Source organism: Oncorhynchus keta, chromosome 18 (assembly GCF_023373465.1).
Source record: "Oncorhynchus keta strain PuntledgeMale-10-30-2019 chromosome 18, Oket_V2, whole genome shotgun sequence".
Taxonomy (NCBI): domain Eukaryota; kingdom Metazoa; phylum Chordata; class Actinopteri; order Salmoniformes; family Salmonidae; genus Oncorhynchus; species Oncorhynchus keta.
In genome coordinates this window covers 31,139,812-31,203,557 of record NC_068438.1, presented here as the reverse complement: position 1 = coordinate 31,203,557, position 63,746 = coordinate 31,139,812, and the positions used below count along the sequence as shown (strand labels likewise).

General features: G+C 43.6%; 2 protein-coding genes, 2 long non-coding RNA genes and 2 pseudogenes across 5 annotated transcripts; 3 read left to right on the top strand and 3 right to left on the bottom strand.

Annotated features, from left to right (window-relative positions):
- Positions 1-3,007: 3,007 nt before the first annotated feature.
- On the bottom strand, positions 3,008-7,241 carry LOC127908738 (E3 ubiquitin-protein ligase RNF186-like). The gene has a single exon (XM_052467896.1). It carries the CDS (start codon positions 6,942-6,944, stop codon positions 6,198-6,200), a length of 747 nt encoding a protein of 248 aa, XP_052323856.1. The 5' UTR covers positions 6,945-7,241; the 3' UTR covers positions 3,008-6,197.
- Positions 7,242-15,663: 8,422 nt separating this feature from the next.
- LOC118396886 (sphingosine-1-phosphate phosphatase 2-like) lies at positions 15,664-21,764 on the top strand (annotated as a pseudogene).
- A 2,394-nt stretch (positions 21,765-24,158) lies between these two features.
- Positions 24,159-39,589, bottom strand: LOC118396885 (phenylalanine--tRNA ligase beta subunit-like; annotated as a pseudogene).
- Positions 39,590-41,844: 2,255 nt separating this feature from the next.
- LOC118397564 (2-acylglycerol O-acyltransferase 1-like) lies at positions 41,845-46,778 on the top strand. Its single transcript, XM_035792462.2, has 6 exons — positions 41,845-41,941; positions 42,079-42,257; positions 43,030-43,234; positions 43,541-43,715; positions 44,319-44,518; positions 45,166-46,778. Exons 1-6 carry the CDS (start codon positions 41,845-41,847, stop codon positions 45,318-45,320), a joined length of 1,011 nt encoding a protein of 336 aa, XP_035648355.1. The 3' UTR covers positions 45,321-46,778.
- Positions 46,779-46,970: 192 nt separating this feature from the next.
- Positions 46,971-54,842, bottom strand: LOC127908737 (uncharacterized). Its single transcript, XR_008068202.1, has 3 exons — positions 53,492-54,842; positions 53,134-53,348; positions 46,971-53,012 (listed from the first exon to the last, which is right to left on the bottom strand). It is a non-coding gene; the product is annotated as an uncharacterized LOC127908737 (long non-coding RNA).
- On the top strand, positions 50,765-52,836 carry LOC127908736 (uncharacterized). 2 transcript variants are annotated; one of them, XR_008068201.1, is made up of 7 exons: positions 50,765-50,817; positions 51,365-51,500; positions 51,547-51,638; positions 51,867-51,958; positions 52,187-52,323; positions 52,552-52,687; positions 52,734-52,836. It is a non-coding gene; the product is annotated as an uncharacterized LOC127908736 (long non-coding RNA). The 2 variants fall into 2 exon arrangements; XR_008068200.1 differs by lacking the exon at positions 52,187-52,323 and having other exon boundaries at positions 51,913-52,142; positions 52,460-52,596.
- Positions 54,843-63,746: the final 8,904 nt, after the last annotated feature.

Sequence of the window (63,746 nt, the reverse complement as noted above, 5' to 3'; positions counted from 1 at the left end):
TACGCAGAAAATATGTATCCCACTGGCTTTAGATTTAGTCAATTAACATTAGCCTATTTTGTACCTTTGAAAATACAACTTAAATGTTGTCTTTCTGTTAGAACGCGCGTGGACAATAGTTGCGCGCGGTAGAGAAATGGGTAGGGAAACGAGGGTCCTTTCACGTGCTAAGGAGCAGATTATTGTCATTCATTGAACCATTAGGAGGAAGCCAATTCAATAAAATGAATGTTATTTTTGTCAATTCCCTTGACATTTAAATAGCCTATTTGAACACGGGAACTTGTGAAATAGTGTTGGAAAAAAATATTTACAGTCATTGATGGTACTGCTTTTATATTTCCCTAAAAAGCCTATTTATTTATTCTACCATTTTTACAGATGAATTCGATGGGAGGAAAATGTATATTGCCACATGCCAATATGACGTTTCTGGTGAGAACATACTTGTAAAGAATATAATTATAACATTGATGATGATATCGTTTATGGACGGCTTTGACGGGCTGCATAAAGATGATTTCTGGCAAGTTATTTTATTATGACAACTTTCCTAAATCTAAATATTTTAGTTTAAGAACATCAAACATCAAACGTCATATTACCATAACCCCAGACACTCACCTTTTAGTGAAAGGACAATATTTTTTACTTTACACCTAATAGTGTCATCCCTCTTGGACATTCTGGAAAAACATTCATCTTAAATGTACTAACGTGACGATTTCAGGGGTCACTGTACTTATTGAAACTGGATATTGTACCCTAAAAAAAACGAATGGAACGAAGGAAAACAGAGAGCGATGATGCATACCTCCGCCTTCTTGAAAGCAAAACAGAATCACCGTGTCGAATCCATTACCGGGGATGAAATTCAGTCATTCAGTCAGAAATTTCGCTTGATGAGAAGTATATTAGTTGTAAATTAGCTACAGAGTTAGAGTCAAATCTATAAACACTTATTTGTCCAATATTTTTTTTAAATGAATGCTATAGATCAATAATCGAATTAAGTAATGCATGTAGGCTAACTAGAACACTAACCTCCAAGATGGCTATAAAACGAAGTTCTATAAAAATATGCCTAACTATGTCTCTAAATGTTTTAGTGTTTATCATGATATAAATGTTTAAATTAAATATAAAGTAACACCATATTATGAGTTATCACATAATTGGTTTGCAATGCTGCTAAATGTTGGAATTTGGGGATGTTGTAATTATGTTCAACCAAACGCTATATTGATAGCTATTTATGGTTCCGTGTTCAACCATCGAACGCACAAGGATCATGTTCGAATGATTAAATGAGTGAAAACATGTTTGCCCTGACAAGTGGAGATATGGGAAAGCAAATTATGTTTAATCAAACAGAAAAATGTGAGCCATGAATTAATAGTTGGTTGGTAATAGAGGGAGCGGGGCTTTAGCAATGGCACAACTTTTGAGATGTTATCACCACATCCTGTAACACAGGGCTGTCAAACTTCTGGGTCAGGGCCACATATACTACCAGATTTTCATCCTTGCATAAAGGCCTAGACAATTCAATTGCCCTGAGAAAATTATTGAAAATATAAGAATAATGGAAGGAAAACAAGGGAAGGGGAGAATGAATGAATGGATAAAGCTCAGTTAACTCCCTCCCTTCCCCTGATCCTCCAGGTCTCTCTCTCCTTAACCAGGAGGTGGTGGTAGAGGTGCCCTTCAGGTGAACCTATCCCTTCCTCCCCTTCCCCAGCCAGAGCTCACCATGGCTCCTCAGCCCACGAGACCTGCCTTAAGGTGAATCTCCCAGCAGTGCACCCAAACACACACACACTCTCCCTCCCTCCCTCCCTCCCACCCTTCCTTCCTTGGGGGAACAAGGGGTCATAGAATGGTGCATGGCCGGGGCTGGGCTCAGCCTCAGAACCGAAGCAACCCAATACCTGACTTGCTTATGTGGAAAGGCCTTTCTCATCTGTCTACCTGCCATCCAACCCAAGCAGAATAGAAGGTTACTCAAACCACGGTTGTTACAAGCTATGTGGATTGCCTGTTAGTGGAAGATATGACATAATGTGTAATGACCCTGAACCTGCAGCTGTATTCTTCTCATCCTGGGCAGAGAGGGGGTTGACCCTGATAACCCGAATCATGACGTTTTTCCAACCGCAAAGGAAGTTTCTGTTTCAACAGGAACACAGATATGGAAAGTCGACTGATGTAAAAAGGGCTCTATAAATAACATTTGATTGATTGATTGAAGTCCTTATGCATTGTTCACATACAGATGCCGTTAGAGTATACACCTGGGCCCGGAGAGGGGTGAAGAGAGGATTTTTTAGTGTTAATTTACTCTGCAGACAATTAAACTCAAGAAGACATTAGTGTCAAAAACAGTAGTGTCAAAATGACCGTATGCATTCAAAAAAGGTGCTATCTATAACCTACAAGATTTATTTGGCTGTCCCCATAGGAGAATCCTTTGAAGAACCCTTTTGGGTTCCATGTAGAACCATTTCCAAATAGAGTTCTACATGAAACCAATGACTGCAACCCAATATGGTTCTAAATGGAAGCAAAAAGGGTTCTGTTATGAGTCCATCCGAAAACTTGTTTTGGAACCCTTTTTCTAGTCTAGTAGTCTACGTTGTATCTATCACCAGAGGGTGTCTGTTAGTCCAGACAGACGGGTTGCCTCCGACAATGTAACCAATGTTCCAGCATGCCCTAGGTCTGGGATTTCCGAGACTAGGCGTCTGTGGGCAGTGAGTTACTGCTCTCTTCTGCCAAGGACTATTCTATGGCTTGTTGCATCCATGATAATTCAAACGTCAACAATTAACTGGCAGTTCTTAAAGGGATAGTTCGGGATTTTGGCAATGAGGCCTGTTATCTACTTCCTCAGAGAGATACCATTTTTAAAAATCCCAAAGTATCCCTTTAAGTATTGTCTACTGACATGCCCATCATCAATATATCTAATTTCAAAGTTTTAAGAGAAAGAATCATTGCACATAAACATTGTAATGTTTTCTTTATTACTGAACTGTGTTAAACAGCACATACGTAACATTTATCTGTGCAAATACATTTGAGTACCATAACAACAATGAACAAACTCAAAAACATCCCCTTTTTATTAATCATTAATGAATACAATAATAGTCAAAATACAGTATATATATATATTACTTGTGTCAAATAAGAGGGTGACAGTGCTTCTTCTAACGGTTATACTGACAGTCTGACAGGGGAGCGACAGAGGAGTGACAGGTTGATTGAAGCAGGCATGGCCATCTTTAGAGGCCAGGTCATAATCATATTTGATTGTGAGACAATGTTAAAGTAAATGTGTTAGGGCAGTAAGTGCTTATATATAACTCTCTGTATATCCCAGCCTTCTCAAATGTACATATTTTTATGTGAATCCTTAAAGGCGTGTCTGTAAGATGAGGACCCAAGAGGCAGGAGACAACAGAGTCTGTTCCACACAGAGCACATACAGTATAAAGTAAATACAAAATTAAATAGCTTCAGGGCTGTATAAATCTAAGCCTTGGGGTTTTAAGTAGTGCTGTTGGGATTATTTATCCGTCTATGGTAGTTAAGTGATTGATTTATATCAATGATTGGACAGAGAGTCCACTCATCATGATATGCTGGTCTGAATCAGTCAGTCCCTGGTTATAGCTTAACCAGTGCAGCACGGTAGACTTCCAAGGCCCTGATTTCAATACCCCTGGTTTACTGACTAATATTGACAAATCCAATCCTTCTCATTTTAGTCTCTTAGTTACATAGGCAAGGCAAAAACTGTGCCATCCTCACAGCAACTCTCTCCATCTGCCCCCTGATGATCACCGACCATACAGGCAACAGACTAGAGAAATCCATTTGCTTTGGAAGCCTGTCAAGCACATGGCAATTCAAGACGCAGTCCAGAGCTTTACTATATTTTCAGCCAGTAGTTTTGAAGGTGGTGCTCAGTAGCCAAAACGGTTCCCCGTTTTTTGTGCAGCCTACTACGTCATCCAACTGTGTACTACCTCATCCATTTTGTGTGATTATGTTATGAATTTTGCAATTTGAATGATATCATACAAATTTTGCAATTCATGTGATATGTTACAAATCCAATTTGTGTAATATGTTACGAATTTCAACGCCTCATTAGAAAACTGAGGAAATGCCTCCTCCCTTCTTCAAGAAGCTCATCAATGATCTGAAGTGATTGATAACAAGACTGAAATAAATATGGTGGAAAGGAACCTTACTTTCACCTTTCCTGTCTGTCAAAATGGTGGTGATGATCAGTTGACAGGCAGATGATAATGATCCGATGACACAGGCAGCAGAAAGGCCAGAGAAATGTACACAAGTGTACAGTAGGCCTACAACCGGTGAACTTTTGAAATAGGAATTGAGCAGGTACCTGTCCTCTAGACCTACTCTTGGTAACCTAAACACCATGTCAGTTTAAATACCGGTAATGACACCTCTCCCTATCTTCACATCACCGTCAAATCACTGTATAGCAGATACTGTACTATTGACATAGCTTACGTTAGTGATTTCTCAATTACATACACTATGTATATAAAAGTACGTGGACAAATGAGTGGATTTGGCTATTTCAGCCACACCTGTTGCTGACAGGTGTATAAAATCGAGCACACCGCCATGCAATCTCCATAGACAAACATCGGCAGTAGAATGGCCTTACTGAACAGCTGTGACTTTTAACGTGGCACTGTCATAGGATGCCACCTTTCCAACAAGTCAGTTAGTCAAATTTCTACCCTGCTAGAGCTGCCCCGGTCAACTGTAAGTGCTGTTATTGTGATGTAGAAGCGTCTAGAAACAACAATGGCTCATCCGCGAAGTGGTAGGACACACAAGCTCACAGAACGGGACCAGCGAGTGCTGAAGAGCTTAGCGTGTAAAAATCGTCTGTCCTTGGTTGCAACACTCACAACCGAGTTCCTAACAGCCTCTGGAAGCAAAGTCAGCACAATAACTGTTTGTCAGGAGCTTCATGAAATGGGTTTCCATGGCCGGGCAGCCGCACACAAGTCTAAGATCACAATTATCAATGCCAAGCGTTGGCTGGAGTGGTGTAAAACCCGCCACCATTGAACTCTGAAGCAGTGGAAATGCATTCCCTGGAGTGATGAATCACGCTTCACCATTTGGCAATCCGACAGACGAATCTGGGTTTGGCGGATGCCAGGAGAATGCTACCTGCCCCAATGCATAGTGCCAACTGTAAAGTTTGGTGGAGGAGGAATAATGGTCTGGGCCTGTTTTTCATGGTTCGGGCTAGGCCCCTTAGTTCCAGTGAAGGGAAATCTTAACGATACAGCATACAATGACATTCTACACGATTCTGTTTCCAACGTTGTGGCAGCAGTTTGTGGAAGGCCCTTTCCTGTTTCAGCATGACAATGCCCCTGTGCACAAAATGAGGTCCATAGAGAAATGGTTTGTCGAGATTGGTGTGGAAAAACTTGACTGGCCTGCACAGAGCCCTGGCCTCAACCCCATCGAACAGCTTTGGGATGACTTGGAACGCCGACTGTGAGCCAGGCCTAATCACCCAACATCAGTTCCGACCTCAGTAATGCTCTTGTGGCTGAATGGAAGCAAGTCCCGCAGCAATGTTCCAACATCGAGAAAGCCTTCCCAGTAGAGTGGAGGAAGTAAAGGGGGACCAACTCCATATTAATGCCCATGGTTTTGAAATGAGATGTTTGACAGGCAGGTGTCTTTTTTTATCATGTAGTGTATATTAGTGACTACTCAAGGGCAGGTTTTGATAGTGAGAGGCATAGTGGGTAATGTATACTTTTCAGGAAACTGGTATCAAACCCTGGTCCTCAACTCTGTGCATTCGCCCAGTCTAGTCTGGGAGCAACATGTAGTTAATCTAGGTCTCAGGCAAGGTTACCCATCATCATATGAGCCTACCGTAGGTAAAGGCAGACAAGTGCATTTATCAAATGGTAGGCTACTTACTGTAGGCTTACTGCTCAATGAGCAGGTGAAGGCCTTTATATGGTGTTTGCTATATCCTACTGTTAAAAGGCCATTCTGGACAATGTATATTTCTAAAAAAGTAAAGGATGGGCCGGACATTATGCTAGTATACAGCAGTATATACATAAATCACACACATCACATTATCAACATGATCATCTTCATCTTCATCATCAGGCGTTCCGCCTATTCGTTCCAGATGAGCGTCCTGTCTCGTGATCGGGTCTATATTTTAACCAGCAGATCAGCCACGTGACGACCACCGAGAACATGGCTAGGATGCTGGCCACCGACAGGCAGATTGGTCCCGCGGGCGAGGGCGGGCTGCTGTGACTGTGCACGAAGATCAGGCCCATGAAGAGCAGAACCAGCATGGACAGAAAGGAGAAGATCACGCACACACAGCCCGTAGTAAGGGCAACCCGCTTGCAGCTCTGACAGCTTCCATAGCGCACCGAGTCCTGGGAAAGGGTAGTGGCAGTGGACAAGGTAGTGGAGGGGGTAGCTTGGCTCGTGGACGCCCCCGATGCCTCCTCGCGCCTGAGGGCGACGAGTGCGGGGTGCAACCGGGGAGGGTAGAGGGGCAAAGCATCCTGAGGCAGAGGATCAGAGTCAATGTACAAGGGGAAATCCTCCGTTACCTTGGTATTATTGGGTAGGTTTTGTATCCGATAGTCCGGTACGGGTGTCCTGTGGCGACATATAGGGCAGCTGATGCGCCATGGACGCTCCTCGCGGAGATGGAGAGTGTTCAGACACTCCTCGCAAAATGTGTGCAAGCATTCTAAAATCTTGGGCGCGCGACGGTCAAGGTCGAAATAATTGTAACATATTTTGCATTCATACTCCTCGTACGGGAATGCTGTCTCCAGGCTGCTCGGGTGTTCTGCTCCACTGGATGCTGAATCTACCTCTGCCATGTCATCTTTCGCCGATCACATTCTCTACGAACACAAAGGAGCCGACAGGCAGAGATGCTGATGACGGTGTTCGTCTATCCCCCGTTCATAAAAACGCCATCATCTCTCTGATGAATTGTATAGCCGACGTTGAAATTGTTGATATATTTGTATAATCCCCACGACGTCAAAAATTTAAATCCAGTTGTATCCCCTCATCATCAGTGTTCATATCCGCTGGTTAAAAATACATGGGTCTGATTTTACGCTTCGGGTGTGGAATCGGTGATGTAATGCTCGTGACGACTCTTCGATGCGAGGGTTGGTTAATCCGCCGGAGTGATCTGTGCTCAAGCCGCATTGAGAGGAGACAGTGAGGCGGCTATTGACACACAGTTCATGGTTGTTATCTTTCCTATCGGTTGGTGGAAACCGCCCGGGTTGAAAGGAGAGGCCAATAGACACCGTTTTCAGTCCTCTCTGGGAGTCAGACCGAGAGGAGATGTAGAGATAACAAGGTCCGTTGCCATCATGCCAGACAGAAGAAATGTGCCATAATTAAATCAAAACATCTCATGAGTTTACACGATAGACTGTCAAAAAGTCAAAGTTCCATATTGGTCCCCCTGTGACATGAACTGTGTTCATACTGTTTTGTTTGATATCCTCCTGAGACCCAGCAATTAATTGTTGTCCTCTCTAGTGTACATCAGTTCTTGATCCGTATCTCTGAGGCCATACAAGACACTGTATTCAGTCCTGCTTTTCAGTGATATCAGGTGTGGGTGTGTGACCTTGACAACTTTATCTTCCTGGTTCTAAACAAAAATGTCTTCCATCAAAATTAGGACATTTGAAAATAAGTGTGTGTAGCCTAATTATTATTTCTAATTTTTACGAGTTTTATATTCAAACTGTTTCTAGTAGGCCTAAGTAAATATCTCAGGAATAGTTTAGTGAGTTGTCAGGACTGTGTAAAACATTTTCACATTAAATATGAGCTAAATATGAGTTTATCAAGAAATATTCTCTGTAGTGGACACCCGGATGCCGCAACTACGTTTTTCACTTACTGTAGGCTACCCATGGACTGTAATCAAAGGCAGTACAGTATGAAGATAAACTGATCACACTTGTAGGCAATGTCGTGACAACGTTGGCTAGCAAAGCTCTTGCGTAGAAACAATTCGGTTGCATTCCAAACACTCTCCACTCAGCCCTCAAATTAAGTGGACACTTCTGATGACGTGTCATGACGTCTGTTTACACTTGCAGGACTAGGGTCGAGGGAGGAAGGAATTCATTTTAAATGGACCGCCCTTGCCCGGAAAATTGTCATTCGTTCATCCCGCGACAATTGTGTTTTCATCCACCGGCATACACCGGTAGCTTGTGGGTGCTGTATGTATATGCATTACCGTCAATTATGTTAACTACTTATATTAACTATATAATTATTAATATACGCGTACTGTATGATAGCTAGCAAATTAATTACCTAACTAACGCTAGCCTGCCTAGCTACTTCTGAAGGAAAATATTGAATTTCTACAATTTCCAAAAGCTAACCAAACAAAAACATCATTACCTTTACGAGAAGTGTTTGTGCATTCGTAGCACAATTTCTAATTCATTTACATTCGTTTTTACTGACACTTGTATGTTGACTCAATATTGACATTAAAGTTTTGGCGGACTTCTCTTTGCATACGTGTACAATCATCGCAAATTGAATTATGGGGCGTTTCAGGCCCTGAAGTGAACATAGTTGTACACTCGCAAACTCCATTAAAAACGAGGGTCGAGGGGCCTACATTGCAAACCTCCCTTGCTTGGCTAATCATTTGGACTGACGACAAATATGGCCCCGGAGTTTTCCCCAAGGGCATCAAGCGAGGGTGAGTGGACAAAGGTCTTTCACGAGTTTGAAAGGCAGCCTTCATCATGGCCACTCCAATACCTTGACTGTGTTGTCCTTAAGCCATTTTGCCACAACTTTGGAAGCATGCTTGGGGTCAAGCTTTAACTGATGTCTTGAGATGTTGCTTCAATATATCCACATAATTTTCTATCCTCATGATGCCATCTATTTTGTTAAGTGCACCAGTCCCTCCTGCAGCAAAGCACCCCCACAACATGATGCTGCCACCCCCGTGCTTAAGGGATGGTGTTCTTTGGCTTGCAAGCCTCCCCCTTTTCCTTCAAACATAACGATGGTCATTATGGCCAAACAGTTCTATTTTTGTTTCATCAGACCAGACCACATTTCTCCAAAAAGTACGATCTTTGACCCCATTTGCAGTTGCAAACCATAGTCTGGCTTTTTTTTATGGTAGTTTTGGAGCAGTGGCTTCTTCTTTGCTGAGCAGCCTTTCTGGTTATGTTGATATAGGACTCGTTTTACTGTGGATATAGATATTTTTGTGCCTGTTTCCTCCAGCATCTTCACAAGGTCCTTTGCTGTTGTTCTGGGATTGATTTGCACTTCTCGCACCAAAGTGCGTTCATCTCTAGGAGACAGAACGCGTCTCCTTCCTGAGCAGTATGACGGCTGCGTGGTCCCATGGTGTTTATACTTGTGTACTATTGTTTGTACAGATGAACATGGTACCTTCAGGCGTTATGAAATTGCTCCCAAGGATGAACCAGACTTGTGGAGGTATACAAAAAAAAGAATCTGAGGTCTTGGCTGATTTCTTTTGATTTTCCCATAATGTCAAGCAAAGAGGCACTGAGTTTGAAGGTAGGCCTTGAAATACATCCACAGGTACACCTCCAATTGACTCAAATGATGTCAATTAGCCTATCAGAAGCTTCCAAAGCCATGACATAATTTTCTGGAATGTTCCAAGCTGTTTAAAGGCACAGTCAATTTAGTGTATGTAAACTTTTGACCCTCTGGAATTGTGATACAATGAATTATAAGTGAAATAATCTGTCTGTAAACAATTGTTGGAAAAATTACTCGTGTCATGCACAAAGTAGATGTCCTAACCGACTTGCCAAAACTATAGTGTGTTAACAATACATTTGTGGAGTGGTTGAAAAACAAGTTTTAATGACTCCAACCTAAGTGTATGTAAACTTCCAACTTAAACTATATATTTTATTAGACCCATTGTCTTCATGTTCAATATCATTTATTGAATAAAGGCATGTAAGCATAGCCTTATCCCCATTTGGCCTCATTAGGCGATATGTTTAAAAAAAATATTAAAAGACTAAAACAAGTTAAGATTCACACCTACCCTGCATATATACTACATTTTCATCTCAGTTATAGGCCAATTAGCATAAACTATTAGAAATCGTTACCAATCTTTCAAAAAGTAAATATAAGGGTGTGATGGCCCCTCCCTACTCTGTCTACTGGGTTTTGCTGTGCTTACTTCCTGCAGGAGATTAGTGGGCGGAGTACGAGAGGTGGGCACAGCTGGGAAGGTCGTCAGTCTGATTGGGCACACCTGTGAAAGCTCTGCAGTGGCATAAAGGCACTGTTTCCCCGATCAGCAAGAGATTCCTCTCTCCATGCATACCGTTGGTTGTTTCATTGTGTCTTTAGCAGTTGAGACCTAATTTACTGACCTTCATGCCTCATCTGATTATTGTTGAGTGTTTACTTTATTTATGGAATTAATTCATGTTGTTATTCCTTTACTCAGTGTGTGGTTTCCCATTGTGTGTTACTATCTTGAGCCAGGTTGTAACAAGGGTTTTAAAAACAGTGGCTGATCGTATCACCTAGTCTAAAGGTCAGGAGACCCATGGGGCGGCGCACCACTGGCCCAGTGTCGTCCGGGTTAAGGGAGGGTTTGGCCAGCAGGGATGTCCTTGTCCCATCGCACACTAGTTACTCCTGCGGCGGGCCGGGTGCAGTGCACGCTGACACAATCGCCAGGTGTAGTGTGTTTCCTCCGACACATTGGTGCGGCTGGCTTCCGGGTTAAGTGGGCATTGTGTCAAGAAGCAGTATGGCTTGGTTAGGTTGTGTTTCGGAGGACGCACGGCTCTTGAACTTCGCCTTTTCCGACCGAGTCCGTTAGGGAGTTTCAGCGATGAGACAAGACTGTAACTCCCAATTGGATACCACAAAATTGGGGAGAAAAGGGGTAAATAAATACATGAACACGTCTGGCTTTGACAGCTCGGTGCTCCTGGCTTATCCCGCACCTGCACACCTCTGTGGGATGCTCGGGGTCGCTAACATACTCTGTCAGAGTCTGTACCTGGCAGTCTATTCTCATACACCTCATAGGCTACTGTATGAGAATAGACTGGCAGGCACAAACAAACTGCTTAAATATCTGGTCTGGAGCTTGTGGCCAAGTTCCAGAGGGCATGGGGTCTGTTCCCCATCGCCGCCGCCAATCAGAACGGAAACTGGGCGCACCCTCTGCGGGAGACCCTGCTCTGGGATGCGGACGCACCTGACACTTGCTTGACTGCGGTGCAGTAAATGGGCACACTATTACCAATGAACAGGACAGCAACTCAAATTACAAACACAAGGAAACTCAATACAATGTTGTAAGTGTAAACTTTTCTATGAGATTTGAATGAGATATTGAGTTGGAGAAACAGAAGAAAGTAAGCTCCCACTGGGTTAAAACTGGTTGAATTGACGTTGTTTCCAAGTCATTTCAACCAAAACAGTCAATGTGATGATGTTGAATCAACTTGGAAAAAAGTGGATTGGCATAAAGTCATCAATGTAAGGCAAATTGTGTATTCAAATGGGACATTACATAGCCTATGACAACTCAACCAAATGTGAATTGATGTCTGTGCCCAGTGGGCTATAGGCTACCTTCCCAGGGCAAGCATTAGGGTGCCTGGGTAGCCCTCCTTTCCCAACCAAATCAAATATTTAAATATTGGTCATTTATTTGGCTGAGATGTTCACCTACAGAAAGACACATCAATCTCAGATAAAGCATCTGAGTGAGCAAAACATCTCCCTTCTGTCTCAGTATGTGTATATCTGATGCTGTCTGATCAAAAAAAGTATGGCATCTCATTCTCTTGTCGGCCAAACCACATCAGATACATGGACTACGACAGAATTAGACGTTTATCCATGTTTCTCACATTTCTAACTTGTTCCAAAGTGTTTAAGGTTAAGTTTAGTCATTATCTCCAAAATCTTAAGGGTAAGCATTAACTCCGGAGGGTTAAGGTTTGGGATAGGCTTTACACCCAAATTTCAAAAACATTGGACATGCAACCTTTGGCAGATGCTTACGCCCATCTGCCTGAAACCTACTTGAAGGTAATATGGCTCACTGTTGCCCCTAGTGGCCGGTTTCCACGTCATCTCCTGACATGGATGGACGTCCAATACTGACTTGTATCACTGAGGATGGACGTCCATCCTCAGTGATACAAGTCAGTATTGGACGTCCATCCTCAGTGATACAAGTCAGTATTGGATGTCCATCCTCAGTGATACAAGTCAGTATTGGACGTCCATCCTCAGTGATACAAGTCAGTATTGGACGTCCATCCTCAGTGATACAAGTCAGTATTGGACGTCCATCCTCAGTGATACAAGTCAGTATTGGACGTCCATCCTCAGTGATACAAGTCAGTATTGGACGTCCATCCTCAGTGATACAAGTCAGTATTGGACGTCCATCCTCAGTGATACAAGTCAGTATTGGACGTCCATCCTCAGTGATACAAGTCAGTATTGGACGTCCATCCTCAGTGATACAAGTCCATCCTATTGGTCAGTATTGGGCGTCCATCCTCAGTGATACAAGTCAGTATTGGACGTCCATCCTCAGTGATACAAGTCAGTATTGGACGTCCATCCTCAGTGATACAAGTCAGTATTGGACGTCCATCCTCAGTGATACAAGTCAGTATTGGACGTCCATCCTCAGTGATACAAGTCAGTATTGGACGTCCATCCTCAGTGATACAAGTCAGTATTGGACGTCCATCCTCAGTGATACAAGTCAGTATTGGACGTCCATCCTCAGTGATACAAGTCAGTATTGGACGTCCATCCTCAGTGATACAAGTCAGTATTGGACGTCCATCCTCAGTGATACAAGTCAGTATTGGACGTCCATCCTCAGTGATACAAGTCAGTATTGGACGTCCATCCTCAGTGATACAAGTCAGTATTGGACGTCCATCCTCAGTGATACAAGTCAGTATTGGATGTCCATCCTCAGTGATACAAGTCAGTATTGGACGTCCATCCTCAGTGATACAAGTCAGTATTGGACGTCCATCCTCAGTGATACAAGTCAGTATTGGACGTCCATCCTCAGTGATACAAGTCAGTATTGGACGTCCATCCTCAGTGATACAAGTCAGTATTGGACGTCCATCCTCAGTGATACAAGTCAGTATTGGACGTCCATCCTCAGTGATACAAGTCAGTATTGGACGTCCATCCTCAGTGATACAAGTCAGTATTGGACGTCCATCCTCAGTGATACAAGTCAGTATTGGACGTCCATCCTCAGTGATACAAGTCAGTATTGGACGTCCATCCTCAGTGATACAAGTCAGTATTGGACGTCCATCCATGTCAGGAGATGACGTGGAAACCGATTCCATATGTGTTATTTTATAGTTTTGATGTCTTCCTTTTTATTCTACAGTGTAGAAAATAGTACTAATAAAGAAAAACCCTTGAATGAGTAGGTATGTAACAACCTTTGACTGGTACTGTTTGTCACCAGTTGTAAATGTACCATTAATCTCCATAATTTGGTTACATTAATGTCTTTCAATGCATGTATTAATTACAGTCATTTACCATTCTCAGAGTGGAAACTGTTTTTACAGATTTCAAAACCTGCTACACTTGTGAGAAACACGTTTTTGGTTTATTTCATAACCATAATGTATGAGTTTTGACAATTATTTAATTGTCTTCTGTTTGGAGCAATGAGCATGTCTGGTTTCTCTGTCCTGTTAATGTTGAGGAAGCGTGCAGGCCTAATCACACATAGAAGTAGACCTACACTCTTAGAAAAAAGGGTTCTTCAAATTTCTTATATTAAGCAAACCAGACCACACAATGTTCTTTCTTTAAAAACTTTTTTTTTTTTTTTTACAAATAGCCAGGGGCACACTCCAACACTCAGACGTAATTTACAAACAAAGCATTTGTGTTTAGTGAATCTGCCAGATCAGATGCAGTAGGGATGACCAGGGATTCTCTCTTTTAAGTGTGTGAATTACACCATTTTCCTGTCCTGCTAAGCATTCAAAATGTAATGAGTACTTTTGGGTGTCAGGGAAACTGTATGGGGAACCTTCTTTAGGAATGTAGTGGAGTAAAAGTTGTCAAAAATATAAATAGTAAAGTACAGATACCGCCCCAAAATACTGAAGTTGTACTTTAAAGTGTTTTTACTTACGTACTTTACAACACTTGTCACAACTGGATCTGCCGCACATGGTTCTGTTTCTCTTTTCCTACCATCACACATTGGATGTCCTGATGGTGACTACGACTACCACAAATGGCAGTGCTTAAAACATGTTTGGTCAAATTATTTTCCAAAAGACAAAATATTTTTTCTTAATTAAAATCAGAAGTAATTGCGTTTCATGTCCATGTGACTCACGAGATAAAGACTTTGCAACTGACAAAGCTGTCCAAAGGCTGGAACTGATAACAATACTCCGTGGTCTATTATTTTCTACACGAGTAGAAAAGACCATATACAAATACTGTAGTTGATCTCACTAAATGTTCATTTGAGGCTACAAGTAGTTCTCTTGGTCAGGATATGGTTACAGAAGAGTGAAAACTATAGGAATGACAATGACCTGCAATGAGCCTCCTTTTTGTTATTACGCTGTAGGCTACTGTGCTTTTACACTGTGAATGAGTGACAAAAAGTTTACTGTAATCAGTAACGTTTCCCTCCTCTTCTAGTATCAGATATCGCAGATCTTATATTGTGGGAGGCAACCTGTCTGTGTAGAGCAGGGTTTTCCAACTGGCAGTCAGCAGTTTGGCCCACAGGGGGGTTTCTGAGCAAATAAATCAACAATTCTAATATTTAATTCTTGGACATAAACTACGGTAAAAACACCAGGAAATCAGCTCCAAGTGATTTTAATTTTGGAAATGTGTTCCCAAGTATCCCCACACATAATATAAAGATATGTGATCGTATAGAAATAATAATAATAATTGATTGGATTTATACAGCGTTTTTCTACCAACTGAGGTACTCAAGCACTTTACATAGTAAGGGGGAAACTCAACTCATCCACCACCAATGTGTGGCACCCACCAGTGTGATGCACGGCGACCATTTTTGTGCCAGAACGCTCACCACACATCAGCTATCAGGTGGAGAGGTGAGGAGTGATATATGCCAATTAGGAAGGAAGGGGATGATTAGGTGGCAGGGATGGAATGTGGCCAGGTTGGGAATTTAGCCATGACACCGGAGGGAACACCCCTACTCTTACAATAACTGGGATTTTGAATGACCACGAAGAGTCAAGACACTGTCCCCACATGTAATCAAGGTTTGAAATGATTGTTTTAGTCAGATATTATATCTGTTTAGGCTTCTTGCGGTCAATTTGCAGTCATATTATGTTCGAGACCCCTGACCATCCGCTCAAGAAAAAATTGACTTGCGGCTCAATCTAGTTGATGATCCCTGGTCTAGAGACTACTCCTCTTCGAATATGCGAGGTCCTAACTCTGTACCCCCCACAGCTGTCTGCTAGGCCGCCGTATGAGAGGAGGAATCGGCTGCTATACTTCCTGTTCCTGGTGTCAGCTAGGCTGGGTCACGAGGTCTTCACCTTCCCGCCTTGCTTACACTGGAACCTGGACCCCTTCCACTGCAGACGTCTCGTCAACATCTGGACCGTAACTCACCTGTGGTTGCAAAAATAGATACTTCTCTGCTCTTCAACCCATCCATCTTTTCTCTCTCTCTCTCTCTTCCCCTGCTACCTATTCAATTCATACATGTTAAACTGTTGGAAATACCCCACACCATAAGAAATACCCACACCATAAGTCAGATATGGTATGCCAGATCAGTGTGTGCCTTGGTGGTCAGACTGATGCTTTGCTGGAATTGTTATTTAACCCATATTTTACCAGGTAAGTTGACTGAGAACACATTCTCATTTACAGCAACGACCTGGGGAATAGTTAAGGGGAGTGGAGGAGGGATGAATGAGCCAATTGTAAGCTGGGGATGATTGGCTGACCATGATGGTATGAAGACCAGACTGAACATCCCATACAATAGTATGTTTTATCGTATGTGAAAGAGAGAGAGCGTGCAACAATAATGCTCTTCTTCTCCTTCACCACCTCTGACCCCTTACCCCTCTCTGACCCCCCCCCCCTTACCCCTTTCTGACCTGGTCCTGACATCACAATGTCCCCAGGCCACAAGGACCACACGGGGCCAGGTTGACTGGTGATACAGGGTAAAAGGACAGAACAAGAGGGTCTCTAAATTACTCACTATTTGGCAAGCACCTATTAACAATCACACAATTTCAACCATTGTATCAACTATTTATTACTGAGTTATAAACAATCTAATAATTAATAGTTTATACTCATAGATCATACACGTTCCTGCATCTAGTTATGCTTTGTCCATGAAGCTCAAACACACACACACACACTCTCTGACCGTGAGTGACAGTAAGTTTGTTTCCTCTCCTCCAGCACAAGGTGTGTGCTCTTTGAGCAACCTGCCCATGTTCTGCCCCAGGGGAGGAACGGTTTGGGCAGTGAACTCTGAACACCTAGACACCTCGCACACAGAGTTACTCTCTAGAGTGTAGTTAGACATTGCAACCGAAGTTGATCTCTAGTCTGGTCAGCCTGTTTTATTGACCTGGTCATTGCTTTGAGGTTCTCTCTCTGTGGGAACCATTTGGTCTGACTGCCCTTAGGGCAAACAGCTCTGCGGTTGTAAAGCCCTCTCTTATTGTGAAGCTGGTGTTTTCTAGGGTTCACGCTGTCCATGCACACACACTCCTCTCATTTAGCACAACACGCACCTTAATTACAGGGTAACATCGGTTGCCATGGTAACACATGGCTTTTCTTAATGATCATAACTAATGTCACGGAATTAGAGACTGAGCCTTCCTAAAGCATGCTGTATTGACAGGACTTAAACCAGCATTTATTACTTCATCAGAAAACAAACCAACAATGTTGTTTTTTATTATTTTGTTTTAAGCCTTCACCAAACCGTAGCCCTAACCTTAACCACTCTTAATGGATGCCTAAAGTCTTAACCTTTTGAGTTGTTTCTGTTTTAACATTGTAACCACACGGAATTGCTACTGTAACCATGCAGAATGAATGCGTCCATAATATATCACATTTCGATGGGAAAATATGAGATCTTGTTGCAGGAACAGTCCATTCCTCCCCAACCCACCACCCTCCCATGTTGACAGATCAAAGTCCAGAGCGACACTCGGCCTGATCAATACTCTCATTCATTCAGCTAACTCTGTGCTGCTACTATCTGTTTATGACCTGCACCATCTTTAACTCATGTCTTCATGTGATGGAGCCTGGTCAGTCCTTTGATGTGGCCCACACAAAGAGCCTAATGTGATGGCCCACTGTATAGGTTGATCTGAGGACAGTACCAGTGGGATTGATATGATTGGTTGGCTGGTAACGAGCAGGGTACGCTATGTCAGATTCAGTGTTTAATAGTCACATGTACAGGGTTGCAGTTGTGATTGCAGGGTACAGTGAAAATCTTAGGCTCTGAGCTCCAACATGCAGGATTAAGTGCAGGACTAAGTGAAATAAAACACAAATGGTCATAAAAAACAACAATATAAATAGCACTATATACATCATAACTATAGCAGTGATGAATAAATACATGTTCATTGGGGTGGAGGCCGAGTAAATGGTGCCCGTGTCTTGGAGGCAGTAGCCTCCAGGGAACAAGTGGCTGATTGCTAGAGATAGTGACTGTCTTTCCTACCTCCCTCCTCTTTTCACTTTCAGTCTATAAACTCTGGTTGCTATGCTAACCATGAGGATAAGAAGCCTATAGGCAGTTCTCTCTCTCATGGACCATGGTTACTCAAACACTCAATGACTATAGTCTCCACATCTTGTCAGTAGGAAGAATCATGGTTACCACCTCTATCTTTCTTTCTGTAGCTTGCACACTCTTTCCTCCCCTATCTCTCTAAATATAACAGGCAGAGCTAAATACAACTCTAGCCTGGGTGGAGGGTCAGCCCCCGTGTCGCACTAGCGCCGGCTCCTAAGGATGTGTAGTAGACAGTCAGCGTGTACTGATTGGCGCACATCCCTGGCCTGGCATTGCCTGCACACTGCACACTCTCTGGCCACATACACACTAAGGTTTTGCTACTGATGTACAATGCATTTGTGATACATTGTTTTTCTGCACAAACTCTGCTGTATCACTAAAATATCAGTTGCTTCACAACCATTGTGTCAGAACCTGAGTTGTGTGGAGCGTGTCTGTGTTACTGTAGGGGTACACAGTCAGCATCAACTGAAGACACTGTGTCAGCAGCTCATGGATGTATTTGATTCTTACAGTAGATTGCGTTACTGAGCAACTGCAGACTGTGCTCCTTTTATAGAAGTGTGCCTTGCATCTTCTTGCAAACTGGTTACTACAGACTGAATGATGACTTATTTATAGCATACTGTGTGGCCATTCTTAATGGAGCATTGAACAATCCGGTTAGCTTCATAAATTACAATGTTTTTCATTTATTCTTTGCACAGTAAAAGTGTACCGAGTTCCAACCAATCAAATGTATTAGTAAAGCCTTTTATGAAAGACTTACCCTTCTCTTCTCTGCCTCTCCTCTTTTCCTTATCTTCTCCAGATGGTGATGTACATCAGCCAGGCACAGAAGGCTGTGCTGAAGTGGCCTCGCCCTCTATCGCCCCCGGTGGTTTAGCTGGAGAAGCGTGTGGAAGCTGTGTATGGCCTTCCCACCACCCACGCCATGGCCGCCACCACCATCTTCACCCTCCTCTTCAGTGTGGCTTACAGGGTTCAGGTGAGGCCCATGCAGCGTCTTGAGCCCCTTGGGTCCCCTGCCAAGCTTCTGCTACTCAGTCTTGGGGGAGACTCATCGCTTGCACCCTTCCCTGGGACAAGGCCTGTACAGAACCATAGAAGTAAACATGGAGTTTCGTGCCACATAGTTATATATACTGAACAAAAATATAAATGCAACATGCAACAATTTCAAAGATAGTTACAGTTAGTTACAGTTAATGGAAATCAGTTTATTAGGCCCTAATCTATGGATTTCACATGACTGGGCAGGGGTGCTGGGGAGCCAGCAGGGGAGGTCAACAAAAAGATGACTTTAAGACAGTCCATATGTCAAAGTGGCCAAACAGAAGGAGTTTTTCCTCACAAAAGGGCTTTATTACAGACAGAAATAGCCCTCAGTACCCCCACACCCCTCCTCAGATGATCCTGCAGGTGAAGAAGCTGGATGTGGCGGTCCTGAGCTGGCGTGGTTACATGTGGTCTGCGGTTGTGAGGCCGGTTGGATGAAATTTGAGAGAAATAAGCTTTTTGTGCATATGGAAAATTTCTGTGATGGCCAGTCACCATCAGTCACCTTCAGACACACCCACACAGCTGCTGTTTGTTCCTCTGATTGACTATAGAGTAAATTACTGTCAATCTCTCTCCCTCTCTATCTCTCACACACACAACAATCAATCAGCTACTCAAACACCAGCCTCAGATAGTGGTTGTGTGCACCAGCCTCAGATACAGTGGTAGTGTGCTTCAGTGGTGACATTGTTTCTGAGAGAGCATGCATATCTATGCATGTGGTGACATTGTTTCTGAGAATCAAAGAAAGCACATAGCTATAGTGGTCTGGTGCAGCGGCGACTTAGTTTATGTTTCTGAGAGGGCACATAGCTATAGATGTGTAGTGGTCTGGTGCAGTGGTCTGAATGGCCTGAGGCAATATCTTAAGTCGAGGGGTGAAAGGTCAGGACAGTCAATCACAGTGGCCCCTCCATCCCAGCATCCTTTGTGTCCATTCAGAGTCCTCTCTTCATTAACTTCTTTTGAAAGGCCCCCTAGCTACAAGGGGAAGGAACAGACACAGGAAAGAGAGGAGGAGGGAGGGAGGGAGGGAAATGGAGGTCAATGAATATACATGACATGGGCTTGCTTCACTGTCATTGAAATGGAGAGAAACAAAAAGATATAGGTAAATTATATTAAAAGGGGAGATGGACAGAAATGAGTAAAAAGATTACTTTAAGACAGTCCATATGTCAAAGTGGCAGAATAGATGGATGACAGATAGCTGTTGTCTTAGGGGGACTGACTAATGGAGGACTGACTAATGGAGGACAAATATCAACAAGAGGAAAAGGAAACAGAGAGGAAAAGAGAAAAGGTGAGCACAAAGTGGAAGATAAGAGCATGGCCCTGCCCAGAAACAACCTCCACCCCTAGAGCCGTGTAGATCTGGAGGAATTGGATAGGTGTATAAACAATATTTTCATTTCCCTCCTATTGGCTAGCTGGATTAAGCACGTTCCGACTCTGTACGGAAGAATGTTGAGAATTTCTTGGTTACACCGTCAGTCTGACAGTCCCAAACGGAGGTTTTCAGATTGTATCCCTTATTTATCAAAGTATCAGAGAACGTCTCATCAGATAGTTGTGTATTTTGTAGTAGTGTGTGTAGCCACGTCTGAGTGTGATTTGTGTGTGTACCTATATATTCTGTCCACAGTTTCAGTTTGAAGTGGGTCTGCTTGTGGCGGTGGTGTTGTCTGTGTAGGTGTGTCTGAAGGCATCTGTACACAGGCATGCATTCTGATCTGGTGAGTCTCTTCCTCTGCTCTGCCCCGACAGTACTATATAAAGTACTGTATAAAACATTCAGACCCAATGCAGTATTTATTATTCATACTGTATGTCTGGCTGGCACTGTTAGCTAGGGGGACCTGCCTTTCACTTTGACATTCATCATGCCATTGCATAAGAATAAGTAGTTCATTATGACCTGTAAAGTTGAGATAGAGGTTCCAGAGCAACACTCAGACCAGAGGAGGCTGGTGGGAGGGGCTATAGGAGGACGGGCTCATTGTAATGGCTGGAATGAAATAAATGGAACGGTATCAAACATTTGGAAACCAAATTAAAAACCAAATTCTATTCATTCCATTCCAGCCATTACAATGAACCTGTCTCCTATAGCTCCTCCCACCAGCCTCCTCTGACTCAGACTAGCACTTCATCACCATAAAGACCACATCACCCTTCAAACTACTATGAATGTCTGTCTAAGCAGTTACAAAAATGTATCAAATACATGTACATGTGGTGCTTTAATCTCAGCCACATTGATAGTGGTCACCTATCCATACTGGGAAACATTTGACCGACTCCAGCTCACCTCCCCACTCAGGGCATTGGTACTGGCCTTTTCCTGAGCTACACCTAACCCGAGCTGGACCATTACACGACCATCCTGGGGGTGAGTGCAGGCTGTTCTGTGGGCTACTGGGTGAATGAGAGGCTGGGGGTGACGTTTGAGCCCCAGGGGGTACTACCCGTACCCCTGCCAGCACTGACACTGGGTGGCTTAGCCCTGGGCAGCGCCGCTTTGTGGTGGGTGTTGTGGTGTTGGTGGCGACTCGACAGATGGTGAAGACAGCCAGTCTGTGGGTGCTGTGCTCCTGCTATGGACTGTCAGTCAAAGACAGACGCCAGGAGAAGGAAGGAGATTGAGGTGCCGTATAAATTCACAGGCCTGGTCCACTCTATTCTGATCAATAGACTGTTCATAGTACTGGGACTGCTATGACCCAATGATGTTACTATATAACATGAATGATGACAGGATCCTAACCAGTAAATGTGCCTTGTATATTTGTGACATTTGTACATTTTATACATCGATTCTGTATTTCACACATTGTGTAACTTTGAAAGACAAGACAAATTAAAAAATTCTGAATTACACTAATTTGATTTGCAACATGCTATTTGACCATTTTGACCTTTCACTTTTGTAAGTTCTTGATACCTCCTTCCTCTCACTACCACAACCATACCTAAGCAACACCTGCATAATAACAGTACTGCATGTCAGAGTTTGTCCTATTGTATCTTCCATTAAGTAGATGAAGCTCCGCCCAAGAGCATTCGCCCACCTAACAAGACCATGTCAAAAAGAAACAATGAAACCTGTTGAACCACAGCTGTGGCTTCCTGTTATGTACACTCACAGTGCAATAGGCCTATATGCTGTATGAGACAAACCTTGAATGTAAATGACTGGAATTGAAATGATTGCTCAGAGCAATGTCTTTTAATGGTACAGTATATGGGTTAAAAGCTCATGTGAAACAGGACTGCAGTGAATTCAGAAATACAGCTCTGCAGTGAATTCACAGGCTGTCTCATGTACATTTTAATTACCATGGAGATAAAAATACAGCCACACTATGTACAGTGCCTTCTGAAAATATTCAGATCTCTTTCCTTTTCCCACATTTTGTTACATTATAGCCTTTTTCTAAAAAATAAAATAAAATGTATCCCCTCAATCTACACACAATACCCCATAATGACAAAGTGAAAACAGGTTTTTAGAAAATGTATTTAAAAAAACTTAAATAACTTCAGACCTTTTGCTATGAGACTCGAAATTGAGCTCAGGTGCATCCTGTTTCGATTGATCATCCTTAAGATGTTTCTACAACTTGATTGGTGTCCACCTGTGGTAAATCCAATTGATTGGACATGATTTGGAAAGGCACAAACCTGTCTATATAAAATCCCACATTTGATAGTGCATGTCAGAGCAAAAACCAAGCCATGAGGTCAAAGGAATTGTCTGTAGAGCTCCGAGTCAGGATTGTGTCGAGGCAAAGATCTGGGAAAAAAATGTCTGCAGTATTGAAGGTCCAAGAACACAGTGGCCTCCATCATTCTAAAATAGAAGACGTTTGGAACCACCAAGACTCTTCCTAGAGCTGGCCACCTTGCCAAATTGAGCAATCGGGAATGAAGGGCCTTGGTCAAGGAGGTGGTGACCAAGAACCCAACTCAATCTGACAAAGCTCCTTTGTGGAGATGGGAGAACCTTCCAGAAGGACAACCATCTCTGCAGCACTCCACCAATCAGGCCTTTATGGTAGAGTGGCCAGACGGAAGCCACTCCTCAGTAAAAGGCACATGACAGCCCGCTTGGAGTTTGCCAAAAGGCACTTAAAGACCCTCAGAAACAAGATTCTCTGGGCTGATTGAACTATTTGGCCTGCATGCCAAGCATCACGTCTGAAGGAAACCTGGCACTATCCCTACGGTGAAGCATGGTGTTGGCAGCATCATGCTGTGGGGATGTATTTTAGCAGCAGGGACTGGGAGTCTAGTCTTTTGAGGGAAAGATGAACGGAGCAAAGTACAGAGAGATCCTTGATGATAACCTGCTCCAGAGCTCTCAGGACCTCAGACAGGGGCGAACATTCCTAAGCACACAGCCAAGCCAACACAGGAGTGGCTTCAGGGCAAGTCTCTGAATGTCCTTGAGTGTCCCAGCCAGAGCCCAGACTGAAACCCAATCGAACATCTCTGGAGAGACCTGAAAATAGCTGTGCAGCGACGCTCCCCAGCCAACCTGACAGAGCTTGAGAGGATCTGCAGAGAATAATTAGAGAAACTCCCCAAATACAGGTGTGCCAAGCTTGTAGCGTCATAACCAAGACGACTTGAGGCTGTAATCACTGACAAAAGTGCTTCAACAAAGTACTGAGTAAAGGGTCTGAATACTTATGTAAATGTGATATTTCCTTTAAAAAAAACTATGGAATCCATTTAAGAAAAAGGCTGTAACGTAACAAAATGTGGACGAGGTCAAGGGGTCAATACTTTCCGAATGCACTGTACCAGCCAAAAGTTTCTATGGTTACTTCATACACTGATGTACATTTGTCCAACAGAAATACCATGCATGATATCAACTGAACAATTAATTTGGGTTCGAATCCCAACTTTTGCACTCATAACTCAAGCTTTCAGTGTGATGTCAATGGGAGATTTGCGTGAAAACGTGAGTTCTGCTGGAGAGGGTTGGGCCGTACTCTGCTGGAGCTGGGAACACCTGTGTTGGGATGGACTGAGCATGTGTAAATTAACCTGTGCTGGTTGATGAGTTTGGTGGTCTTACAAGTTCGGTGTGTGTCTGGGTGTGACATCACAGTAAGGGCTCGATGTCGATGTCCAGGGCGGAGCATGGCTGGTGAGCTCAAAGTGGTTGATGACACTAGGGTGAAGGACCCCGAGGCGTCCTATGCTCTTCCCGTGCGCAAAGATCTCAGCACAGCGACCAGGGAAGAAGGTGGAATCTGAAAGTGGGGAAACCGAAGAGGGGGGTGGGAAGGAAGGACAAGTGATGAGGCTTCTCAGTGGTCCAGTGAAAATAAACGTCAAAAGTGTAGTCTCTGAATAAATGTTTCCACAGACGAGAGAGACTCAAGAGATAATGAGACATAACTATTCTCAGATATGTGGAATAGTTAGTCACTTTAATAACTCTACCTACTTGTACATATTACCTCGACACCGGTGCCCCCGTACATTGACTCTGTACTGGTACCTCCTGTATATAGCCCCACTATTGTTATTTACTGCTGCTCTTTAATCATTTGTTATTCTTCTCTTACTTTAAAAAAATGTATTTTCTTAAAACTGCATTGTTGGTTAAGGGCTTGTAAGTATGCATTTCACTATACTACACCTGTTGTATTTGGCATGTGACAAATAACATTTGATTTGATGTGAGACAGAGCTCACTGACAATGTTTTTTAAAACAATGACTGCTTAGAGCCTGTCCAAGGAGCCCATCTAGGCTCAGGGTTGCTATGACTCCACAGACATGTTCCTTTCCTATGCTGTTCTGTTCTCTTCTCCATGGTGCTTCACTTCTTCCCATGTTGATTTGCTCCTAAAAGCTAATGTACTCTTTAGCTCACTGTTCAGATGCTAACTCTTAACTAGCAACAGAAAGCGCTCTACATTGTGTGTCTCTTCGAAAGCAGGGCAGCACCATGACAACCAGTCTTTAAAAATGGTACACTAATAGCTAAGTTCAAGCCAGCCAGCCTGACAAGTGACAACCTATTCCACCAACCCTGAAAACCCTCTCAGATTCATTCTCTCTGAGCCAAGGTCAACACTAACCAGACAGGTAAGCATGCCTTTAACAGTGAACAAGGAAGGGCTGAATTTGACAGTTAAGTGAAACATGGGCATCTGCTCCTTAAGAGTCCCTCCCTCCCCCCATAGGGTAACATTGCGGGAGGTCCTGCATAAGATCATGACCCTGTAATGGGGTTAAGGTCACACGGACATGAGGAGCACATCTTTTTTTGCATGTTGTATGTCTGGTCTGCATAATAGTTTGCTAGTCGTGTAAATGTAACAGTTGAAGTGGTTTTCTTTGTAGCTGTGTAAGTGTGTTTGTTTCAGGCAGTCTAAATGCCCATGGATGTGCCAGTCTATCTCCCTGTAAACTCAGACAGGGGTACTGCAGCAGCAGACATGACTCACATGCAGTCTGACTCCCCCTGCTGAAACTACATGCTCTTACGCTCCCTCTCTATCCCCTGATTTCCAAGTCTCTCTCTGTCCTCCGCACCCCTGCTCTCCCTCTTTGCAACCTCCTCATCCCTCTCTCTCTGTGGTACTTGAGGCCATCGATTTCCCCCATGTCTGATTGTGCAGGAGACACGCACATCGGTGGGGGGGATGAGTGAGTCAGAGAGAGAGTCCAGTTTAAACTAGTGAGATGGCTCCCTGGTTGTCTTACCGTCGGCAGCCTGGATGTGGTAGCCATTGCCCTGGCCTGGTTTGACCTCCAGCAGCTGCATGACCCTGTCCATCAGGCCGTGGATCACCTCAAACCCAGGACTCTTGTTGTAGTAGACAGCACACAGACGACGGTTGTTCCTGGCCCCCACATCTGATTGGGAGAGCAGAGGACAACGTGGCCATTGGGATGTCTTTAAAAACGGATAATGACAGTGTCTTCTTGAGTATGAGGGAATCAGTATGTACATTCATGTTTGTCCTAATAAAGAAATTAGAAAGGCAGGCATACAATGCCATTATTTCTACACATATCCGTGAATACACTACATGATGAATACTTGGGTCACACCCACACATAAACACACCTTTGGTTTCATCCTTGAGCACCACGTCTGAAATCTCAAACAGCCTCAGAGGCAGAGGCATCTTCCTGTTGGCAGCCACAGTCTTCAGCAGGCCTGACAGCAGGGTGGTGCGCGCCACCTGGTGGAGAAGACGAGCACTGCTGTTAACACCACCACCAGCCGCTGACCAATCCACCCAGCACTCTCTTTTGTAGTAAACACTCACATGAACAGGGGGTGATAGAATCCATTCAACTGTTTTACTTGATAATTTCTGTAATTTATACCAATCATAAGAAATCATTCAGAGACTAAAGGGGGGCAGTTTGTAATGTTATCATAGAGACATGATTAATCCACAGTAATGGTGGTCCACCTGGAACTCAGCTGTCTTGGGGTTGGAGATGTGACATGCTCTTGTCTCTGAGATGTTCTTCAACAGCTTGTCAGCTATGTCCTCCTGAGAACACTGCACAGGAAGACAGATACAACACATGAAAATGTGTGTGCATGTTTATTATTTGGATCCCCTTTAGCTTTTTCAGAAGCTACTCTTCCTGGAGTCCACAAAAGGTAGAGAGAGTGAGGTGTCATTACCAGGGCGAAGGTGAGGGCCTCTGTGAATCCAGCAGCAGCCAGGTCCTGTCTCAGCAGCTCTGACAGCTTATTCAGTGGGAGCTAAAAACACAACAGTCATGAGACCACCCAACCAGCAGCTCCAGTCAACAACCAATCAACTTCACTCCTGAATAACCTGCTGAAGAATACCCTCACTTGACTGGCTACGGTATAGGTGCGCTGCGTGGTGCGCGGAATATTGTTGAAACCGTACGCCATGGCGGCGTCTTCCATGATGTCACAGGCATGGATGACGTCAGAGCGAGTGGGCGGGATCTCCACCTCGATCTGTTCGCCGTCGCTTGTGACCTCTGAGCGCAAGCACATCTTGGTTAACAGCTGGGCGATGTGCTCAGTCGACTCACTGGAGACAAACAAACCATTACAAACAAACAGCGGCAGGTATCCTAGTGGTTAAGAGCATTGGGTCAGTAACTGAAAGGTTGCTGGTTCGAATCCCTGAACAGACTATGTTAAAAAAATGTAATTGAGCAAGGCAATTAACCATAATTCTCATGCAAGTCGCTCTGGATAAGAGTGTCTGCTAAATATGTACAAGGTAAACCATTTATAAGCATCTGCAGAAATGTTGCAGTGGAGGCTCCTCAGAGGAGGAAGGGGAGGACCATCCTCCTCAGTGAAATTAAAATAAAAAAAATGGTGAAACATTTAAAAAGTTAGATAAAACTACCCTAAATATATTCATATGTCACCAAATAATTGACTAAAATACACTGTTTTGCAATGAAGGTCTACAGTAACTTCAACAGCACTGTCTGGGCTAGCACCATGGTGTAGCCGGAGGACAGTTAGCTTCCGTCCTCCTCTGGCTACATTGACTTCAATACAAAACCTAGGGGGCGTGCAGGACTCACCCGCTTTCATAGACATACATGGTAATTATGACCACTTCCGGAGGACGTCTTCCAACCAATGAAAGCTTTTGCAGTATGAACTGACATGTTGTCCATCCAATCATATAATTGTTCATTCAGAGAATGAACCTACTGTGTTGTGTTGGGATTGTGACACAGAGCATTATGGGGGTTCTGTGTGTTGAGAGGCTTGGTGACATTGTTGGATAGAGATTAAGAGTGAAGAGTTATAGTTGAGCATTTTGGGGATATTATTCAATTCAAATTCGTTTTTTCATGTCACAGGAGATGGAGGAGGTACATTATAAATAGTTTTCTTGGTTTTAGAACATTATTTGTGTGTCCAGTTAGTGCAATTTATTAACATTTGCCTTGCTACCTTCAGTAGCTACCTAGCTACCAGCATGAGTGTGCTGTTTTCTCCACCAGAATGGTAGAATGGCCAACGCTGCCGAAAATGTTGTGGCCTTTTTGTTGAAGAACCCCTTTCATTCTCTGGGGGTACATGGAAAAGGTGCGAATTAAAAGCGAGGGTCGACCTCTGCATTCAATACAAACTGGTATCAAAAGTATAACATTAGCTGGTTAACAGGGAGCTTTTCATCAGGCCACCTGTATTGCTGGCCTTCCCTGCTTTTTGGAAAGTCTGAGCCTTGATCAAAGGTGGGTATAGTGACATGAAGAACATCAATCGTTCAGCTAAATTAAAAAACAAAAGCAGGGCATTCAAGAATTTGCTTTTAGAGGACACCACCAGAGGGAAAGTTCGGTTAACAGGGGCAACTACAAGGAGCTTGTAGAGGTAATTGCACATTACAATGCTTTACTTGCTGAACATATCAAACTTTCGGCTGTCTTTTCTGGGATGTCAAAACAATTCCAAATTATTTCATAGCTTCCAAATGTTAGATTAATGAGATATGTGTTGCATCAACCTTTTTTCACAAGCACTCAGGGAGGCTTTCCACTTACCTCCAGTACTTATTTAACAAAGATGATAACACAATCACTCCGGACAGACAAGCAAAAAGTCATGGCATAAATGTTGCAGCAGCCTAGGCTACACATAAACATTACAAATCTGACATGCTATATCAGATGAAAACAAGACATTGTTTCAGTCTAATCAACTGTTAAAAATTGCCCCACTGCTCTGGGCCCTATGGTTCCACCAGTCTGCTTGCAGTTGTCTGGTATGTGGATGATAAGTGTTTTATTCAGGAACGTGTTTTGGGCTTCTTTGATGGGTCAAGTGGGAGAGACGCACAGTCTGTTTGACTTTATGAATTTTGAGATGTCTGAGTTTAAGTTCATAGAGAAACTCGTTGTCCAAACCTACGATGGCACAGCTGTAATGGAATGTATCTGCTATTTGTATGTACAGCCAAGTCCCCTCATGGGGGCCAGAGCAGCGAACGGTTCCTTGATTGCCAGTTCCGATTTTACATTTACATGGAAGTCATGGAGCTCTGATGAGGAGGGAAGGTTGACTTACAGATGGTGCATTGAGGCAGGGTAGGGATGTTGTCAGGCATGAACCTAGGAACGGGCCAGAGCCCTGGGAGAATGACAGGGTGTTGTCCAGTCACGCCAAGGTTCTTAGAGAGCGCACAATGGAGTTGTCAACGTGATGGCGAGATCATGGAGCGGGCAGTTAAGAGGTGACGACAGCCGATAGGTCTACTCCACTCCACTACCATTGTAAACTTTCTCCTGACATGAACTGAAGCCACGACTTCTCATGTGCCCCCTCATCCACTGGCACATTGAGTGTTTCCTTCCAAGTACTGTGAGTACCCCTATCAATTTCCTCTCATTACTGTATGTAGAGTCAATCACATACACAATCACATTATTACTCTTTGCTTAGACTAAATCATTCTTAGCTCTTTTGTCTAACTGTGTAGTGTGTTGTTTGTCTTCCCAGTAAAATCCTGTCCAGCACTGGTCAAGCCTCTGAACATCAACTCATGCCTCATAACCTCATTCAATCACTGCTGTGATCCATTTCCAACACTGTTTCCAACACTGTAAGTAGCTCTCATTCCTATTTCCTACGAGGCAAGTCAGTTAAGAACAAATTCTTATTTTCAATGACGGCCTAGGAACAGTGGGATAATTGCCTTGTTCAGGGGCAGAACGAGATTTTTAACTTGTAACCTCTTGCAACCTTTCAGTTACTGTCCAACACTCTAACCACTAGGCTACCTGCCGCCCCAGATCTCCAGAAACAGGTTTGGATATTATTTCAAGTCACTTAGTTACCTGATGCCAACTTTGCGGTTGATGAAGTCTGCTGACAGAGTCTCCTTCCTGTAAGCCAGCTCCTGAGAAGTCACATGGTATAGCAGGAAGGTAGAGGGTTAGGAAAATAATAGAATGGGGATAGTCCGAATTTAAATATTGACGAGCAGGTTCTAATATATACTGCACAAAAATATAAACGCAACATGCAACAATTTCAACGATTTTACTTAGTTACAGTTCATTAAAGGAAATCAGTCAACTTAAATAAATTCATTAGGCCCTAATCTATTGATTTCACATGGCCAATCAGAATTTGTTTTTCCCACAAAAGGGCTTTATTACGGACAGAAATACTCCTCAGTTTCATCAGCTGTCCGGGTGACTGGCCTCAGACGATCCCGCAGGTGAGGAAGAAGGATGTGGAGGTTCTGGGCTGGCATGGTTACAAGTGGTCTGCGGTTGTGAGGTCGGTTGGACGTACTGCCAAATTCTCTAAAACGATGTTGGAGGTGTCTTATGGTAGAGAAATTCATATTAAATTCTATGGCAACAGCTCTGGTAGACATTCTTACAATCAGCATGCCATGACAATTGCACACTCCCTCAAAAATGGAGACATCTGTGGCAATGCACATTTTAGAGTGGCCTTTTATTGTCCCCAGCACAAGGTGCACCTGTGTAATGCTCATGCCATTTAATCAGCTTCTTGATATGCCACACCTGTCAGTAGGACAAATTATCTCGGCAAAGGAGAAACACTTACTAACAGGGATGTTAACAAATTTGTGGACAAAATTTGGGATAAATAATAATTTGTGCGTATGGAAAATGTATATTATTTCAGCTCATGAAACATGGAACCAACACTTAACATGTTGCGTTTCTAATTTTGTTGAGTATATTATCCCGACAAAAGGAAACAGACTGCAGAGTGATGGTAAGTGGACACAGTACCGGGTACAGGCAGGTCCTGCCATCTGGGTACACCACCTCAACCACCTCTACCCTGAGAGAGAACAGGACATAGATCAAGAGGAGTATTTTAAAGTGGGGCCGGGCAAAGGAAATTCTTATCACTATCATTTCCACTAATTCATGGTCTTATTTTACACACAAAAATACATTAGGTTCAGCTATTAGTTATTTCATTTCAGTGATAGAAATCTAAACAGCTGTTGCCTGGACTCACGTGAAAGGCTCCTCACAATACTCGCAGAACATCGTCACCATCATGTCCAACACGATTTTTGCCTTGGTAAGATCAGTGGCTGTGCACTCGATAAAAACATTCTTTGTATTCAAGGAGATTTTGGAATGGTCCCCTAAAAGAACAACAGACTGTTAGAACAGCATCTACAGCATATGATGGGTTAATCCATATTGGAAGTCCACTAGGTTTATAGTTTGGCATGTAACCTGTGGTTATATGTGTGTGTCCTCACCATTGATGATTTGGGGCATAGACAGTACAATGTCATTGCTGTCATAAATGACAGGATATACAGGCTTGTATTCAATAATGTGTAGATAGTGTCGCAAGTGGCTGTATGTCTGAGAGGGAGAAATACAAAGAAATCGAAACATAGGAGGACAGAAATAAAAGATCTCTAGCCATAGCCAATCACAACTCATTTTACAGAGGCTCATAATCTTTGTTGCCAATCCCTGCTCACCTTGTAGAGGCTCATGAGTTCCTGTGCGGTGTACTCCTTTGCCTGGTTGAGAGGTTTGAAGCGGATGTCACCAGGTGGTTTGGCTGTGTAGGTGAAGGGGCCTGAAATGGTGTCCAGATCATGGGTGCCGATGGCAATCAGAGTCCTTTTCCTACAGAGCACAGACTAGTCACAACTTCCCCTGAGACAACAACACATCTCAGAGACTCCCAGAGAAGAACACACTGAAAGCCATCACTGAAGTATGAGGCATGGTATTGAAAAAAGTTATCTGACCAAAACATTGACAATAAATATGCAGAGGTAAAATGGTGTGCGTAAGTAATCCTTGTCCTGCCAGAAAGGCTCCTGGCCCTATGAGCCGATCTCCTATTTCTGTAGCATAAGGCAGTTTTATATACATGTACACCTGCTGGACATCTCCTTAATGCTGAATGCCAAGTATAGAGGCATCAAAGTCTATGGTAAGATTAGACTGAGGACAGAACCACCAATTGTCCAATCTCAGGGCGGACACTAACCTCAAGGCCACTGAGTTGGTCAAACTGATGTGTGGGAATTATATATATTTTTCTGTGAAGGTAGAGATGTGTTAGGTGTCTGACTAACCTACAGACGTTCTGATGGAGTTTCTCCTGTAGTTCAATAAAGCTGTCGTGGCGTTCCAGTGTGAAGGTGATGTTCCTCAAGACTGCAGCCACAGCGTGGGGTCGCACAGCAGCCGTCTGCGTCAGGCACACCCACACTCTGAGTCAGGATTCTCTCATTCATCTCTAAAATTCCACTCCCTTATTCCAACACTTGGCCTAAAGCCCTCTTTTGCACAGCCTCTACAAATGTAGAGGCATTCATCAACAGTTCAATACCTTCATTAATCTTGTCACAAAAGGACTACAGTGGTGGTTCATTCATTATAAGATGTATGAACCAATCCTAACCCTCTGCCCAGAACCCAGGCCATTAAACTGAGGGTGTGGTCCATGATTTCCACCCCCACCCTACTCTGTGATGACCAAACTAAACAACTCTAACACTCTGCCCAGAACCCAGGCCATTAAACTGAGGGTGTGGTCCGTGATTTCCACCCCCACCCTACTCTGTGATGACCAAACTAAACAACTCTAACACTCTGCCCAGAACCCAGGCCATTAAACTGAGGGTGTGGTCCGTGATTTCCACACACCTCCTCTGAACACCAAACACTCTGCCTATCATTAAACAGAGAACCTGTCCGTGTTATCCACCCACCTCCTCTATGATGACCAGCCTCTGAGGCTCTCCGTTGGCTGGACTCACACGCCTGTAGCGAGGTGCTTCCATCCTGGAGCGCAAACACACATGGAGAAGTCAATACACGGCTGAAGACAACACACACGATAAAGCAGCACAAGCTGAAGTACTTTGGCAAAGAGTCATGCTTAAGCACACAATTTTCCATATAGATGTGTTTACATACTTTTGCTTGAAGACCTGCAGGCCCCTGACCAGTCCTTCCAGACACAGCAGATCATAGCGGTTAGCTGGGACATCAATCTTATACAGAATCACATCAGATGCCCCCTCTGCCTTAGTGTTCCCCTGCTCACGACAGATGATGTCCTTCTCTGAGGTCTGAAGGTCAGGGTTAGAAGGAGGATGGTTAGCCCGAAAATACTAAATTGGTTATCACACAAACAAGTCGATATGGTTGAGGTTCATCCTCAGTCTTCTACTCACGATCTCATCAAGCTCCAGCCCAAACTCAAAACACAACTCATCAAATTCTTCATCAGCTGAAAGAAAGGAAAAGAGAATAACATTTTAATATCTGTTGGAACAATGCATGTATTTTGGTCACACCTCCATTCTCAATTTAGTTATAATTTACTAGTTAAATGGACGTAGCTATGTGGTGGTCAGTGAGTAGCAGGTCTGGACTGGGAAATTATGCAATCATCGTGAAATAACAAGTATCAGTTCTGTCACTTTCTTTACAACTAGAATTAGAACAGCTTTACACGGATCTGGCAAAGGTCAAGAGCAAAATGGATTGAAGAGGGGGTGAGAAACACTAGTTAGTTACTTTTTTGCACTTCAAAAGAGAAACTACAAAATAAAATCTGTAACTGCACTCAACATTAACAATGTTTTATGCAAAGATCCCATTACAATATGATCATTTGTCAATTATTTTTATGAAAACCTTTACAGCTCTCAATTTCAGGAAGATGGTTGTGAAAACAACGTTTGCCATATTCAGAATTGTGTCCCTGTAATTGAGGATGATTTCCACTCAGTTTGTGATTCACCTGTGTGTCAATTGAAGAAATTAGAGGCTCTGAATTCAATGAAAAAAGGGAAATCACCTGGTCCTGATGGCCTGACAGATGAAATCACCTGGTCCTGATGGCTTGTCAGTTGAATTCTATAGGCAGTTTTGGGAGTTACTCGAAGAAGATTGCATTAAAACTTCTTAGGGCTGCAACCCCGTTAACGGTATCGATATGACAACAGCCAGTGAAAGGGCGCCAAATTCAAAACAACAGAAATCTCATAATTAAATTCCTCAAACATACATGTATCTTATACCATTTTAAAGGTAATCTTGTTGTTAATCCCACCACAGTGTCCGATTTCAAATAGGCTTTACAGCGAAAGCACGACAAACGATTATGTTAGGTCACCACCAACTCACAGAATAATTCAGCCATTTTTCCAGCCAAAGAGAGGAGTCACAAAAATCACAAAGAGATAAAATGAATCACTAACCTTTGATGATCTTCATCAGATGACACTCATAGGACTTCATGTTACACAATAGATGTATGTTTTGTTTGATAAAGTTCATATTTATATCAAAAAATCTCAGTATACATTGGCGCATTACATTCACTAGTTCCAAAAGCATCCAGTGATATTGCAGAGAGCCACATCATTTTACAGAAATATTCATTATAAATGTCAATAAATACAAGTGTTAGACATGGAAATATAGATTTTCCCCTCCTTAATGCAACCGCTATGTCAGATAACATGATAAATATTCCCTTTCCTTTGACGATCTTCATCAGAATGCATTCCCAGGAATCCTAGATCCACAATAAATGCTTGATTTGTTCGATAATGTCCATTATTTATGTCCATGTAGCTACTTTTGTTAGCGCGTTTAGTACACAAATCCAAACGCTCGTGCAGGTCCATCCGAACGTCGAACAAAACATTCAAAAAGTTATATTACAGGTAGAAGAAACTTGTCAAACTAAGTATAGAATCAATCTTTAGGATGTTGTTATCGTAAATCTTCAATAAAGTTCCAACCGGATAATTCCTTTGTCTGTAGAGAAGCCATGAAACGCAGGTCGCTATCATGTGAAATGCGCGTGACCAGGACCTGGCTCTCTGCCAGACCACTGACTCAAAGAGCTCACATCCGTCTCCACAACACAGTAGAAGCCTCATTCAAGTTTCTAAAGACGGTTGACATCTAGTGGAAGCCCTAGGAAGTGCAACTTTATCCCATATCCCACTGTGTGTTCAATAGGGGCTGGGTTGAAAATCGACCAACCTCAGATTTTCTACTTCCTGTTTGGATTTATTCTCAGGTTTTTGCCTGCCATATAATATATAATAATAATATATGCCATTTAGCAGACGCTTTTATCCAAAGCGACTTACAGTCATGTGTGCATACATTCTACGTATGGGTGGTCCCGGGAATCGAACCCACTACCCTGGCGTTACAAGCGCCATGCTCTACCAACTGAGCTACAGAAGGACCATATGAGTTATGTTTTACTCACAGACATAATTCAAACATTTTTAGAAACTTCAGAGTGTTTTCCATCCAATACTATTAATAATATGCATATATTAGCATCTGGGACTGAGGAGCAGGCCATTGACTCTGGGCACTTTTCATCCAAGATACTCAATAGTGCCCCCGCATCCATAAGAAGTTAAAAGTGGGGAAATAGTCTCCACTATGAAACAGAGCCTTATTTCATTGATTCCGAAGCCCGATAAAGACCCTTCTCTCACGACTGATTGGAGACCAATTACTTTATTAAATATTGATTACGAATGGATTGCTCTGGTTTATCCCAAAAGATTAAAGAAAGGAATAGATACCATTATAAATGAGACTCAAACAGGATTTATGAAGGGCCGTCACATAAGCTCTAACATTTGTTTAGTCTTGGACCTTGAAGATTATTCAGATACAATTGACTCCGATGCGGTTGTCTTATTTTTGGACTTCTGTAAAGCCTTTGACACAATTGAACATTAATTTCTCTTTAGGTCTCTTAAACATTTTGGATTTGGTGAAACTTTTATCGAAGTAATTTGCATGTTTTACAAAGATGTAAATAGTTCTGTGTTACTAAACCTTAATACTTCCAAAATATTCAGTATCAACAGAAGTGTACGTCAGGGATGCCCAATTTCGCCATTTTTATTCATTTTGGTTGTGGAACTTCTATATCTAGATATTATGAATAATGCAAATTTGTATGGCTTAATCATTTTTAACAAAGAAATCAACATTTCCGAACTGGCTGATGATACTACTCTTTTCTTAAGAGACAAAGACCAGGTAAGACTAACGAATAAAAGTTACAAATTATTAAAGAGCAGCAGTAAAATAACAATAGCGAGGCTATATACAGGGGGTACCGGTACAGAGTCAATATGTGGGGGCACCAGTGTCGAGGTAATTGGGCTAATATATACATGTAGGTAGAGTTATTAAAGTGACTATGCATAGATAATAACAGAGAGTAGCAGCAGCGTTAAAGAGGGGAGTGGGGGGAAGTGCAAATAGTCTGGGTAACTATTTGATTGCATGTTCAGGAGTCTTATGGCTTGTGGGTAGAAGCTGTTTAGAAGCCTCTTGGACCTAGACTTGGCGCTCCGGTACTGCTTGCCTTGCGGTAGCAGAGAGAACAGTCTATGACTAGGGTGGCTGGCGTCTTTGACAATTTTTAGGGCCTTTCTCTGACACCATCTCGTATAGAGATCCGAGCAGTTGCCACACCAGGCAGTGATGCAACCAGTCAGGATAGTATTGATGGTGCAGCTGTAGAACCTTTTGAGGATCTGAGGACCCATGCCAAATCTTTTCAGTCTACTGAGGGGGAATATGTTTTGTCGTGCCCTCTTCACAACTGTCTTGGTGTGCTTGGACCATGTTAGTTTGTTGATGATGTGGACACCAAGGAACTTGAAGCTCTCAACCTGCTTCACTACAGCCCCGTCAATGAGAATCGGGGCGTGCTCGGTCCTCCTTTTCCTGTAGTCCACAATCTCTGACCTCCTCCCTATAGGCTGTCTCGTCATTGTCGGTGATCAGGCCTACCACTGTTGTGTCATCTGCAAACTTAATGATGGTGTTGGAGTCATGCCTGTCCATGCAGTCATGAGTGAACAGGGAGTACAGGAGGGGACTGAGCACGCACCCCTGAGGGGCCCCAATGTTGATGATCAGCGTGGCGGATGTGTTGTTACCTACCCTTACCACCTGGGGGTTGGCCCGTCAGGAACTCCAGGATCCAGTTGCAGAGGGAGGTGTTAAGTCCCAGGGTCCTTAGCTTAGTGATGAGCTTTGAGGACACTATAGTGTTGAACGCTGAGCTGTAGTCAATGAATAGCATTCTCACATAGGTGTTCCTTATGTCCAAGTGGGAAAGGCCAGTGTTGCGTGCAATAGAGATGGCATCATCTCTGGATCTGTTGGGGAGGTTTGCAAATTGGAGTGGGTCTAGGGATTCTGGGATAATGATCTTGATTTGAGCTAAGACCAGTCTTTCAAAACACTTGGCTACGTACGTGAGTGCTATGTGTCGGTAGTCAATTAGTCAGGTTACCTTAGTCTTCTTGGGCACAGGGACTATAGTGGTCTGCTTGAAACATGTTGGTATTACAGACTTAGACAGGGAGGTTGAAAATGTCAGTGAAGATACTTGCCAGTTGGTCAGCGTATGCTCAGAGTACACGTCCTGGTAGTCCGTCAATCAACCCAACCCCTCTGAATCGGATAGTTGTGGGGGCTGCCTTAAAGGAAAACTTCACCCCAAATCTATTTTTTGGTATTTGTTTCATTAGTCCATTGTTGACATAGCCCCAAAATGTTTCGCTTGTCAGCAAACAAGTTTTCAAGAAATGTAACTTTCAAATGTATTTATAAAGCCCTTTTTGCATCAGCAGATTTAGCAAAGTGCGATAGAGAAACCCAGCCTAAAATCCCAAACAGCAAACAACGCAGATGTAGAAGCACTGTGGCTAGGAAAACTCCCTAGAAAGGCAGGAACCTAGGAAGAAACCTAGAGAGGAACCAGGCTCCCTGTATGAGCATTTTGCATCATGTGTTGCTGCGTTATGCATCATATGATGTAAATTGCATCATACAGGGATGATTTCTGTATTTTGAAAGTTACATATCTTGAAAACGTGATTGCTGACAAGTAGAACATTTTGGGACTATGTCAACAATTGACTAATTGAACAAATACCAAAATAATTTTCCTTTAATCAATATCTATGCCTGGAGAGCAGTTGTTGTTGGGGCTTAACTGCCTTGCTCAAGGGCAGAATGCAGATTTTTCCACCATGCCGGCTCTGGGATTCAAACCAGAACCCTTTAAGTTACTGGACCAACACTCTTATCCACTTGGCTCATTGTTAATTAAAGGCAAGATCGTTCTTCAAGATGTTCAAACGTTCATAAATGACCAGTAGGGTCAAATAACAAATAATAATCTCAGTGGTTGTAGCAGGTGCAACAGGTCAGCACCTCAGGAGTAAATATCAGTTGGCTTTTCATAGCTGAGCATTCAGAGGTTGAGACAGCAGGTGCGGTAGAGAAAGAGATGGAGGGAGAGAGAGGGTTGAAAAACAGCAGGTCCGGGACAGGGTAGCATGTCCTGTGAACAGATCGGTGTTCCATAGCCACAGCCGAAACAGTCTGTCCGCGGTGGTGGCTCTGGCACGGGACGTGGACCCCAATCCACCATAGTCCTTGTCCGTCTCTTAGCCTGCCTCCGTGGCCTCTTAAGAGTGACGACCCTCGCCACCGACCTCGAACTGAGGACCCTAGCCACAGGTCCCGAATGGACGGGAGACTCCGGCAGCACCGGACAGGCGGGACACTCTGGCAGCTCCGGAGAGAAGGGCGATTCCGGCAGCTCCTGACTGACGGGCGGCTCCAGCAGCTCCTGGCTGACGGACGGCTCCGGCAGCTCCTGACTGACGGGTGACTCTGGCAGCTCAGGACAGACGGGCGACCCTGGCAGCTCAGGACAGACGGGAGACTCTGGCAGCTCAGGACAGACGGGAGACTTTGGCAGCTCAGGACAGACGGGAGACTCTGGCAGCTCAGGACAGACGGGAGACTCTGGCAGCTCAGGACAGACGGGAGACTCTGGCAGCTCAGGACAGACGGGAGACTCTGGCAGATCCGGACTGGAGGGAGACTCCGGCAGATCCGGACTGGAGGGAGACTCCGGCAGATCCGGACTGGAGGGAGACTCCGGCAGATCCGGACTGGAGGGAGACACTGGCAGATCCGGACTGGAGGGAGACTCCGGCAGATCCGGACTGGAGGGAGACTCCGGCAGATCCGGACTGGAGGGAGACTCTGGCAGATCCGGACTGGAGGGAGACTCTGGCAGATCCGGACTGGAGGGAGACTCTGGCAGCGCCTGACAGGCGGGAGCACCTGTAGAAAGGAGACGGAGAGACAGCCTGGTGCGGGGGGCTGCCACCGGAGGGCTGGTGCGTGAAGGTGGCACCGGATAGACCGGACCGTGAAGGCGCACTGGAGGTCTCGAGCACCAAGCCTGCCCAACCTTACCTGTCGGAATGCTCCCCGTAGCCAGGCCAGTGTGGCGAGGTGGAATAGCCCGCACTGGGTTGTGCTGGCGAACCGGGGACACCATGCATAGGGCTGGTGCCATGTACCCCGGCTCGAGGAGACGCACTGGAGACCAGATGCGCTGAGCCGGCTTCATGGCACGTGGCTCGATGCCCAATCTAGCCCGGCCGATACGAGGCGCTGCTATGTACCGCACCAGGCTATGCATGCGCACCGGGGACACCGTGCACCTCACGGCATAACACGGTGCCTCCCTGTGTGCACCCCCATAATACATTTTTGGGGCTGCCTCTCGGGCTTCCTTGCCAGCCGTGTTCCCTCAAAGCGCTGGCTCCCTTTACCTGCTGCCTCCGCTCTCCTGGCGGCCTCCACCTGTTCCCATGGGAGGCGATCCCTTCCAGCCAGGATCTCCTCCCATGTGTAGCAACCCTTGCCGTCCAGAGTGTCCTCCCATGTCCATTCCTCCTTATAGCGCTGCTCCTGCTGCTGCTGCCCATTACCACGCTGCTTGGTCCTTTGGTGGTGGGTGATTCTGTAACGGCCATTGTTGGTGGAAGAAGAGGAGGACCAATGCGCAGCGTTGTAAGTGTCCATATTGATAATTTATTACCACTAAGCAGGCAGGCTGGCTAACAGCTTGCTGCCTGGCCTGCACCCCATCTCATTGTGAAGCTAGGAGCGTTAGAGCCATGTCTACGTTGATAGATAAGATGAGAGCCCCCCTCAAGCTTGGATGGAATCCATCACTCCTCAGCAGGAAAGGCTTAGTCCACTATCTTTTGGGAGGTTCAGAAAACCAGCGATTGAGTCTGCTGTAGAGCACATCACTCCCCTTAACTGGGAGGAGGCCAGAGACAATTACTCGATGCCAACACATATTTCTAGCTAAGTTACATGCTGAAGCTATGTTGCTGATGGATTAATCCAAACATCATTGGTGACGATGTGAATAACAATATGCCGATACAGTCAACACTCGCCAGTTTAAGCCACAGCCAGCACCATCTTCAGATGAACCTTTATGTCGGTAGCCCTGCCCCCTGGATCATACAATGTATGATCACTGGCTGATTCTTTTGAAGTATAATACTGTGGGTAATGGTGTCGTCAATGACTAGGGTTTTCAATTTGTCAGAGCTAATGGTGGGAGGCACCGGGCTCAGACACTACCTAACCTCAAGTCAAATGTATGACCATATTAGAGACAAATATTTCCCTCATATTACACAGACCCACAAAGAATTAGAAAACAAATCAAATGTTGGTGAACTGCCATATCTATTATGTGAAATACCATAGTGTGTCATCACAGCAGCAATATTTGTGACCTGTTCCCACAAAAAAAGGGCAACAACTGAAGTACCTACACAATTATAAATACAATACATATTTAGGTTTATTTATTTTCCCTTTTTGTACTTCAACTATTTGCACATTGTTACAACACTGTATATAGCCATAATATGACATTGGAAATGTCCCTACTCTTTTGAAACTTTTGTGAGTGTAATGTTTACAGTTCATTTCTGATTGTTAATTTCACTTTTGTTTATCTATTTCACTTGCTTTGGCAATGTAAATATGTGTCCCATATGTGTCCCTCATCTTTGTATCTGTGCCATTATAGCATCTGTGACATCATGGGCCGCACTATTGATGCTATATCCATTTTAAAGTAGTCCATTTTCTTCTTCTTCATTGGCTGATGGCGCTCAACTCATAGGAATCCCCACCCATTTGACTACTTTAAAATGGTGGAAGCCCTCAAGGGCAATGTCCATGCTAAAATATCCATGATGAGTCCTCCAACTATCTATATGACAACCGGCACAACCCCAATGTAAAGTCATTTAGGGTAAGTTGCCGAAATGCCATGCATATCAGTGCATTCGTAACAACCTAACCATTACAAAACTTCTATTTGATCAAATATGCCTCATGTATCAAATGGGCAATTACATTTTTGTAGACCAAATTCAACTCTCTCATTGACCACCATACAAAAATTCCTCACTTTGTGATTTATTTCTGTGGACAGTTTGGGTAAGGTAAAAAATCTCTCTTCTCCTCTTCTTCTCTGGGTGTACTCAATTTAACTCCTTGGTTGTAATTTACATTTTCCACAAGATGGTGCTAGAACAAAGAAACAAGAGTAGGCGAAAGCCTGATATCGCAATCATATAGCAGCCCATTTAGAGCAGTGATTTGGAAGTTGATAAAGTCAAGTGTATGGCAAGAGACCAGGCACACAAAAATGAGTATAGCCTATCATTTGTATTTTTCTTGAATAGTCCTGCGCATGAAGTCTCGCCAAAATGCCACGACCTTGGATGACCGCCTTGTTAAAGCTGCTGAGTATTAAAAAGATTTTGACAAGGACAGAGGCATAAGATAGTGACCCTTTCCCTGCTCTGTGCCCAAGACTGCGGAACTTTTTAGAAGCCGGGAGTGGGAACCGCAGACATGGTGAAGATAGAGCTTGCACCATTGAATATCCCATTCAACCGAAGTTTACAGACAGCTGCAGTTCTTCAATGGGTTTTCTGCTTTCTCTTTGGAGGTAACAGGTAGGCTTCTGCACACTTCCTCATCTTCAGCAAATCATAACCATGGTGGCCCAGGATTGGGGTTAAAATCAGTGCTTACTCATGTGATGCCCATATTTTTCTTCACTTCCATCTTGTCCTGTCTGTCTAGCGCAGTGTTGTTTTTGTGTGTACGTTGTGATCGTGTTGAATGGATACTGGCACGTGGCTGCACTGTATGCCCTGTGGCTCTACCTGGACTGGGACACACCTCAGGCTGGGGGCCGCAGGTCTGACTGGGTACGCCACTGGACCGTGTGGAAACACTTTGGAGACTATTTCCCCATCCATGTAAGTAGGCTTAGGACGTGTTCTGGTTGTGTAGCCTATGCATTTAATGATGCATGGAGGCCGACTAATATCAAGCCTCATTATTATCAACAGTAATAGGTTATTGCACCATTCTTACATAATTTAGACTTCAGCCTGTGTGTAATGACATTCAGAATTACTGATTGAATTCCATGTTGAATTAATAATATCACAATTTGTATGCGAACACCTATTAACTGAATGATAAATGTAATTGAGGACGTTTGTCTCAAACGTCTCATGACTGCCTACATGACAGTCTCATGACTGCCTACATGACAGTCTCATGACTGCCTACATGACAGTCTCATGACTGCCTACATGACAGTCTCATGACTGCCTACATGACAGTCTCATGACTGCCTACCCACTCTTTATCCACTGCCCTTTGGTGTATTAATAGCTCAAATAGGTCAAATCCATTGTAAAGTGGTCATTGGCCAATACATCATGGTGATCCCTTGGCTAAAGGCCCAGCCCCTGTCACATCCACCCATTCTGAGGTTGAGTTCCTGCCCGACTACATTGCAGATGTATGCCAGATCTTACAAGGCCTGGATAGGTATTTAACATATCAGCTAACCACATCATATGACATAACCATCAGATGCCTGACTGCACAGTCGATGACGTAGCACACGACCATTGGTTGACGCAAAGCAACATCTGCGCATCTAGTCAGGCAGGAACTCAACCTATGTCTTATCCATTGTCCTCTCACTGTTCATGTCTTGTCTGTGTCTGTGGTCAGCTGATTAAGACATGTGACCTAGACCCAGAAAGGAACTACCTGATGGGGTTCCCTCCTCACGGAATCCTGGTAGCCAGAGCGTTTGGCAATTTCTGTACAGAATACACAGGTTTCCAAGAGCTCTATCCAGGAATGACTCCTTATCTGCATACCCTCAGCATCTGGTTCGGCTTCCCATTCTTCCGGGAGTACCTTATGTCCTCAGGTGAACCTTGTTAGGGATGTATTTATGAACCATAGCCATCAGATGCATTCCACCACAATGCTTCTGGTTTTTCTCATTTAAACACTGTCAGTGGGCTTTCAAGGTTAGGTAAATACTGGAGTGCATTTTGAAGGACCCGAACATTACATTTCAAGGTCCAAACATTGTGTCGCACACTGTAGTGCAGTATTAGTTTGTCAACAATTCTTTCTTCATATTGTAAGTCTTTTCAAATAAACTCTGCCCTGTGAAAGTTTTTTCCTGGCCACATTTGTTCTAAGTATACTGTGCTGTACCTCCCCTAAGGGGTTGTTTCTTGTTCCAAGAAGAGTCTTACCCATGTGTTGAGCCAGAAGGGAGGGGGCAACGTGTCAATCATAGTGATTGGCGGGACGGCAGAGTCCCTGGAGGCCAGGCCTGGGAGCCTCATCCTGGAGGCCCTCAACAGGAAGGGCTTTGTCAAGATTGCTCTCAGGTGTGGGTGAGTCTCTGTCTGGGTCCACTTGTACACTTAAAAATGCATCCTTCCTGCCTTATTTCCTGTCAATCTACTCATCATCTATAACCATCTCGTTTTAAATAAAGTATTATAAATGTTCATGTTGACTGAAATCTCCCCCATAAGGGCCATTACTGAATGTACTGTAGGCCATAAAGTGAACTATGAATCTTAACCCCATGGCTTTTAATGACCCATGTGTTGAGATGAAAGGAAAAGCACTGTAATATTACAGTACACACACCTGCATGATTAACTCATTTATGTCCTCCGCTCAGAGATTTGAAAGAATCACTAATTTGACTGGGCATTTAGTTGTTAAAAACAGAATTAGGATACACTCAGGTCAGAAGGATTATGGGTAGCCGCTCTACATTCCACTTTAGATAGATTGGTGTGAGAGCAATAATGACAGGAACATAGATTTCTTTTACAAAAAACAAACAAAAAAAGGATCAGATCACATTGAAACACATTGATTTTGCAAACAACCACAAACATCAAATTATGAGGTTGCGGTCAAGCGTGGAATTATGCCGCTGGTAAAAAATTCTGACTTGTTCTCTCACCTTGTCCTGCGTGCAGGGCTCATCTGGTGCCAGTGTTCTCCTTTGGGGAGAATGATCTGTTTAATCAGCTGAAGAACCCGAAGGGCTCCCTGGACCGTACCAACCAGGAGGGCATGAGGAAGACCCTGGGCTTCAGCCTGCCTCTGTTCCACGCCCGGGGTGTCTTCCAGTACAGCTTGGGCTTCATGCCCTTCAGACAACCCATCTACACCATTGGTGAGTGGGGGATGGGGGACAATATGGGTGGAAAGTCATGGGAAGAGAGAGGTGACGAGGAATAAGAGACTAAAATATGATCCATTTGTGTCTATGGGGAAACATATTCCTTAAACTATTTACAAACAACATTCAGAAACAATGTGCAGTCACAGTGCTCTGATTGAAGGAAATCTTCTAGTTAGCTAGTCATCACCCAGATGGCAAAATAAAAGCTCACTGGGGGAGAGGGAGAACACCGACATATATGGGAAACTGATAAACTGGTTCATAGCTAACTGTGTTAAGGGTAACTGTAACCGTGGCAGCAGCTGGGGTCAGCCAAGACTGGAACAGAGCCGTCCACAGTGAAGGGTCACTGGGCTACAGCCAATCAAATCACCTTAGAGCTGTATACTCATGTGTCCTCAGTATTGCCCTTTGTTCCACTTCTTTTATCTCTCCCCTCCCTCCCTTTCTCTCCTGTTCCTCCTCTGAGTGACTAAATTTGAACATTCTGTAATTCCTCTGCCTTTCATTTTCTGCTCTCACTGAACCCCATCTGTATTTTACTCTCTCTTTCTCAACTGCCTATCTCTCTCTCTCCATCTACCTTTGGCCCATCTTTCCCTCCTTCCCTTCCCTTCCTCCCTCCATCTCTTTCTCAGTGGGAGAGCCCATAGTGGTGGAGAGGAATGTGAGCCCCTCATCAGCTGAGGCAGACAGGCTGCATGGCTGTTACCTGGAGGCGCTGGCTAAGCTGTTTGAGCAGCACAAGGCTGAGTACAGGATCCTAGAGCACCAGCACCTCATCTTCACCTGACCAGACCAAATTAAGTCAGATAGCACTACACTGTAGGATTGGACCATTCAACCAGCTCCTGACCAATACACACTGATACAGACTTTCAAACAAACATAGTGCAAACATACACAAAAGCACACATGGGAAATGGACACGTGCATGCTTGCACACATGTACAGTGACCACCCATATACACAATCAAACGGCCATCGCTCTCATCCTTTGCTCTCTTATACAGTCACCATAGGCCCAGAGTAAGTCAGCTGAGTTGAGCGTTGGAAATCCCGCTCATTGCGCACTACTCTGGTGCTCCATCTCCTTTCCACCCACTCTCTAAAAACCCTTTCACGTTCATTAAAATCACAATTTAACCAACACCCATCTATTTTTGTGACTACCTAGACCTACCATTTGGTTTTGAAGTATTGAAACCAAACCACATGGCTTGAATGAAAAGTATTTTAATGAAAAGGTGAATATAAGAATAATTTCAAATAGGCTACATGTCATGTTAAACAACATATAAACACTCTAAATAGGTCAGGAGCCAGACAAAGAGTCTAAGAAGGAACGAAAATGTATTATTTAGGCTCTTTTATTTCAATTATTTCAAGGCTATAGGGTACAAAGAAATACATTGTGAAGCATTTGCGAGTGCAACACACAAGGCTGGGAGGGAGTCAGGGACATTACCAAGTGCTCAGCATTTAAAAAACATTTTGTTGTATTAAATCATTATAGTCTATAAATTGGGCATATAGGCTGATTTACTTTATTAGTCTCAGTAGCTTTGAATTAATTTTTTGAAAGGAGTTTGGCCAGTCTATGTCTTTAGGCTCATGTGATGGTTCAGGTCAGCAGTGGAGAATATCCTCTCCATGCTTGCAGAGCCACTGGGAATGCTAAACACCAAATCTGCAGGGAGGCAGATTTAAAAAAAATATATATAGGCAGGCCTACATGTTTTTAGGCAAAATAACCCAATTAAAAAACAGAAAGCTCCTTGAAAGTTGGAATATGCCAGACCTATTGGGCCAAAATCAATTATTGCCTATTGTGTAGATCATATAACAAAACTGAAAGAAACGTTTAAGATATCTGACTTTTAGTTTATAAATAATTTGCTACAATGACACACTTAATTAGCTACCCAGCTCATGAATTGATTTTAGTTTAGCATGTGCACGTAGTAATAAGTATACCATCATGCTTTCGGGATACGTGTCTTTTCAGATTCCACTATGATTCACCTCAATCCCTCTCTTTCTCTTGGATCCTCATCTTTGTAAGCAGTGGCGGAACTAAAGTTTTCTACATGGGGTGGCCAGGGGGTGTCCAAGGATACTTCAGGGTGTCCATAGACCATGACAGTAAATTAGTGTGTAACCCTAACCTGGCATCTAAGGAGCATGAATTAATCATATGATTGCTGATTAGAGGTAGAAGTGATAATTCACTTAACCCGGAGTTCTTCAATGTGACAGATAGTGTGGTCCAACAGGGTTTGTTCACTAGAATTATTTAAAATACTATGACTAGTTAGGGTCTCTACCTCGGAACTGCAGCTCAATTTCACTCACTCACTCACTCACTCACTCACTCACTCACTCACTCACTCACTCACTCACTCACTCACTCACTCACTCACTCACTCACTCACCACTCACACACACACACACACACACACACACACACACACACACACACACACACACACACACACACACACACACACACACACACACACACACACACACACACACACACACACACACACACACACACACACACACACACACACACACTGGAGAGACTTGGGTCACTCTGTTTTCATGAATATATCATCTGGATCTATAAGTGTTGAACATCCTAAATATTTTAAGAAAATAAAGCTCAAGCACCAAGGAGATAAGATAGCATTTGTGTGTTACATAAATTGCATAGTTTATTTACAAAAAAGTACATTTACAAAACAACACTGCAATTTGACATACCAGGTATCAAGCAGAAACGGACTTCAAAAATAATTTTGGTGCCCATCAATATTACAAACTTACTATTAATGCTCATATATATTATGTTAACTAATAGCAAAGAAAAGTTTTGGAATTGGCCTAATCAAGACCAAATTAAATATGTGTGACATGATACCCTTGATACCCTGGATTTATATCATTTTAGAATGTCAGTGTACTAGCTAGTACACAGTGCAGGTTTATAACATGACCAGAGGGACCGCCTAAGTGCCAAATTATCCTAGGTAGATTTAAAAACAGCATATTTCTGGAGTTCTGGTGAGAACTGGCAAAGTGTTTCACAAACTCATCCATGTTGAGGGAGCATGCCCTCCTTGACTCAACACTGGTAATTCTGAAGTAACTTAACCTGTCATCAACCATTGTTGTCCTAATGTGGGTTTTAATCAGTTATAAAGCTGAGAAGATTCTCTCGCAAGAAGCACTGCTGACTGGTGTAACAACAAAAATCTTACTAAGTCAAAATATCTCATGGAAGACCACTTTTATAAGGTTCTAGCAACACAACAAAGTCCAGGAGAGTAGACGGTCTGTCCCTTCCACTTTTCTCTCTCATATCAAGAAGCCGCTTGGTTTGATGAACCTCATGTTTGAGGTCCTCTAAATCTGACTCAAAGGTCTGAGCAAAGGCAATCAGAGGCTCCTCATTCAAGAATGATGTCCTCTTTGGGTTGAAGGACTGGACCCCTTTGCATTATCTCGCAAATCTTCTCTGAAAACGCATCTGCGGCTCAGCTGTGAGACTGTCAAGCACCTGATAAAAGAAAGCTCTTTGGAAGCTCTCACCATCCCGTTGGTCACTATCTTTCTGTCCTACGGTGCTCATCATCAATGCGTTGTGAAATCTTAAGCTTGTTTTAGGCTGTCTTTTACACACTGTTTGTACACTTATTTCACAGTGCTCTGCAAACTCTTCAACCTCTTTCCACAGTTCTCCAATGTAACCCTCACTTCTGTAGTCCTGTAATGAGTCTGTAAGGGCACCTACTAGATCCACAGCCCTTGCTAGGTCAAGAGAGCTTGATTGGAGCATGTCAGAAAGACATTTGGCATCACCAAGCACTTTACAAAAGTGTTGAATTTATTATGGATTTATTATGGATAAATGAATAAACAATATCCCCATTTTAAATAGAATTGTGTCTAGATAAACTTATACTCTGTATGTTTAAATAGACAATATGAGTTCATAGGAAGAAATTGTGTGACAGGAGAAAGGAGTAATAAAACCATTCCAACTGGGCAGGAACAAATGGGTTGTGGACTGTGTAAACACATAAGGTCGTGAGCCTATGGTTGACCCAACCTGAAACTTACCTCTGGGGTTTTTAGATTAGGCAGTGAGTGCATTCCTAGGGTTTCTGTTAATTAAACCTGTCAGTTCAGTGGTGATCGATAATGTTGAGGGGTCAAAAGTTATCTGGGAGTGTGTTAGTAAGATAGAATGAACTTTTCACCTTACTTTGTCCTGTCGAGAGAGGGGGGGGGTTCGTTTAAGACAGTGAAATGACGTCATGATCTGTATTTAAACTGATGCATTTGTTTTGAGTGGTAGCGCGCTCCGAGAATAAATTCTATTACCTATTATTTAAAGACTGGTCTGCGTCCATTTTATGCAAACAAGAAATCTTGCAAATTCTCATAAAATAGACGAAGGGCTTTCAATTGATGAAAGCACATCGGCATAATTAAATTATACTAACAAAAAGGTAACCAACAGCCCTATGAATTGTAAATCTATTTGAGAAAGAAGGCCCCTTGCCTCCACTGATCTATCACCACTATTTTCAAGTGTGATATCCTGTAGCGCTCTCAGAACTGCTGGAATCCTTATGGCATGCCATGTACCTGCATGCCCACCTTACATCCATAAGTTCACTGGGCTGCTGCTGTGGGTACAGCTCTTTCTGAGCTGCAAGCCACTTGAGATGAATGTATGAGCCAGATACAAAGTTATAAAGCTTCTGCAGGAGAGCAAAAACGTTAACTGCCTCAGGCACTGATTTTACAGCATCGACAAGAACCAAATGAAAACAATATGCATGCCAGTGCACATAAAATGCAAATCTACCACTGTTTTTAATCCATGCAGACACACCAGAATGCTTTCCGCTCATGACAGATGCACCATCATAGCTTTGCCCCACAAGATTATTTCTGTAGTCCAGACCATGTTTTTCAAGGCAATCAAGTATCATTTTTGTGAGACCTTCTGCATATAAGCTTTCAGCTTACTGAAAGTGTAAAACGCTTTCGTGGATGGCCCCGTTGTAACCTCACAACTGAAGACATTTGTTATCTTTTCTTTAAATATTTTGTTTAATCTGCAATTACACTAAAAACTTCACTTTCTTTTACTTCTCTTATTATTTGACTTTGTACCTGTCACGCCTTGACCTTAGAGAGCCGTTTTATTTCTCTATTTGGTTAGGTCAGGGTGTGATTTGGGGTGGGCATTCTATGTTGTCTATTTCTTTGTTTTTGGCCGAGTATGGTTCCCAATCAGAGGCAGCTGTCTATCATTGTCTCTGATTGGGAATCATACTTAGGCAGCGCTTTTCCCACCTGTGTTTGTGGGTAGTTATTTTCTGTTTAGTCTTTGTTACATGACAGAACTGTTCGCTTTCGTTTTGTTACTTTGTTCGAGTTTTTTTTGGTAATAAAAAAATCATGAACACTTTTCACGCTGCGCTTTGGTCCACTCCTTCTGACGACAGGCGTTACAGTACCATCTCAGCTAAGCCCTCAAGAACTTTGTTCTGGATTTGGTGGCTTGTGTACTTAGCATTGCCACATGCATTCATCCTTTTCTTTATGAGAGGGTCATGCTTTGCTATTTCTTCTAAGTTTGTCAAAACATTACCCTTGTTGTGAGAGTCATCAGACTCTCGATGACCTGTCTGCGCTATACTTTGAGTGATAGTTAATAGAAGCACATCTGCAATTATTTTAATATAAGTACAGTTTTCCTCCACTTTCCGGTCCTCATTTATAACATCTAACATTGATAATTTGCTGTCAATAGCCCTTTTATGCTGATTCCAAGCATACACAGCATTTATATGATGCTCTGCCTTTGAATGGAGCTTAAACCCAGAATCTTTAAACAGAGCCTTTTTCCAGTTACAAAAACATGACTGTGATGTGAAGGCAGATTCAGGTGTATTGAACAGAGAAACATGACTGTGATGTGAAGGCAGATTCAGGTGTATTGAACAGAGAAACATGACTGTGATGTGAAGGCAGATTCAGGTGTATTGAACAGAGAAACATGACTGTGATGTGAAGGCAGATTCAGGTGTATTGAGCAGAGAAACATGACTGATGTGAAGGCAGATTCAGATGTATTGAACAGAGAAACATGACTGTGATGTGAAGGCAGATGCAGGTGTATTGGGCAGAGAAAAATGACTGTGATGTGAAGGCAGATTCAGGTGTATGGGCAGAGAAACATGACTGTGATGTGAAGGCAGATTCAGGTGTATTGAACAGAGAAACATGACTGTGATGTGAAGGCAGATGCAGGTGTATGGGCAGAGAAACATGACTGTGATGTGAAGGCAGATTCAGGTGTATTGAACAGAGAAACATGACTGTGATGTGAAGGCAGATTCAGGTGTATTGAACAGAGAAACATGACTGTGATGTGAAGGCAGATTCAGGTGTATTGAACAGAGAAACATGACTGTGATGTGAAGGCAGATTCAGGTGTATTGAACAGAGAAACATGACTGTGATGTGAAGGCAGATTCAGGTGTATTGAACAGAGAAACATGACTGTGATGTGAAGGCAGATTCAGGTGTATTGAGCAGAGAAACATCACTGATGTGAAGGCAGATTCAGGTGTATTGAACAGAGAAACATGACTGTGATGTGAAGGCAGATTCAGGTGTATTGAGCAGAGAAACATGACTGATGTGAAGGCAGATTCAGGTGTATTGAACAGAGAAACATGACTGTGATGTGAAGGCAGATGCAGGTGTATTGGGCAGAGAAAAATGACTGTGATGTGAAGGCAGATTCAGGTGTATGGGCAGAGAAACATGACTGTGATGTGAAGGCAGATTCAGGTGTATTGAGCAGAGAAACATGACTGTGATGTGAAGGCAGATTCAGGTGTATGGGCAGAGAAACATGACTGTGATGTGAAGGCAGATTCAGGTGTATTGGGCAGAGAAACATGACTGTGATGTGAAGGCAGATGCAGGTGTATTGGGCAGAGAAACATGACTGTGATGTGAAGGCAGATTCAGGTGTATTGGGCAGAGAAACATGACTGTGATGTGAAGGCAGATTCAGGTGTATGGGCAGAGAAACATGACTGTGATGTGAAGGCACATTCAGGTGTATTGGGCAGAGAAACATGACTGTAATGTGAAGGCAGATGCAGGTGTATTGAACAGAGAAACATGACTGTGATGTGAAGGCAGATTCAGGTGTATTGAGCAGAGAAACATGACTGTGATGTGAAGGCAGATTCAGGTGTATGGGCAGAGAAACATGACTGTGATGTGAAGGCAGATTCAGGTGTATTGGGCAGAGAAACATGACTGTGATGTGAAGGCAGATGCAGGTGTATTGGGCAGAGAAACATGACTGTGATGTGAAGGCAGATGCAGGTGTATTGGGCAGAGAAACATGACTGTGATGTGAAGGCAGATTCAGGTGTATTGAACAGAGAAACATGACTGTGATGTGAAGGCAGATTCAGGTGTATTGAACAGAGAAACATGACTGTGATGTGAAGGCAGATTCAGGTGTATTGAACAGAGAAACATGACTGTGATGTGAAGGCAGATTCAGGTGTATTGAGCAGAGAAACATGACTGATGTGAAGGCAGATTCAGGTGTATTGGGCAGATAAACATGACTGTGATGTGAAGGCAGATTCAGATGTATGGGCAGATAAACATGACTGTGATGTGAAGGCAGATTCAGGTGTATTGGGCAGAGAAACATGACTGTGATGTGAAGGCAGATTCAGGTGTATGGGCAGAGAAACATGACTGTGATGTGAAGGCACATTCAGGTGTATTGGGCAGAGAAACATGACTGTGATGTGAAGGCAGATTCAGGTGTATGGGCAGAGAAACATGACTGTGATGTGAAGGCAGATTCAGGTGTATTGAACAGAGAAACATGACTGTGATGTGAAGGCAGATTCAGGTGTATTGAGCAGAGAAACATGACTGTGATGTGAAGGCAGATTCAGGTGTATGGGCAGAGAAACATGACTGTGATGTGAAGGCAGATTCAGGTGTATTGGGCAGAGAAACATGACTGTGATGTGAAGGCAGATTCAGGTGTATGGGCAGAGAAACATGACTGTGATGTGAAGGCAGATTCAGGTGTATTGGGCAAAGAAACATGACTGTGATGTGAAGGCAGATTCAGGTGTATTGGGCAGAGAAACATGACTGTGATGTGAAGGCAGATGCAGGTGTATTGGGCAGAGAAACATGACTGTGATGTGAAGGCAGATTCAGGTGTATTGGGCAGAGAAAAATGCCTACAGGTAAAACTAAGTCAAATCTTGACTTACTTAATATTCAAGCCATGAATTGTCCTTATACCAGGAGCTGTTGAAAACCCCTTTCCTAGTACCATGCTGAGTTCTGGGAAATGATTTCAAACACGTCTGTACAGGACCCTCTTCTCTGGATCTTGAAATGTCTGAAAAACACGTTAAATAATGTGTCATATCTCTATGGAATGTATAATTAATGGGTCCACAAGATTAGATACTGACAGCTGCTAACTAAAATGTGTAGTTTAAGGTATAGTCCTGGCCTACCATCAGTCCTTTTGGAACAGCATATCTGGTACTTGACACAGTTGGGAGGGGCTCAATGACACCTCCTGGCAGCTCTGGCTCACTGTCTTGCTCCGAACCAGAGCTCTCTGTGTCATCCCTTGATGCAGTTGGGAGGGGCTTGATGACCTTTCCCGGCAGCTCTGGTTCACTGTCTTACTCAGAGTCAGAGGTCTCTGTGTCATCCCTTGATACATCTATTACATTAAAATAACACAAGAACCATTAGTGTATAATCGCAATAAAAATGCCACAGCCATCAAAACAAGAACACACATGAATCAACAACCAACATTTTAAAGTGAGGCTTAATCTGACAAAATCATCTAGATGCTCTGACCTGGTGGTGGTAGACTTGGTCCTTGTGAAGTCTGACCACACTGACTCTAGACTCAGGTAGGGAACTGCTCTGGGGTCCGGTGATGATGCAAATGAGATGTCAATCAGCATCAAACTGCCAGTAGCGAATGGAATTTTGGGGTGGCACCCAGGGTGGCCAATCAGATGTCAGGGGTGTCCAGTGCCACCCCAGACACTCCTCTGGCTCCATCCCTGTTTGTAAGTCACCATGATTTTGCGTTTTTTTTGTGTTTTATCAGTTTCTTTATGAAAACATTTAGCGACCTCCATGACAGTAGCTAAAGCAAGGGGCTATAGCAGCACAAAAGTAGACTACAAATACATGCTGGGCCAGGCATGCCCTGAGCTCATGAAGTGAGCGCTACTTTGGAGTGCTATTGGAGCAGGCGAGAAGGCCAATGCGCCAGCCTTTCGGAACCTTGCTCTGAGCTCCAGACAAATTGGGCACGCTACGCTCACATACTCTGGCATAGGCATATAGTGCAGGGAAATATTGTACAGTTGGTTGAAAATCATTTGATATCAGGCTCTATTCATGACCAGCTCTTTCCTCCTGCTAACCTTATGGGACCTCGTGGCACAAATGGGGCATGTTGTGTTTGGTGCACCAAGAGAACACTTGTAGGGCTGCACGGGTGATGTTTGCGTGCTCATCTCTCTGTGGTTGTGGGGAGTGTCAGGTTTCTCTCTACTCCCAATCTCTCTTTCTCTCTGCCTGTGAGTAGCAGGCAGAAATACTAAAATAGACATTCATGTCACATGGCATTAGGGTTAAATTTAGACCACACCGGCTGAGCTACCGCACAGAGAGGATTCTGCTAAAATGAACCCCTGCTATGCCATTGACATAAACCTGTATAATAAATAGACAATACTACATACAGGTTGTAAGATCGAAGGCAATGTGTTGTGAGATTTTGTTAATGGCATTAAATAGGGATTGGAAATGGGATCAGATCAGCATTGCATTGCATTGTAAGAGATTGAACATTTAGAAACATGGAGGGGGTTTCACTCTTTGACCCAGTGGATCATGACATGGCCATGCAGATTCCTGTGGAAAGTGTAGACGTCATAGGTTACTCTCACAAAGATATTACTAAATTCCAAAGAAATGGGAATTGATTGAGTAAGCTGATATATTTATACATGTGAGAATAAACTAATGTAGGCTATAGGCCTGATATGTGCATAACTGTGTTTTAAAGTCTAAATGTTATTTATTTTGTGTAAATACATAGCTATTTTTGTCTGATTGCGAGTTGTCCTCTTGTAATGTATTTATTCATAACATATTTTCTTTACTTTCACCTTTAAAGGCCCAGTGCAGTCACAATTCTGTTTTCCCTGTGTTTTGTATCATATTGTACAACAGCTGATTAAACTAACACTGTATAAGTGTGATTTAAAAAAAAAAGTGTTATTTACTGATAGTTGCTGGTTGAAAATACACTCTACACCGGACCTTCTAATCAGCAGGTTTGCATAGGCTGGAGTTTCGACTTTCCATGGTGACATCACCATGTAGTAAATTGGTTAATAGACCAATAACAAGAGTTCCAAACCTCCAATAAGTTTTAATTTTCCCCTCCACTTGGACCACTCCCAGACAGTCCTAGCAAAATCTTTGCTGAAGAAATAGTTTTGCTATAAAGCAATTCTTTCCCCTTTTAATGGGCATTTATTACAGTAAGGTACTTAATATCCAGAAATGATTTGATATTAATATACAAATGGCTGCATTGGGCCTTTAACATCTCTTCGATGCATTATTTGATTCAACACATCATTGAGGATGGGACATCACCAGGACCATGCTTCGGGGCTTTAGCACAGAATGATTTTGGGTCAGCCCTAAATCTTTTGTGCTGCTGCAATGGTGTAAAAAAAAATGTATACTCAACTGAACGCACCGCTAATTAGCTCATAGAGAAGTGGTTAGGCCTATGTGAAACTCCCAAAGTCAACCAACCGTTGTAAAAAAATGTATACTCAACTGAACGCACCGCTAATTAGCTCATAGAGACGTGGTTAGGCCTATGTGAAACTCCCAAAGTCAACCAACCGTTATAAAAAAATGTTAAGCAATTGTTGCGTGTTGTCAACTAGGTGATCATTTTAGCACCATTTTGATTGGGACAGTGACATCGCGTTGCTTTGAGACAAGCAGGGGACATGTCTTGGTAAATCAATCAATGTCAGATTTTTTCCCCACTGAATCTCCCTTTGGGTATTTGGTTACAATTAGGCTGGGAAATGCTAGCTAAGTTAAGGTGAGTGCTCCCGAATGGGCACAGTTCAATGTTTAGTTTTCATTTACATTTGGTTCATTGTCAACTAATGTGAAATCAACAAAAAGTGTCAACCTGTCATTGGATTTAGATTATACGTTTTTCACGTTCATTCAAAGTCACATTTACGTTTTTGGTTGAAATGACATGGAATTTGCTTTTGATTCAACCAGTTTTTTCCCAGTGGGTCATTAGTCGAGTTTGCTCATCTATTAGCAGGACTGTCAGAGCATTTTGCTAGCATGTTATTGCCAGGTTCAAAACAACTGGAAACTCGCAACTCAGAAATCTCTGTCTTCAAACTTCAGAACACCATATGTAGGTTACAGTATAGCCTAGTAGATTATTTTGCTCTTCACTCACATAGTAGCCATGATCCCATTTCTGAAAGGTAAGACTCTCATGAACACTTAGGCCTACGTGTTTTCTGTTTCCCTCTACAATTCTCACCAGGCGCGTAGGAGACGTTAGAAGGCTAAGATGGCCTCGAACTCCTACAAAACATTGCAGGTTTCTACTTTTGAAAATGTTCTTACCCAATTTGTTTTGTGCATTACTTCATACACCCGAGTAGAACTATTGGAATATGAATCGCTGGGTACTCACCTTCCACCCGACCTTTCCGAATTCCCGGTGATGGCAGAACAACATGGGCTAGCTTCTTCAGTAAGGTGCCTGGTTGCCTGGGAGTCAAGCCGACACCAAAACTCCACAATGACTCAATTTTGCTCCTACCCGTCTACAAACAAAGACTGAAGACGGAAGTTCCGGTGGTCAGGTCTGTACAAAGCTGGTCTGACCAATCAGAATTCATGTTCAAAGATTTTGATTACGTGGACTGGAATACGTTCCGAGTCGCCTCTGGGGATAACTTCAATGAATACGCCGACAAAGTCATCGAATTCATAAAAAATGCATTGATGATGTGATGCCGGTGGTGTCTTTCAAAACTTATCAGAATCAAAAACTGTGGATTAATGGGAGCCTTGTCAGGAAACTGAAGGAGAGAGATGCTGCTTATAAACATGGCAAGGTGACCAAGGACAATTTTATGGTCGAACAGTACAAATAGGACACAATTGCCATTGACCTACACACTATCCTTACCCACCTGGACAAGAGAAATGCCACCATAAAAATCACAGCCCTGGGACTGACTTATTCCCTATGCAACTGGGTTCTGGACTTCCTGATGGGCCACCACCAGGTGGTGAAGGTAGGCAACATTACATGCTCCACACTGATCCTCAACACGGGGGCCTCACAAGGGTGTGTCCTCAGTCCCCTCCTGTACTCTCTGTATACCCACGACTGCGTGGCCTCACACAGTTCTAACTCCATCATCAATGTCGCTGACTACACAACAGTATTAGGCCTGACTACTAACAATGACAAGATGGCCTACACAGAGGAGGTAGGCACTCTGACAGTGTGGTACCAGGTAAACAACCTCTCCCTCAACATCGGCAAACAAAGCAGCTGATTGTGGACTTCGGGAGGAACCAGGCTGAGCATGCCCCCATTCTCATCAACGGGGTCACCGTGGAGACAGTTGAAAATGTAAAGTTCCTCTGCGTACACATCTCAGAAGAGCTGAATTGGTCAAACCACGCGGACACGTGGTGAAGAAGGCACGACAGCGACAGCGAAATCTGGCCTGTCCCCGAGGGCCCTCACAGTGTTCTACAGGAGGACCATCAAGAGCATACTTTCGGGCTGCATAACAGTCTGGTACAGCAGCTCCACCGCCGCTGACCGCAAGGCACTACAGAGGGTGGTACACTCAGCCGAACGCACCATTGGGTGCACACTGCCTGCTTTCCAGGACACTTACAAAAACCAGGTGTCGCAGGAAGGCCAAGAAGATCATCATCCACCCAAACCTGGGCCTGTTCTAGCTCTTACTTTACTCAGATGCGGGCAGTACAGGTGCATCATTGCTAAAATTTACAGACTGGCAAATAGCTTCTACCCCCAGACAATAAGTCTGCTGAATAGCCACCACTAGTGAGCTATCTGTTCTACCCTGCCCCCACCCCAATGGACATTTAACAAATCTAACTCAGCTGATAACTGCACCGACCCACCCAAACCTTAAACACCCTGAAAATTATATTCTTTAACGCCCATCATAAGTTTACAGCCAATGTAATTTTTGCTAATGAGTTCAGTGACCACTGTCCCGTTGCCTGCATAAGAGATGCAAAGCTACCTAAATCTCGCCGTTGCATTATTACAAAGAGAAATAACAAGAATTTAAATGAGCAACAATGTTTGTCTGATCTGGGATTGTGTGAATGGGAGATTGTCAGATATCTGACTCAGATCAGGCCCTAAATTGTTTTACTTCTTTGCTCTAACTCTATTGCAGATAAGCATGCACCGTTCAGGAAACTAGGGGTAAAGTATAGAGCTAATCCCTAGTTCTGACATATATGCAGTATGGCGTCGACAGAGATGGTAGCCTTACTTCGAAACTATGCAGTATTTGTTTTTTTATGTATTATTTCTTACATTGTTACCCCATGAAATTTTAAGTCTTATTATATACAGCAGGGAAGAACTATTGGATCTAAGAGTAATGTCAACTTACCAACATTACGACCAGAAATACGACTTTCCCGAAGCGGATCCTCTATTTGGACCACCACCCAAGACAATGGATCTAATTCCAGTAGTCGACCCAAAACAATGACAACGACAAAGCAGCCACCTGGCCAGGCTCCATAGACGTGCCCACCGCTCCCGAGTATACCACTCGCCAATGTCCAGTCTCTTGACAACAAGGTAGACGAAATTCGAGCAAGGGTTGCCTTCCAGAGAGACATCAGAGATGTATCATTCTCTGTTTCACGGAAACATGGCTCTCTCGGGATATGTTGTTGGAATCGGTCCAGCCACCGGGCTTCTCCATGCATTGCGCCGACAGAAATAAACACCTCTCTGGGAAGAGGAAGAGTGGGGGTGTATGCTTTATGATTCATGACTCATGGTGTAATCATAACAACATACAGCAACTCAAGTCTTCTCCTCACCCAATCTAGAATTCCTTACATTCAAATTGCCATTTTGGTCGGCCATTTACCGACCAAGAGAATTCTCGTCAGTTATAGTCACAGCTGTGTACATTCCCCCTCAAGCAGACACCAAGACGGCCATCAAGGAACTTCACTGGACTATATGTAAACTGGAAACCACACATCCTGGGTCTGCATTTATTGTAGTTGGGGATTTTTAAAAAGCAAATTTGAGAACAAGGCTACCTAAATTATACCAGCATATTGATTGCGCTACGCGCTTGCGCAATACCCTCGGCCACTGCTACTCTAACTTCCGCGATGCATACAAAGCCCTCCTCAGCCCTTCCTTCGGCAAATCGACCACGGTGCCATCTTGCTCCTTCCGTCTTATAGGCAGAAACTCAAACAGGATGTACCAGTGACGAGAACCATTTGACGCTGGTCTGACCAATCAGAAACCACGCTTCACGCGGGATGGAATATGTTCCGGTCAGCCTCTGAGAACAACATCGACCAATACGCTGACTCGGTGAGTGCGTTTATAAAGAAGTGCATTGGAGATCGTACCCACTGTGACTATTAAAACCTACCCTAACCAGAAACCGTGGACGGATGGCGGCATTCGATCCACTGCATTTAACCATGGAAAGAGGTCTGGGAATACGTCTGAATATAAACAGTGTAGTTATTCCCTCCACAAGGCAATCAAATAAACAAAATGCCAGTAGAGGGATAAGGTGGAGTCGCAATTCAACGGCTCAGACATGAGACGTAAGTGGCAGGGTCTACAGGAAATCACGGACCACAAAAAGAAATCCAGCCATGTAACGGACACCGACGTCACGCATCCAGACGAACTAAACACCTTCTTTGCCCACTTTGAGGATAATACAGTGCCACTGTCGCGGCCCGCTAACAAGGACTGCGCCCCCCGTCCTTTTCCGTGGCTGACGTGAGTAAAACATTTAAACGTGTTAACCCTCGCAAGGCTGCTGGCCCAGACAACATCCCTAGCCGCGTCCTCAGCGCATGCGCAGACCAGCTGGCCGGTGTGTTTACGGACATATTCCATCACTCACTATACACAGTCTGTTGTCCCCACATACTTCAAGATGGCTACCATTGTTCCTGTACCCAAGAAGGCAAAGATAACTGAACTAAACTACTGTCCCGTAGCACTCACTTCTGTCATCATTAAGTGCTTTGAGAGACAAGTCAAGGATCATATCACCTCCACCTTACCGGCCACCCTAGACCCACTTCAGTTTGTATACCGCCCCAACAGGTCCACAGACAACGCAATCACCATCACCATCACACTGTCCTATCCCATCTGGACAACAGGAATACCTATGTAAGAATGCTGTACATTGTCTACAGCTCTACATTCAACACCATAGAACCCTCCAAGCTCATCATCAAGCTGGAGACTCAACCCGGCTCTGTGCAACTGGATCCAGGACATTGACGGGCCGCCCCCAGGTGGTGATAGGAAACAACATCTCCACTTCACTGACCCTCAACACTGGGGCCCCACAAGGGTGCTTGCTCAGCCCCTCCTGTACTCCCTGTTCACCCATGACTGCGTGGCCATGCACGCCTTCAACTCAATCATAAAGTTTGCAGACGACACAACAATAGTGGGCTTGATTACCAACAACGACGAGACAGCCTACAGGGAGGAGGTGAGGGCGCTCGGAGTGTGGTGTCAGGAAAACAACCTCTCACTCAACGTCAACAAAACAAAGGAGATGATCATGGACTTCAGCAAACGGCAGAGGGAGCACCCCCCTATCCAGATCGAAGGAGGAAGGTGGAAAGTTCCTCAGCGTACACATCACAGACAAACTGAAATGGTCCACCCACACAGACAAACTTTTACAGATGCACAGTCGAGAGCAATCGAAAGCCCTGACAAACTTTTACAAATGCACAATCGAGAGCATACTATTGGGCTGTATCACAGCCTGGTACGGTAACTGCACCGCCCTCAACCACAAGGCTCTCCATCACTGGGGGCAAACTACCTGCCCTCCATGACACCTACAACACCCAATGTCACAGGAAAGCCAAAAAATCATCAAGGACATTAACCACCCGAGCCACTGCCTATTCACACCGCTATACCATCCAGAAGATGAGGTCAGTACAGGTGCATCAAAGCTGGGACAGAGAGAATGAAAAACAGCTTCTATCTCAAGGCCATCAGACTGCTAAACAGCCATCACTAACTCAGAGGCTGCTGCCTACATGGAGACCTAATCGCTGGCCACTTTAATAAATGGATCACCAGTCACTTTAAACAATGCACTCTAAATAATGCCACTTTAATAATGTTTACATATCTTACATTACTCATATCACATGTATACACTGTATTTTATACCATCTATTGCACCTTGCCTATGCCGCTCGGCCATCGCTCATCCATATTCTTACATGAACATATTCTCATTCACCCCTTTAGATTAGTGTGTATTGGGTAGTTGTTGGGGAATTGTTAGATTACTTGTTAGATATTACTGCACTGTCGGAACTACAGAACTTCCTGTTTGGCCCTGTCCGGGGGTGTCCTCGGATGGGGCCACAGTGTCTCCTGACCACTCCTGTCTCAGCCTCCAGTATTTATGCTGCAGTAGTTTGTGTCGGGGGGCTAGGGTCAGTTTCTTATATCTGGAGTACTTCTCCTGTCCTATTCGGTGTCCTGTGTGAATCTAAGTGTGCGTTCTCTAATTCTCTCCATGCCCCAGGACTACCTGACATGATGACTCCTTGCTGTCCCCAGTCCACCTGGCCATGCTGCTGCTCCAGTTTCAACTGACCTGAGCCCTAGGACCATGCCCCAGGACTACCTGACATGATGACTCCTTGCTGTCCCCAGTCCACCTGGCCATGCTGCTGCTCCAGTTTCAACTGTTCTGCCTTACTATTATTTGACCATGCTGGTCATTTATGAACATTTGAACATCTTGGCCATGTTCTGTTATAATCTCCACCCGGCACAGCCAGAAGAGGACTGGCCACCCCACATAGCCTGGTTCCTCTCTAGGTTTCTTCCTAGGTTTTGGCCTTTCTAGGGAGTTTTTCCTAGCCACCGTGCTTCTACACCTGCATTGCTTGCTGTTTGGGGTTTTAGGCTGGGTTTTTGTACAGCACTTTGAGATATCAGCTGATGTACGAAGGGCTATATAAATAACATTTGATTTGATTTGATTTGAACTAGAAGCACAAGCATTTCGCTACACTCACATTAACATCTGCTAACCATGTGTATGTGACCAATAAAACTTGATTTGATTTGATTTGATTTGATTCACACATGAACTATAAGAGAAACTTCAGGAGAGAAACAGACATGCTTATTGAACTGAGTATCTGAGAATGGTGGTAATCCAGCTGCCGTCTGGAAGGTAGTCAAATCTCTGGAACAAAACTCCACCCCCTCATTACCCCAGCAGGTTATGACAGCCTCTTGTCCCATAACAGATTAGATGGACATTTGTGGTGCTTTTAATAACCACTTTGCCTCAGTGGGCCACCTATTTGATAAAATAGCTTCTGAAAACTCTGTTTCCAGCAGAGGGAGTTCTTTACTCACCTTGAGACAGGTTGCAGTGAATGATATATTCCCAGATATACGTTCCTCATTTTCGTTTCAAACATTTGATGTCTAATGTACTAAATTCCTTATTGAAGATCAATGTAAAAAAAATCCACTTGGGCTGACTTATTGCAGAATCATTAACCTACATGATTTAGTTGATAATTGTTTCTGGAAAACGGAACAAGTCCTCCCCCTACACAAAGGCAAGATCCTTCTTAACAGGATAACGACCGTCCAATTTCCAACCTATCTTGCCTTGCCAAAGTTTTAGAATCCCTGGCTAACTCCCAGTTTAAAACTTTTACAACTTCTCATTCTATACTTAATGAGCACCCATCTGGTTTGAGACCTGGACATAGCACTGTAACAGCAGCTACACTTGTCTTAGATGATGTGCTATGTAGCGAAGATCATAAAAGTCATTGTGCTGCCTTATTTATTGAACTGTCGAGGGCGTTTGATATGGTTGACCATTTAGCTATTTAGCTATTTTACCAAAGGTTGTCTGAAATAGGCCTAGATCAGGTATCTTGCAATTGGTTCAAGAACTATCTACCGGACAGGACACAATGTGTGCTTATCGACCAATCTAGTTTCCTCAATATTATGAAAGGTGAGCCGCAGGGGTCGATTTTGGGCCCTGTTCTCTTCACTATTTATATACAGGGTGTGTCACCATTAAGACCAGGGTCTCATTTCCATGGGAGCCCTGTGAACATGAACACAAGATAATAACATCAATACAATAAACACAAAAAGATGAATAAAAACAAACACAACTCTCACACATCACCTCCCTTGAACTTGATCTAAACTGTCCGATGGAGACCATTGAGTCTAATTTCAAGGTGGCCTGAAGGATATTCCATGAGTTGGGGGCATAAAAAGTACAAGCATTTTCCCCCAGGTTAATTGAGACCCCAGAACCAGCCAGTCCAGAGAGTGGGTCTGAAAGTGCTTGCATCTCCAATTATTCCGTGAGCTGAGGTGGTGGGTGTCTGAAGATCTGCTTTATATAGAAAAAGTAGACAATGATAGGAGCTTTTGGTAGTCAGACTCCCAGCCAACAGAACAATACAAAATGCAGTGATGTGTACGAAAATGGTCCCCGGTGATAAAACACAGTGCTGAGTGAATCTCAAGATTTCAAAACAGAGGCTTCTGCATGCATGTAGATTATATCACCATAATCAAGTAATGGGAGAAGTGTTGCTTGAATAATCTTCCTTCACAAAGTGAGGCAAGATTTATTTCTATGAAAGAAACCGATCTTAATTCTTAGCTATTTTGTCAGGTTTTCAATGTGTTCTTAAAGAGGGC

Excerpts from the sequence above, each read along its gene's own strand:
- LOC118397564 (XM_035792462.2), top strand. The coding sequence starts at position 41,845 with ATGGTGAAGATAGAGCTTGCACCATTGAATATCCCATTCAACCGAAGT. Across the intron at positions 41,942-42,078 it reads TTTCTGCTTTCTCTTTGGAG|CGCAGTGTTGTTTTTGTGTG; the intron begins GTAACAGGTAGG and ends CTGTCTGTCTAG. Across the intron at positions 43,235-43,540 it reads GGAGTACCTTATGTCCTCAG|GGGTTGTTTCTTGTTCCAAG; the intron begins GTGAACCTTGTT and ends ACCTCCCCTAAG.
- LOC127908738 (XM_052467896.1), bottom strand. The coding sequence starts at position 6,944 with ATGGCAGAGGTAGATTCAGCATCCAGTGGAGCAGAACACCCGAGCAGC.